Genomic DNA, 71,769 nt, shown 5'->3' with positions numbered 1-71,769 from the left:
GTAAAAGGAACCCCAGTGTTAGGGTAGGCAGTATGTATGCTAGCCACCCAAATTGGAAATAAAGCACTCCGCTACATGGGGGAGCGAAAGCCGACAATTTAAAACAGTAGCTTTAGCCGTTTGCCTGAAAACCCTATAGAACTTCGCGGGACAACCACATGCTTCAAAGAGGGGCTCCTCCTGGACCGCACACCAACCCACTCCCCCGCACCACATTCGAAGGGTGGGGGGGTTTGGCTGGTTCCAAACCGCTGCAATATCTCATTTAGCCACAGCGACCGCTGGTCCCATAAAATTCTTGTCCGCTCTAGAGCCGTCCAAACCATCAAATACACCCAGGAGAAGATGTAAGGGGTCATGTGGAATTTGCCAACCCAAGGTCTGTTTGAGCTCAGATTCCACCCGGGCCAAGAAGGGGTCAAGGCCTGGGCAAAGCCAGACCATGTGGTAGAAGTCAGCCGGAGCTTGGGCGCATCTTGTGCAGTCCGGGGATGGGCGCAGCGCCGCCCAGTGTAGGCGCTCAGGAGTAAGATAGACCGTGTGGAGATAATAGAGTTAAATGTGGCAGAGTTTACAGGAGGTCGTAAGGGTTTTGGAGGCCATAAGGGCATTGCGCCAGTCCGCATCTGCTAGGGGGCCCAGCTATCCCTCCCAGCGGGTCTAGAGAGAGTCCAAAGAGGTTGGGCCATTGTTCACCAGGGAACGGTATAACCGTAACACTCCTCCCTTACCCAGATTGCCCATCATAACTTGTGCCTCCAATGGGCTAAACTCAGGTAGTGATGTACCAATTGGGATATGTACAGTGAGGGCAGGCGGAGTTGCAAGTGCTTGTAGAATTGGGAGGTTTGGAGGGTGTGACGTTGCTGTGGGTCGGGGAAGGCCCTGATGTCATCTCCCACCCAAACATCTCTAAGCAGAGAAATTCCAACGTGGTCCCACTGCCGGAAACTTGCAAGGGTCGATGCCTCTTGCAACCATGTGCCTTAACAGAGACGTGTATATTGAGTAAGTCTCTTATCCCAGCACGTGTGTCACAGAGCAGAGACCCAGGCCACCAGGACGGCTCTAGTGATTGGTGGCATCGTTTGTGGTAATGGGGCCCGTACAACTAGGCTTGAATATGTGGAAAGTCCATATCTCTTAGTTCTGTCCAACAGGCCGGGTCAGACCATTCCCCAGTCAACCAGTCATGGATAATGAGGAGTCTGGTAGCCAGGTAATAGAGATGGAAATCGTCATGCCCATGCCTCCATCAAAGGGTGGGATCCTGCAGCAGGCCAGGTCGATAGACGGCCTTCCTCCCCCCACAGAAACGGCATAATCACCCAGTCGAACTCTCTGAACCAACCCCCGGGGAAGTGAAAGGTGGTATTCTGAATGATGTATAGGAAGCGGGGGAGGATCATCATTTTAAAAAGAGCCCCTCTTCCAAGGGGGTTAAGTGGTAGAGTCTGCCAACATTTTTGACTTTCGTGACCAGTGGGGTAATATTAAGCCCATTCCAGCTCTGGGAGCAGAGCCACCCAAATTCCAAGGTACTTGAACGATAGTCTCCTGATGAGGATGCTCGTCTGCCAATCTAAGCAATCCTTTGAGAGGTTGAGGGGAATCAGGATAGACTTAGCCGGGTTGAGCCGCAGACCAGAGACACCCTCAACGGTCCGAAGCACCTTCAGGCATTGGGAACCGGAAGATTCTGGGTCTGTCAAGAAGAGCAGGACATTGTCCGCGTAGAGGGTGATTTTGTTCACATGATGGGAATCCCAGGACCAACCCCGAATTTGGGAGTGGCTTTGTATGAGGCAAACCAGGGGTTCCATTGCCAGCGCAAATAAGATGGGTGAGAGGAGACACCCCTGGCGCTTTCCTCTCTATATTGGGAACTCTTCCGAGATGGCACCGTTGATAAAGACCCTGGCTTTGGAACTGGAATACAGAATCTGGACAAGACGGCAGAAGTGGGGACCGAAGCCCAACGTCCTCTAAGTATCGCCAGTCCACCATGTCAAAAGCCTTCTCAAAGTCTATAAGAAGGAGGGCAAGATACGGTGTTAGGCAACGGCGATGGGCTAGGGCGAGGTGGAGACGCTGTATGCAGTGCCTGGTGCCTTGGGCTGGCATGAAGCCACACTGGTCTGGATGGACCAACTTGTGCAAAAGGGGACAGAGATGCTGGGCCAGGGCTGTGGCTGAGATCTTCATTTCAGCATTGATTAAAGAAATCGGTCGGAGTCCGCACAGGAGGCAGAGGGTGGGTGGGTCTTCGGGATTACAACAACAATAGCCACGTCAGTCTCCGGGGGGAAAGGAGCCCACCTCAGCAACATGCTGGAAGAGCTCTACCAGTTGGTGCACCAGCATGTCTCTGTAGGCTGTGTAGTACTCCTGCGGGAAACCATTCGGCCGGGCCTCTTCCCTGGATACTGCAAGGAGATGGCCCCCAGTATCGCCACCGAGGTGAAGGGGAGATCCAGATCCGTTGTCTCTGCCCGGGTGAGACAGGAGAGCTGGACATTCGCATGTCCCAGCAGAGCCGTCATGGTGTCCTCGGGCGGAGGTGGGTGGGGGGGGGGGGCGAGCAGAATACAGCTGAGCATATTAACCCACAAAGGCCTGTGCAATGGCCCCAGAGGTTTGTGGTGAATTCCAGCGATGTCCAAGATTTCAGGGATGAATCTGTTGGCCCTGGGGTGCGAGACCAAGATGTGTAGCAACATTCAATTTTTGTCTCTGAAGCCGTAGATACGGACCACAGAGGAGCGCCACAGCATCTTGACAGAGTCGAGGGATATCTGTGGGATTTCGACACAAATTGCTGCCAGTTGCCTAACAGATTGGTCGTTGGCCATGCCCGAGAGGGTCAGATCCATCTATTCCTGGGCGCACCCGAATCTACCCTGAACAGACTGCAGCAAGTGCAGAACGCGGCTGCCAGGCTTTTGACGGGTCTCCCTAGGCGTCAATCTGCCCGCCCAGCGTTGAGGGCACTGTACTGGCTCCCTGTGAGGGACAGGGTGAAATTCAAGTCACTCTGCATCGCCCACAAAGTTCTGCACGGGGTAGGTCCACCTATTCTGGAGGAGATGGTCCAGCCCTACAAGGCCTCTCGCTCTCTTCGTTCCACCAACATCTCCTTCAGGTTGGCAGGGTGAAAAAGGCAAGAACTGGTGGCAGAAGGTTTTCAATAAATGTGGCATCCTTGTGGAACTCATTGCCCCTACAACTGCGCTCGGAAGCCAGCCTTCTCAGGTTCCGTAAACTTTTAAAAACCTTTTTATTCTCCGCTTAATCCCTGCATTCTTTTAGTAGTGTTATGTTCTGATAAGCGCTGGGATGCCTATTGGTAACCAGGCGCTATACAAAACTCAGAATAATAATAATAATAATAATAATCCAGCCGTGTGGCTTGTGCCTCGACCCAAGTCAGGTGAGAGGTCTGGGCCGTACGCTTCGCGTGCACCATGCCCCTGGCCACGCCACAAATGGTGGCCTTACTGGCCTCCCAGAGTGTACCCGGGGAGGGGACCGTACCCCAAGTTTTAAGAAAATAGTGATGCAGTTCCACCTCAATCATGTCTTTGACCTCTTTGTCTTGTAAAAACCAGGCGTTCAGTCACCAGACCGTCCTCATCCCGTCAGTGGCACCTCCTAACTGAAGTGATATAGCTGAATGGTCTGAGATCCCCCGAGGGAGAAGAGAGATATTGGAAATGTGTTGACAATCGGTGGCAGGTAGGAGTCGCAAGTCAATGCGAGAGTCAGTCTGGTGGGCTGCTGAGGTGTGGGTATATTGTTTCTCCCAAGGGGTTCCAAACCCTCGAGGCGTCGCTAAGGCCAAGAACCGCAGACCAGTCCAACAGTTTCTTGGTTGTGGGCTAGTTGTACCGGGGATGGCGTTCTGGTTACGTCCAGTGACGGCTGCATAACTGCATTGAAGTTGACCCCATTGACTGTCTGACCCAGGGCAAGGTGGAGACTAAGACAGTGAGGCGATGGAGAATGGAGTGTCGTTGGTGGGACGTATGTTGAAGCTAGGTGTAGAGTCTGTCCTTCAAGACTACCAGATACGAACACATAACAGCCCTGTGTGTCAGACCTCACTTGTTCAGGGGTGAAGGGGAGCCCCCTCCGAACCAGTATTGCAACCCCCAGGGACCCTGTGTGAAACCAGAGTGCAACATCCCACCAAACCCATACCGTACTAGGAAAGGACAGTGAGTTCGCAGAAGGTGTGTCTCCTGGAGTAGGAGTACGTCGGGTGCGTGGCGCTGGGTGTATTTAAGGACCGCAGTATGTTTGATGCAGTCCAGCAATCCGTTCACGCTCCATGATCGAACGCGGAGGGATCTACTGCTGGTAGACATCCGGGTTGCCGGTGGTGTATGGGCGTAACGGACCGGCAGGGCCCAGATCCCAGGGGTAGCAGTGCTCAGCCATTAGGGTGGAGAGGTGTGGCAAACGTAATGTGGTGTGCTGTCGGTTTATGGTGCTGTGATGTATAGCTTTCAAAATGTTATAAACATCAGAAGGCAAAGGCTCAAACGGAGCTGAGTCAAAAACAACTTTAAAAACAACAACGGTCCCCCTCCCCGGACACCCCCCCACCTCCGTCCACCCTATGCTTCCGGAACTGAAGCATCTGTCACCCTGAAAAGGAGACAAGTTAACAATAACAGGCAGCCAAGCTAAAACGCTTAGTAGGGCAATTAGTGGCAACAGTGGACCCCTCCATAGTGACGGATCTGAACGATCGTCAGCCTGTGTCTAAGTGGATAGTGTTCACGGGGGATCTACCCCGATACCGCGCTTTCGCAGATCAGACTGCCGCATCCCCATCGATGTCCTGAAGCGCGGGGCTTCTAGAAAGGTCTGAGTCTGACATGGCAAGCCGCAAGGACCTGGACGGGTCTGGATCTCGGCTCAGGTTGTCCATGGAGCTGGCACGGCTCTGGTCCTCAAAAGTGAGGGGGGCACCTCCGGTGGCCAACAACTGGGTCCAGAGGCCCGTCAACCGTGATCCCCCTGCCAACCCCTCTCCTACGAGACAGACTTTTTGCTGAGGGTCAGACAGGGCTGGGGTAGAAGCAGGCCGATTCCACAAGGGACGCTCCTCAGTGAGCCAGGTCCAGGCAGCCTTAGGGGTGTCGAAAAAGACTGTTTTGCCCTCAAAGATAACTCAGAGGCGAGCCGGGAAGAGGAGGCCATATCTAAGCCCTAGATTGTAGAGCTTCTGTTTAATGTCAGCATAGGAACTGCGCTGGGCTTGCACCTCCCTCGTGTAGTCCGGGAAGAGCATGATGGTGTCATTGTTGTACTTGAGGGGGCCCTGGGCTCGAGCTGCGCTGAGGATGGCATCGCTGTCCCGGAAGTTGAGGATCCTCACTATGATGGGACGGTGTGGGGCACCGGGAGGAGGTTTAGGCGCCAAAGAACGGTGGACGCGCTGGATCGCAAACCAGACCAACAGGGCATCTTTGGGCATCCAGGACTTCTCTTGGACACATGCGTATTAACGTTCAGTACTCACACATGTGCACTATCTGGTGAACGCGATGACAGGACGTTCCGGAAGCGGGAGGTGCCCTGGTACTGATTGCCTACACTATTTAGCCCGTGCCTCGCCACAGTTACTCTACTTTGGGCAGGCGTATGGATGGGGTAGGTTCATGGCAGCCATTACCCGCAAGAAACTGTAAGTTCAGGAGTGCATGTGTGAGTAGAATGGGCTTTACGACTAATATTGATTTAGGATTAAGACGACCTGTTTGCTCATGTGTGTCCATTTTGTTATTTCCATCTTCAGCCTGACAAGGTGAGAGGTCCATTGCTTCTAGCCTTTTGGTTTGGAGTAATTCTCCTCAGTATGCTGGGTAAGGACATTTCCAATAAGACTATGTGTGTCCGTTGACTCTGCATTCAGTTTACGAGGATATCGTGATTATATATGGCTTTCTCTGTATGGCAAGGTATCATGGATAGGGGGGTTGAAGTATCTCTCTCACCCTCTATGTTAGGAGAGGGTATACTAGACCGGCCATGCAGGATTTAGCCATCTACGGGCAGGAATCCTTTACTTTGGGTCCCTTTAAATAATGGGCAGTTCCATCTCAGGATATCGGTGCGTGGTCCGTGATGAGACCTTGCACGTGACAGCCAATAATTCTGGCGCTGCGCATGCCTGATTCATCGCTGGACTTTACTGGGATGCCCTGAGTGGTTTGTGCCTTTCGAGGTGTCCCTGTGTCTCATGTCTGTTTGAATTTGAGGGACGATGTGCACACGATTGTGGCTCATTTTTGCGTATCAAGTTGTACTGTTACACATTCCCTCTATTCTATTTTGTTTTTCCTTCCCTTGGTGAGTGCCCCAAGAGCAGCCTCCAAAATTAACCACACTGTAGGGTGCACAGTTGTTGGCCCGGCTTGTTCCATTCTGAGGGTATTTGTATTTTTATGACTATTTTAACGAGCACACTATTATTTCTCTTATTTCTGGTCCTGATGAAGCGCCAACGACCTTCGTGGCGATAGAGGCGCGAAACATGTTGACTTACTACTCTCAGGCACAATGTGCTTGGTGGGGTAAGTGTTTACCCAAGGGGGTTGATCTGACCGTACCTTCTCGTGACAACCCCTGACCTTTTTTAAAAGACTTTAAAAATGTTTTTACTTCACTCTGCACGCTTTTTTTTTCACCCTCTTTAGAGTACCCACACACCAAACACCCGACATTCTCCGAAAAAGATCTCTGATAAAGTGACCCTTCGGGGGACCCATAGGGAATTGCAGCACCAGCCCTACATGGAGCAAATGCCCGATGATGAAGCATGACATCCTTCGGGGTGTGTGAGGGCAACAGGAGATAAGACCTGTTCTTCCTCCTCATCTGGGGGTACCCTCTATGAAGGTGTCTGCGTGACCCTGCTCGACCCCCTCCGGAAACCCCACCAGGCACAGGTTGTTTCGCAGTGATCAATTTTCAGCATCCTCTGCCCAACGTTGCAGCTCTGATGTGCGAGTCTGCAGGCGGGACACCTGGGTCTTCAGCTTCTCAAGGTCATCATCAACTATGGAGAGACGGGACTCTGCCTCTGAGATTCGGGCGGTGGCGTTACGAAGGTCCTGGCGTACAAGGGCCATGTCCCCCTGGACTTCTCCGATCTTGCTCTCTACTGAAGCCTGTGAGGCGCCGATATCCTGTAGGATGGTCGAGAAGTCAGTACCAGGGAGGGAGGAGCCCCCAGGCGTCCCGTCCGTTGGGTTGCGGTTCGCGGTGGTGTATTGGTCTATCTTAGTCTGAGTTTGCAGAGCGGATGTCTTAGGGGCACAGTCCCTACCCGTCTGTCGCAGGCGAAGGACCACAGACACCTGGTCAGCAGGAAGAGCCCAGGCTTGTGAAGGAGATGAACCTCTGTGGGAGAGGCACAGACCCTAGTCGTCTATACTCGGACCCGGACACCGTCCTCGCCCCTGTATAGGCCCCTCGATATTGAAGCACAGGTTCAAGCAAATCTGGACCCCCATCTCTCTGCCGCCCAAGATGACGGCCGATACAAGGGGGACGATGCTCAACTCAGCCCGGAGAACCCCACAGGGGCAGAGGAAAAAGGGGAGAATAGCGGAGGGGATTTGTGCTTTGACCCCACGCCGCTCGGTAAATGTGGCCGATTCCATCCCCCGGGAAGTGGATTGTGAAGAAGAGAACGCTGCCCTGGTCGGCACCTCCAAACAGGCCCGGGTGCCTGAGGCTTGCAGGGCCCGGCAGGATCTCCCAGGAGCAGTGCAGAATTGAGTAAGTAGTGGGGGGAGCCTGCCAAGGACCCACGCCACTCGATAGGTGCGACCGATGCCACCTTTCCAGTTGGCGGCCTGCTGCAGTGAGGGCACCTCAGGCACTGAGATCTCAAGGGGAACAGCACAAGGTCAGCTGAGAGAGGCTCACAGCGTCTCAACAGGATGCCCCAGGGCCGTCACAGAGAGGAGGGAGTCCGGGACCCCACGCTGTTTTGGTATATGCGGCCGATCACAGCCTCAGATGCACCGCGCCAGCCAGGCCGCAGGGCCCGTAGCCCCGCCCCAGGCAGGCAGACTTTGGAGGCTAAGGCCAGGACCACCACACACAGAGAGGTAGAGGGGTCCATAGGGCCAGGCCATAAGCCTCAGGGACAAATCTGCAGGACTGGTGGTGTGAAGGAGAAAGGGGGGGCAGATCAAATTGAGAGCCCGCCTGTGTGTGTGAAACTCTGTTCCTTGCTTTTTTTTAAAAACGAAATTTGTACTTGCTGGTTGTGTGTGTGAAACTCTGTTCATTGACTTTTAAAAAACGGAATTTTTACTTCTGATCTTATTTTGCTATTTGCACTACTTTGGGGGGACTGATGATGGGAATCGTTTTTTATGCTGCTTTTATAATGTACCTACCATTGTCTTGAGTGTGCTTGATCCCTGTTGACGCTCTAGCCGGTGTGTCTTCTTTCCCTCACTTACTGTTGAGACACCAGGTGAGCGCCATTTTGGTTGGCGCTCTAGCATTCTAGGTCAATAACGATCCTCCCCTCTTTAAAAAGAAAGACCCATGCAAGCTCGTCTGCGCCCGTCCGCGCACCTACCGTGCACAGTGCCAGTCATACTGCCGAATTGCTCTCCCAGCCCCCACGCCCTGCTAGTGTTTGCTATTCTAAGGACCAACTTATGAGGCTTGGTGGGAAGAAGTCCGAATTAGGGCTTTAGGCTGGGAGGGAGGGGGACCAGGCCTTGCGTACTGATGACTCGCTGATTGAGGTAATGTGCGGTCTTGTGAATGCCAGGTCTCTAGTTAGTGCGAGAATCAAGAGGGAGAGAGAGGACCAGATAGCTAGTCCAGATCCCCGGTTTATATGTCAATAAATCAAAAAGAGACTAGCTAGGAATGGGGTTAGCATGACATTAATATTATAACCGTCATGGTGACTCAGTATTGTTTTGTCAATTGGTAGTGGCACCTGCTGGGTGTCTTTAGAAAGCCCTCACCCACCAACCTAGTTGGTGGCATGCTTCATCATCGGGCCCACCCAATGACACCTAGCGTGTCCCGGGACGGTTATAATATTAATGTCATGCTAACCCCATTCCTAGCTAGTCTCTTTTTGATTTATTGAGGTCTCTAGTTAAACATTTTCAGGAAATACACATCCTGCTGAAATGTCACGACCTGGACATACTTTTTATCTCAGAAACCTGGACCCGTACTGATTCTTTAGTTGAACTAGGACTTGCTTGCCCTCCTGGGTATAATGTTTTTCACAAACCCCGTATATCAGGGAGAGGAGGAGGGTTGGGACTAATCTTCAAAGATAAATAGAACTTCACCCTCTTGAATTAGATGAGGCCGAAGGGTTCGAACTCCTGGGGTTTTCCTTAAGGGAAGCTCACGGTCATCTATTAACCGGTATGCTTTGCTACAGACCCCCAGGAGGACCTAACTCTAAGTGCTCTGTCCTGATTGATGTGATGTGTAACCTGGCCTTGACACACTCTAAACTGATCATCCTGGGTGATTTTAACTTGTGGGCTGATGGCCCGCTGGACACGGCATTTAAGGAATTGTTGGAAGCTTGCGCAAGCTTCGTTATGCTCCAGCTGGTGTTGCAACCTATGCACCAGGGTGGACATATATTAGATCTACTGTTTGCTAATTCCAACATGGCTACAATTACAGATGTTCTACCACTGTGCTGGACTGAACATAGTCTGCTAAATCTTAGGCTTACTCTGCCTAATGTGTGTTGTAAAATTTATCATCAGAGACAATATCGGCTGGGCAGAGAATGGGCCACATTGAGTAAGCTTAAAAATCTCTTGCTTTGGAATGACTTAGACAGCCTGGACCCCAGTAGGTCAGTGGACTGGAATTACCAATTCCACTGTGCACAGATCCGAGACAGGCTTGATAAGCATATTCCTGCAAAGAAGCTAAAAAAGAGAGAGAAACCCTCAGCCCCCTGGTTTAATGAGGAATTGCGAGCACTCAGGATGGGTTGTAAAGGGGCCAAAAAAGCCTGGAGAAAAGGATATAATGATTCAGACAAAAATGCTTTTAAGAGTCAACTTAATCTTTACAAAAACACTATAGCAAAAACTAAAGCAGAGTATTTTGCTAATAACATTCTTCTAGCAGCTAATAGCACCAAAGCTATATTCAGCTTAGTAAAGAGTCTGTCTAAACCTGACTGTGCTAATAACAAAATTCCTGTTACTCAAGCTTTATGCGATGAGTTAGCCTCCTATCTGGAGAATAAAATCAACAAGATAGTTAGGGATTTTGATCCACCAACAGTGGTGGAAAAACCTGATCCTCAGCTGTCCAATGCTGAGCAGTGTTCTCTGCCATCACCAGACTCTAAGCCCAGCAACCGTACCATTGAAAAGCACTGACAGCATGCTCTGGATTGCTTTCGCATTCCGGACGAGGAAATATTTGACACCTTAACCAGGGTTGTCTCCTCTGATTCCCCCCTGGTCTGCCTTCCCCACAGAATTTGGAAGGAATACGGGGCTGGGCTCTTTCCCTATTTACAACAGATCTGTGGTCTATCTTTGAGTACGGGGAGGTCCCGAAAAACTGGAAGGAAGCAGTTGTGACTCCTCTTCTAAAAAAAGAACAAGCTTGACCCCGGGTGTGTGCCCAACTATCCGCCAATTTCTTTATTGCCATATCCTGTTAAAAATCTGGAATGCAAAGTCAGTAAGTCTCCACCCCAGTATCTTGAGGAGTATTCGCTCCTTGACGAGATGCAATTTGGCTTTCGGCCCAAGCACGGTACTGAAACAGCACTTGTTACCGTGCTTGATGATATGAGGATGCGGGCGGACAGTGGCCAGTCAGTGCTCTTGATGCTGTTGGGCATGTCAGCGGCTTTTGACACTGTATACCACGGTATACTGTTGGAGAGACTTAAAGACAAGGGTGTGACTGGTCGCACCCTTGTCTGGCTTTGTTCTTATCTAACAGACAGGAAACAGACAGTGTGCCTTCAACCGTTCTCCGCTAACAAGTCTTCCTTACGACAGGGGGTCCCGCATGGCTCAGGAATTAGTCCTGTGCTCTTTAACATCTATTTGCAGCATCTCATTCCGCTTATTAGATCTTTTGGAGTGGAGGTGGTGAACTATGCGGATGACACCCAGCTTGTGTTTTCCTTGGAATGGGAATGATTCCATTTCCTTGGTAAGATTTCACGAGTCTATGACTAGCACCAGAAAGTGGCTTTAGAAGAACTGGTTACAATTTAACAGCTCTAAAACGGAAGTGGTCCTGTGTTCTTCCAGAAGATCTGATCAGCCTGTTTTACCCATCTTTCAGTTGTCCCCTACTGGGGCACCTTTTACCCCTTCTATCACAGTACACAATCTGGGGGTGATGGTGGATCAGGACCTCCAACTGAATTCTCAGGTTAACAAAACGGTTGGCACTTGTTTCTCGCTAATCCGAATACTGAGAAAGATCCTCCCTTTTTTGCCTAACCCTGCTTGAACGCAGGTTGTGAGATGCGTAATTCTCAGCAGACTTGATTACTGCAACTCTCTATATCTGGGTGTGCCTAACACCCTTATCGGGAAGCTGTACAGAATACAAGCCATTGCAGCGAAACTCGCTTTAAATAGGCAGCGAGGGAGCTCAACCACATTAGCCTTGCGAGATTTGCATTGGCTGCCGATCCACCAGCGAATTCAATTCAAAGCTCTATGCACTGTCTTTAGGGCAGCTCATGGAATGGGCCCTAAGAACCTGCAAAGAAAATTCAGCTGGTATTCTCCATCTAGAAACCTTTGTTCTGCTTCTGCATTTCTGATGAATGTAGTCAGGTTCAGTCGGTCAAGAACAGGTGGCAGATCCTTCACTGCCATTGCTTCTCGGCTATGGAACACTCTCCCTTTGGATCTACGTCAGGTCCAAAGTCTCATGGATTTCAGGAAAAAGTTGAAAACGTTTTTATTCCCTAGGCTGGAGTAATTTTTCTTTCTGATAGTCTCTCTTTTTATCCCTTCCTGTTTCACACCTCGGCTGCCCCAATTAACTTCTGGTACGGACTCTTCTTTTTAAGTGCCAAGATACCCGTCGGGTAATAGAGCACTATATGAGCTCCTCATTCCATTCCATTACATATAAACGGGACCAGGGCCCCCCTGTACAGGCGAGCCAACACCCACCTCTGCTCTGCCGGATGTTGTGCGAAGGTCCCGGGCAGGTCAAAAGACAGGGTTCCGGTCGCAAATGGGCCCATCAGATTGAGGCCCCACACCGCGGGGGCACAATCGGTGGGCCGCAGTGAGCTTAGTAGCCCCAACGGGTAGCAGGGCTCTCAGGTTGTGGTGCCGGATGGATTTAGTGCCTGATTTAGGCTTTGACGGACAGAGTACAGTCTATGAGGGTGACTGAGGGCATCATCCCAACCACTCTGATAGTCTACTGTCCCTAAATTTAGAGGTGACTCCAGCCAAGCCGTCATCTCTGTACGTTGAAAAGAAACACTGTCACACAAAATGTCCGGTGGATGGATGATACAGAAAAAAGAATATCACACATTCCTCCTTAAAATGGGTAGACGGTGTAAAGCCCATCCTCTGATTAGCCCTACATCCTTATTTGGCCACTGGAGGAAGCGTTCCAACAACAGAGCCAAAGGGACATACGTTGACAGAAAGCTTTGGGTCCACCTATCTCTAAATTAAGTAATCAGACCTAGGGATTGGAGGACAATATAGTCAAATGCATCTGCAATGGATTACCCTGTCCAATAAGCTTTAAATCAGAGCCTTAGTATTCTACTCAGTGATCCAGGGAACTCTACTACTTTTTGTACAACCATAGTTCCTGTGCCATTCAGGGGGTGGAAACAGTGATCCAGGAAGACTCGGAGCCTTCATTAAGAAGTGGTTTCTGTGCCACACAGGGGGGGTCATGTAGTGGTGCGGGGGGCCTTAGTACATCATTAGAGTGACTGTCCCAGGTCAAAGTGTTGGAAAAGATGGCCTCAGGGTGTTCCAACTTTATTTATTTTTTTAAATATATTCTTTATTGATTTCACAGGATGAAAGAGAATATAATTTGTACAGTATACACTTTCTCACATCCCGGGGATGTGTGCGATGATCTCGGGTTGAATCACATAGTATACTGTTACATCATATTACATACTATAGCAGGATTATAACACTATCATTTCTGTTGTTGCAGCTTTGGAAAAAGCGAAAATGTAAATAATAATAAGAAAAGAAATGAACAAAAAAGGGGGGTTGCGGTGGGGTTGCTGAACTTGGAGGTGTGTATTGTGTGTTGTGGTGGACGTGTCTCATTTTGCTGGGAGCTCGGGGGTGTCTTCTCAGACCACCTATGGCTGCTCTACTAGTTTGGGGAGGGCGGTGCGTCGTCAGCGGGAGGTGCATGGTATGTGTGGGGTTGCGGGGGAGGGTCCCATCGTGCCGGTCGGGCGGGAGCGTCGTTAGCAGGCCCAACAGCGGCGCTGCCTGGTGCTTCGTGCTCACCCTCGCGATCTCTTCTGGGGGGGTGTCGTCTGCGGGAGCCCCTGGCGTCTGGTGTTCCCTATGGAAGGTGATTAAAGTTTCGTCCCAGAGCGTCGCAATGGGGAACTTTCTCTGTCCTGCCGTCTCCTCATTGTGGAGGGATATGCTCTCTGCTCTCGCCCAGTTGTCTAGGGAGGTGCACCAGTGCTCTGTCAGGGGCGGTTCGGTGCACTTCCAGTGTTTGGTGATCAGTCTCTTGGCCGCAATGAGGCCTAGGTCCCAAAAACGGGAGGGGACTTTATTTTGCTTGGTTCTCCGATAGAGGCCCAAGAGGCATGCCTCCCATGTGTGTGGTATAAGGGTGTTCCAACTTTATAGCACTTTGAATAATCTGAGAGTAACAAATATTACTGTCACAAAACATAATTCTTCTTACTTTCACAGCAACAATGTGTTACTAGAATCCAATGTATTTTACACTAATGATTAAATCCAACATCCTTGCAACACTTTCGAGCATAATTTCTGACTGAAAGCTTTCCTCAGGGCGTTCCTGAACTCCCTGTTTCTCAGAGTGTAGACAATGGGGTTGAAGAGTGGAGTCCCCACGGTGTAGAGCAGCGACAGAGCTTTGTTCAGATTGAAGGAGTGGCCCGATGTAGGCACCATGTACATTATAATCAGGATTCCAAAGTAGGTGATGACCACCACCAGGTGGGAGCTGCATGTAGAGAAGGACTTGCGCCTTCCAGTGGCTGAAGGGATCCTGAGGATGGCTGCAACAATGTTTATGTAAGAGACGAGGACCAGAAGGAATGGAAGTGACAAGACGATGAAGGTGAACACAAAGGCTTCCACCTTGATTTGATTGGTGTCCGAGCAGGCTGCTTCTATGAGTGGTAGAAAATCACAAAAGAAGTGATCAATTTCCCCACGGTGGGGAAACCTCAATTGACACATCAAATAAACAGTGATTGCAGAGCCCATTAAACCTGCCACCCAACTAATTGAAGCCAACTGAAAGCAAACATACCAGTCCATGAGTCTTGTGTAGTGCATGGGGTGGCATATGGCTGCGTATCGATCATAGGCCATGACCGAAATGAGGAAGCACTCTGTGCTGGTCAACCAACAAAAGACGAAGAATTGTAAGAGGCATCCAGCGAAGGGAATGGTGAGAACCTTTGTCGATAAGCCTCCAAGGATGGTGGGTACAATGCAGTTTGTGTACCAAACTTCCAAGCAGGACAGATTAGCCAGGAAGAAGTACATGGGTGAGTGGAGGTTCCTGCTGACTGAGACTGTGCCTATGATCAAAGCATTGCTGGTGATGGTCAACAAGTATATAGGGAGAAAGATAAGGAAGAGAACAGGTTTCATCCAGGGAACAACCTGGAATCCAAAGATAAGGAAGTCTGTAGAGCCGGTAGCATTATCCAAACATTCTATCTTTATGGAACCCATCATCTAAACAGAGATGGAATGGAAAGATATTAATGACAACAAAAATGTCATGATTATGATATCAAGGAACCAATGGAAGGGGGTTTAACTCCTTCCATTGGTTCTTTGACATCGTCCAAAAAACACAAGATTGAGACAAATTTGACCAAGTTTCTTCAGGAAATATTTAGCCTTAAAGGTAAGAATTGTGTTTGGTGATTTTGGATTAGCTAAGGTATTAAATAACTCAACCCAGTCTCAGAGCACACAAGGACTTGGTAAATTGAAACTCCCCAGAAATGGAGAGGCATTTGAGGAGGATTGAGAAATATGCTTTCTTCAAAGGTTCTGATATAATAATCATTAATATCCAAAAAGTTATATTCTTTTATTTACTACTTAATATGGATGCCAGGGTCAAAATTAACTTTGGGTAACAGAACAATCAATAAAGAACCTTACGACTGCAATTGCACTAAAACATATTTATAATATAGAATATTTAAATCAATCTATTCAGGAAGAAAACAATTAGATACTCTCTCATACTTGATGATGGGAACTCTCCAATAATACAATCATAAAGGGCCACACGTACATAGAGTTTTCCACTTTGGAATGTCATTTAGGGATCTGAGGGATAGGAGGCGCTACCCCGAGCAAATTAGTTGCTACCATTGGCCAACTCCTTGTTACTCCCGGCCACTCCATGCCACACTGGTACTTCCACCTGGTCCAAGCCATGCAGGGATGCCACCAGTGGGTAAGTAAGTTCAGATTAAAAATTCACTACCCCACACTATGAAAGAAGATACGCTATGAGTGGGTTAGACCCGATGATGATGTTGAAGGGCTGTCATTCATGTAAGTGTTGTGAATTGTATACCTCGACCCACATCGCAGCAAACTAGGCAAAGGTATTGCCTACTCATAACTATTCTTTATTTAATTGATTAATCAAGAAGGGATCTCTATATAACCACACCTGCATTTTAAATTGCAAACCACAGACCTGGGTAATGCTCCAAATAAGTTTAGGATATTTCCCCTATAGAGGTTTTTGTGGATTCAAATCAAAATTTATTAACATTGGTTACTCTGTACCTCTGTTCACATGTGTACACTGACATATTTTTAAGTTATTGAAATTGAAACAAAATATTTCCAATGTGTTAAAGTATGTTTTGACTGGCATAGGCGAACTAAGCCTAAACACCATCTTGTTCAACATGGACACAACATCATGGCATTCTATCTATATTTATATTTCCCCCTGGCACTATGTACAGCAAGATATGGATTTATTTCTGAATGACACTGTTATCCAAGTGTTTGCTGGATTAAGCCCAATGATTTTTTATTCAAGGCCTTTCTGGTTGCACTCTGTAGTGCATTCACATTCAATGGCGTTCTGTTGTTTATTTTACCAGTTTGTTCTAACACCTCTAGAGGACATCAGGTCAGAAGTAGCGAATCAATATTTATGGAGTAAGTTAGTACTATGCTGAGAGGTTTATGTGACATTTAAAAACCTGAAAATGTGATTTGTTGCAGCAGTGATCATACAATGCTAATATTGTTGTTTCTATCATCAAATAGACAGGAAAACTGTATATAAACCCTTGGATGTGAAGAACATCTTGGGGCACAATTAGGGATGCTGTCCAATTTCATACTGACTTTGCTGCACATTTGCAAGACTATTTTACGTGATTTTGCACTTGATTATATGTCTTGTACTGAGAGCCTTTAAGGCATTTGATTTTATGATAACTGCTGCATCTGAGATTAGATTTTTTACTGGATTTGTATAGGGCTTAATTTCTTTAAGAAACCTTCATGATTTTTTCAAGTTTATAATCTCACTGTCCCCTTTTGAGCCCATCTTTTATTATCGACTGTATTTTAAAATGTAGTTTTGAATAACTTTGAAGTTAACACAATCCCGATCCACCCAATGTTTGGACGCAACACATTTATTGATATCAGGATGGTCACAAAAGAAAAGAGGATGTTTCACTGAGATAAGGCATGACATTTCTGTTGACAATTTTTTACCTGCTATGCATTTTTGTTTGTACTCTCGTAGATTCCACAATTTGGATTATTTGCTGAGTCCTGTTGCTCCATGTGCTGTTCCTGAGCAAATGGAATACGAGTATCAATAGGTAAATTATTATAGAGACTGAGAGTGTTTTGGTGTGTTACTGAAGCATTGTGGGATCAGTAGTTGAGAGTGCAGGTTTATGTTTGAGTCATGAATTGTTACACTGCATGTGAGTTCTGTATGGTTGACTCTTGGTACAGTTGGTGGTTTGATTACTGTGTTTTTGCTGTATTTATCAAACAGGACTCGATGATGTTCCATAGAAAAGTCAAAACTTGGCTTTTCCCTAAAGTATGATTCTCTGGTTCAGCTCTGTAGCGTATCCGCCATCTTTCTTCCAGGGTCTAAGCGCCAGGATGGCCGCAGGGTTACAGTGCGCTCTATAAATGTTAAAAATAAAATAAATAAATACATTTGAAAAGTGCATTGAAAAGGTTTAGCTTTGTTATTTGTTGGTTAAGGTAATTGGATTTGTTGCAATCTAGGACCTCAAGATATTGATGAACTTGTCTGCAAAAGTAGTGCGATTTGCAAAGCACTGAATTCAGACTGATTAGGTCTGAATTAAGAGCTTTTTTCATTGTTTTCAGAGAAAGGCAGAAAAAGTTGTGGAGACTTTTACATTATGCCCTCACACACCCTGAAGGATGTCATGCTTCTCATTGGGCGTTGCTCCTCATCGGGCCGATTCTGCAATGCCCCAAGGGTCCACCAAAGGGTCACTTTATTGGAGATCTTTTGTGGAGTGGTGTGGCTCACTGGTTAGAGGCGGCAGACCCGGAAGCAGAGGACGGCCCGGGACCAGGGTTCATTTCCCGATGCCGCAGGGTCGTGGACCAGGGTCAGCGGACTCGATAATTCTCACCTCGGTGCCTACTCTAACCAGGGATCACACTCGGCATCTCTGGGCATTAGCTTGCCTTATCTTCACAACGGCCCCCCACATACGCCGGGGATGCCTGGTTTCACTTTGGAGATACCCAGCAGGGATCATCTCACAGGGAAAGCCAGGACGGGTTCCCCAGCGGTCTACAGCGCTGAGATACCCCATGGCGGGGTGATACATGCACGTTACAAGACACCATTACCATTAAATTACATTGATCAAGCCGTATGGTGTGTGTGGGTAAGTGCTCAATGAGTAGTAAAAAGTGAGTTAAAAAATGGCTAGAGGGTATCAAGCGTAGGACAGTTTTAATAGGTGAGATCCCTCTGTCAATATTAAAAAAAAATGGTTAGGTGCTGCTCGAGGGTAGTTATGGCCCTTAGTAGCTAGAAGGATATAGTGCTTATTAGTGAAAGTGAAATGTATAAGGTCAGGTCGACATGTTTCGCACTTTGATGTGGTCGCAGGAGGAGATCCTTAGCACTTCTTCAGGACCAAGAAGGCCTCGTTAATTGTAGTAGTGCCACGTAGGGGACATATAGGTTGGTCCAATCTAAAACGACAAAAGAGAAGGAGGGGGGCTGGAGAAAAACAATGAAAATTAAAGTAGTAAGTTAGTGATGTGTTCTGACTAAGTGCACCAAAAAAGGTGTCTCTGGAGAGTGGGCCGCTATCGTGTCGCTGGGTGTAGAACTCCAGGATGATGCTTGCACATCTAAAGTTGCGGAGACAGAACATATAAAACAACAGAGTAAGACGAGCATTCGTATAACGTATAAGACAATTAGCCCACTGGTGCTGGATGATGAAACGTGGGCATATTGCCGTTAGACCCCCAAGTCGTACCGTAAATGAAAAGGGGGGGTAGTGGTATACATTGTTAAGTGGCCATCTTGTTTGGTTATGTACCTAACAATTAATTCCAAGTACTCAATAAACATTGAGGTTTTGGTTTCCATTAATGGCAAATCCTTTTATTCAACAAACACTGGCATTCTGTAATGATGGAGGGAGCGGTGGAGGTGGGAAGGAAAATAGGAAGTGGTAGGATAGGGAAGGGAGTTAAGTGGAGCAACCTACCTATTATGTGGGGGCATAGAATTGCATGAGTCAAGAGAGAGTGTGCTAATCGTCACAACCTGTATGGGAGACAGGGGTAATAGTTTGTGACTCCTGGATACCTTTGACATTTGTACATAGGCAGATAGTAGTGGTAGTACTCACGGTTGTATCGCTAGGCACAGGCATTCGCACCCACCCACCCTCTTGTTTGCTCGAAGGCAGTGTGGCGAGGTTCCTTCCGTACTTCAAGTTCCGGGAGAGGAGGTGTGGCAGTGGGCTTGTGGAGAGTGACGTAATAGTCATGTGATGTGTGATCGCTAGTAGTGCAGGTAGTGTATGTTCGTTCCTGAAGCTGTCACTATGGTCGCCATCTTGGTGTGGACTTTAGGGTCTTATGGGTAAATGTAAAAAAGACTACTAAAAATGGTTATCGGCTTTAAGGACTGGGTTGGAGGGGTAGAGGGGCTTTGAGTTTTGCCCCCAGTCGATATGTTCTGGTTTATTGAACAAGTAGGTTATGGATGGTTGTCATTTTAAAGATGGAGTGAATTTTCACATTTGCCTATAAGACCACACCAAGAAGGCGACCAGAGTGACAGCTTCAGGAGGGATTTGCCATTAATTGAAACCAAAAACCAAAATGTTTATTGAGTACTTGGAATTCATTGTTGGGTACAGAACAAACAAGATGGCCACTTAACAATGCATACCCCTACCCTTGCTTTTTATTTACAATCAGACTTGGGGGTCTAAAGGCAATATGTCCACCTTTCATCATCCAGCACCTGTGGGCTAATTGCCTTATAGATTATACGAATGTTCGTTTTACTCTGTTTTTTTATATGCTCCATCTCCACAACTCTAGATGTGACAAAAATCAACTTCTGGTTCTATACCCAGAGACACGATAGCGGCTCACTATCCAGGGACCCCTTTTTTGGGGTACATAGTCAGAACACATCACAGACTTACTTATTTAATTTTTATTGTTTTTCTCCAGCCCCCTTCCTTCTCCTTTGTCGTTTTAAATTGGCCCAGCCTTTAGGTCACCTCAGTGGAACTACTACAATTATTTTTCACTCCTTCTTGGTCCTGAAGAAGCGCTAAGGATCTCCTCCTGAGAAGCGCAATGCATGTCAACCTGACCATATACATTTCACTTTCACTAATAAGCACTATATCCTTCCAACTACTAAGGGCCATAACTACCCTCGAGCAACACCTAACCATTTGGTTTTTTAATCATGACACAGGGATCTTACCTATTAAAACTGTCCTGTACTTGATACCCTCTAGCCATTTTTAACTCATTTTTCCTTACTCATTTAGCACTTACCTGCACACACCATACGGTTTGATCAACAAAACATCTCCGATAAAGTGACCCTTCGGGTCACACAAGCAGAAATGGAATTCACTTCTACAGAAAAAATTCTTACATCTGTTCAAACTGCTGTAGCAAAAGAGAGAGCCCTCGCACAGGGTAAGCACATTTTGGTTGATACACCTGTACCTGCTTTAGAGGCAGTGACAAAAGTGACCATTCCAAATGCTAAAGCTTTACATCCAAGATGGATACAATGGGTCAATTATCTTGCTGCAACAGTTGTTGAATACGTTTTTGATCCTTATTTGAAAACACAAGCATTTTTACAATACAAACAAGAATGTCCTCTGCCTACTGAAATTCTGCCTCTAGAGCGGTATGAATGTATAATTTATTCTGATGGATCACCTCAACCCGCTATGGGGGGTAAACAAGCCAATAGTGCGGCGTGCGCGATCGTTAAAGGTCGTTGGCGTGATGGCAAATTCCGACCAATGGTCACTAAAACGCAATCTCTAGGAGATTGTACAGCTCAGCGAGCTGCACTGCAAGCATTCAAGATGGCTCTTGAGAATACAGACCGCGGATCCCTCACACTCAAAGTGTGCGATTCGTATTATTGTGTTCAATCTTACAATGAATACTTGCAAAACTGGTTCAAAACAGTTACAACGATGCAAAAGGTGGCACAATCAAGCATAAAATGCTTCGGGAACAAGTAGTTCAGTTACAACAGGAACTACAACACACTCCCTCACCTAAGCCAATCACAATGCTGCAATGTAGTGCTGTGATTTTTCTTGAGCGCTACAATAAGGTGTTCAGCCCGGGGCTGGAGGGGTGGGCATGTTCTCCATGCAGGCTGTAATACAGCGTGCATTGTGAACAGGGATGTGCGCAAGACTGCTTTGGGTGGCCTGAGAGGGCCGACCAAATAGTCATTGGGCACTTGAGTGGGCATATCACTCCACCCTGCCCGGCGTCGTGACTAAAGCAGCCCCACCCACCCTCCCGCCAGCAAAGGAAACATAGCATGAGTACATCAGAAAGTTATCATAATATTATGTTTTCTCTTCTTGCACTATTTGAAAGCAGTGGAGAGACGCTCATCTGCCATAGCGGATGAGCCACCACCGGGGGTGCATCACCCACAGGTGCTAGACCTGGGCCCGACTTGACTCCCGGGACACCTCCACTACACATGCCACCTTCTCCTCACCTGGACATTGGCAATGTGGTGCAATCAGCTACCCTCTCTCCAAATCTGTGACTCAGCCAACAGGAGCTTAAACCAGGTGGGATTTCGCAAGCCTGGTACAGCAGTCACCACCAAGTCCGCTGGGGAACCTCCTGATGCAGGTGATGCAACTGGACCCCCTTAGGAGTGAAGTTGCAGCGCTCCCGCCACACAAGTTCGGTGGAGCTCAGGGGTCTCACCCTCCAAAGCGTCCGGCCAGCGCAACATCCTCTGGCCTGTGATGCAGAGAGGCGCGGCCCACTATTGGTAATCTCCTTAGTGCACCACTATGTTGGTGCACAGGAGCGTCTCTACCATTCACAGTTCCAAGGGGCACCAGGCAATCTTCTCACAAAGGTCACCAACGTGTCTCCATGCGACCTGGCATACTTCACCACCAGGTAAGGGCAATCGCGGATGCCTCAATGCCTACCTCCATGGCCCAGCAACTTCACAGTAACTCCACATCCCACTCCGGATCCCAGACACTGGCCCAGCGAGGTCTCCATGCCCCCGGTACTGTCTGCGCTTTCAATGTTTTGGATGCCATGGTGTTGCAAGGAGTGCTCAATTATAATGAATGCATAACTGGTTTTGCCCAGCGATGCACCTCTTTTCATGATTGTAGCCCTGTATTTCCTCTTCCAGTGGGACTCTGGCTGGTCATCCTGGCTGGTGGGGGGACTTAAGGGGGAGGAGGGTTGTTGATCTGTGCTGTGAATGAATGAATGAATGAATAAGGGATTTATTGAGCGCACGGTGGCCAAGCGGCTTCCTGGCGCTGATAGCTCTACTGGACAAAACAGGGCCGAGGAGTTTTAACAGGGGTATGCCTGGGCAAACAAGAAGGTCTTGAGCGCTTTACGAAAGTGTGAGAAGATAGGAATGTGCTTGGCCTTGGCTGCTCTATTCTGCATTCCATTTGTCTTGTTTCCTATTTTTCATTGGAGGTGGACTGATAGGCCAATTTTGCCTCTAGAGGCAAAAACAGTCAAGTTTTTTTGCCGCTAATGGGACTGTCGTCAGTTTTCGCCGGCTAACGTTAGAATTTTTATTGCCTTCACACTACTGTTAGCAGCAGTTTTCACCGTGGCTACCTGAAACTATCATCATGTAGCGACGTATTGTAAATGCATCGTTAACAGGGCGATAGTTTGGTGATAGGCCGGGCTAAGAAAATTGCCGCTAACTAGCAGAAGCGATAGTTAGCGGAAGTTCTTGTACATATATAGCCCTGAATTTTTTTAAAGGGATTTTTACTTTATGCAGGATTTTTACTGCATGGTGAGTTTTTTACTTTTCGATTTTATGAATCTTTTGCCAGTTTATGGATGTATTTAAAACATATGGACAGTGGATTGCAATGATGGATTTGTTGTTGCTTTTTTTGCCAAAAAGCCTTAATTTTTGGGGGATTTTTTTAGGGATGAATTTTTTTGTTTACAAAGTACACTATGCAGCTGTGATTTTACTGGAAATTATGACTATGCCATTCTGTGTCTCTTTTGATAATTTTGTTTGCGATTTGAATTGCATCTTGGATTATGGATTTGTAACTTTGGGTTCTTGGAGTGCTCAAGACTCTTGGTGAACTGTGGAACTTTACGAACCACCAAGAGTTGAAGAAAGAAGACAACTTCAGGTAGGACACACTACATTTCTTTAGTTTGGAAAAATGTTTTGAAAAATGCCAATCTGATTTTTAAAAATTGATTGCAAAACTTGTAAGTAAAATAGATTAGGTGTTAGTGTCAGTTAGAAATGTAGTATGTGTGCAATATAGTCTAGGTAGTCTGAAGCCACCATGAACGAAAATGTTGAATTTGTCCCAGTAGTCACTCTGAAATTTTTTTTGTATACTTTTCAAACTTCGTGGGTTCAGACTACCTGTCAATGATTGCGCTATTTTAATTTCTCTGAAACTTTGCTCCTTCCTCAAAATTTCCAAGAAAAGATAAAAGTTTGGGTGAGGCTTTCCGATTGATTTGTTGAAGGAGTTGTGCCATCCCTCTATGGCATTACTAGTTGTTGTTCCTCCCTCTAAGCAGGTCATGTAACAGTTCCACAATTTCACAGGAAACTTTGAATTCCTCCTGTGACTTGACCTGCTTAGATGGCCAATCCATGTGTCCTCAAAGTCATTTAGTATGGGGGGCAATTTTTCTTCATTTATTGCAAAATACTCAGATTCCGCAATTGATGTGTAGTATTCATCCACACCGTCACGAGGAAAAAAGCATAATACTGTTAGTTTCTTTAACTCAAATTGCAGTTTACTGTATGATATGTAATCCTCACCTAAGGATGTTTTAAAAAATAAATTCCGATAGGCCTGTGAAAAGTGAAAAAAACATCTTTGAATTTGGGCATCCGGATACATTTTGGTAATTGTGTTATTCATGGGTACGGTAGTCAAAATCAATTATCACTTTTCTAGAACTTTTATTCAGTGTTTTAGATTTTACCACTGTTAAAAATTCTGTGAATGTTGAGGTTTGCTTATCAGAGAGTAAACCGTACACTAAGGAAACTGCAGTAATATTAATGGTGGCATGAATAGTTTATATTTGGGTAAGTGGATGGAGTGTGGATTTAAAGGTCCCATCCATCATCCAAATATCACTAGTCTCCAATTTTACAAGGTTACAGGGTGTGCTAAAGATTAGTATCCTTTTATGAGGGTTTTTATTGTCATGCAAAAAATTGGTTTCATTAGCAACTACAACAGTTAATTCAGGAGAAATGTTAATACCAGAGTATGTTTGGGTTGTTACACGTTGGAGGTTACTTGTTCGTTTTTTTCTTTGGATAATTCTGCATAGGTTTGGAATTGTGGGCATACAACTTGCTAAATGCATAGGAATGGTTTAGGATACCTCCCTGAAAACTGTGCCATAGGAATCATCGGAGGTGGATGCAAGTTCTTTTATTTGATTTATGTTTTCTCTCACCTTGATCTCCATTGCAGATGCAGAGTGGTTCTGCTCTGTGGTCATTTCAACAGTGTCACCAAGAGTAACTGCTCTGTCTGTGCAATGGGATGGGTAACACGGCACACACCTCCAATGACTCCTGGGCTCAGTTAATGTCTCCTTACAATAGGTAGCCACTGTGATTTAGGATTCAATTTCTTCTTTGAATTTAACGTAGCTGGCATGACATAATGTGTATGTCTGTAAAACAAGGTAAGAGTGGGCGGTTAACTCCGCTACGCCAGCGGAGTATGTGGAGTTTTTGCCAGTGGAGCGGAGTTTACAGCTGACAACTGAATTTTGCCTGACCCTGTCATGGGGTTTCCTCAGGACAGGCTTGCTTTCATGCAGTGCAACATGCGTACTGCAGTTCTCTTTCTGTCCTTGGAGTCTGGGTTTGCTGCTGCCCTACGTTTCATCAGTGAATCAAAGATGGATCACCGATCGGAGGCTTCTTTTCAGCGCAGTGTGCACTGTACAGCAGAAGTCAGATGGCTGCTAAGAGAGATTCTCAGGCTGCACCACCGAGGATAACCAAATGTACTAAGGTAAGGTAACTGGGAAATGAACTAATGATAATGCGGTGGGTTGCACCAGTGCACCATGTGAGCCACATCAAACTATAATTCGTGTCTTGTGTTTTTTCGGGTTGCATTTATTATTCGTCGCAACTGAAAGGAAGATGTGACAAGCCCCTCGCTTGTGTCATTGTTGAGAATATGTAATTGACCCTCTCCGTTTCCAAATTTTCATTCTTTCAGCCATCTCATTTCAGCGCCGTATACGAGGGACACCTTCTTTATATATTCTATTTTTGGCAACTGAGTAAGTTCCACTGCAGGTGTAATATTCTGATATTTTTAAAACAGGCCACCGCTTAGTTAGTTTAAACAGGGTGGGCATGATTCACAGAACTAACTTAAGACAAAATCCTAAACTTACTACTTTTGGTATTCACAGAAGTTAGGATTTTGTCTTAAGTTTGTCTTAAGACAGACTTAAGACAAAATCCTAACTTAAGTCTGTCTTAAGTCTGTCTTAAGACAAACTTAAGACAAAATCCTAACTTCTGTGAATACCAAAAATAGTAAGTTTAGGATTTTGTCTTAAGTTAGTTCTGTGAATCGGGCCCGGTGTCATTCAACAGAGAGACTTACATGTAATGAGGACATGGGGGTAAGGCTGCGGCACACATGACTGAAGTTTAAGGCTCCCATCAATCTCAGCCTCTGTCTGTGTAATCAGACGTTCTGTTTCCCTTCAGGTACATACCTTGCCAGGAAACAAAGAAATGATTGTACAACATAACAAGGTTGTGATGGCTAGAAAAGCACCATTAATTTCCTCTGTAGGAGAGGGTTTATGGAGGTGACAAAAAGTATGCCAAGGTGCATTAGTGCAAGATAATGAGGGCTGCAGGGATTAATAAGACCATTTCATTTTGGCCTACTCATGCTAGGTGCTATTGATGCAGCTATACAACCGGCGTATCTGCTTTGAGAACATCAGACTGTGGTGCCAGCTGAGACAAGTATCACCACTAGGCATTTGAAAATTAGTACTAAATATATGTCACTCCAAGCAAGAGCATAGATAGATAGAGTAGCAGGAAGAGATTTTTTGCATATGATTGATTAAGAAATATGCTGAATCTAAATTAATTTTAAACACAATTTCGTCATATACTGGCAACACTTAGTACCAGTGTAGCTCTTCAGGTAGTCAACATTTTACGAACAATTAAGGACTGTTTCAATTGAAGGCCTACACACAAAAGTCGGCGGCTTTTGACACGGTCGATCACTCTATATTGATTGACCGTGTCACTATTGCCGGCATTCAGGGCGTTGCCCTTGATTGGGTCCGATCTTTCCTCGACGGGCGCTCTCAAGCAGTTCACCTCTCCACCTTTTCTGCTCCCATTTCCTCCCTCTCCTGCGGTGTCCCTCAGGGTTCGGCTCTATCCCCCCTTCTCTTTAATTTATATATGCACCCCCTTATGGTTTCTCTTCGTCATTCCCCTGCTACTATTTATAATTATGCAGACGATCTACAGCTGATCTTCCCTCTGGATACCTCTCCCTCTTCTCGCACCAATTTTCAAACCACCATGCTATACATCTCTGATTGGATGGCCCACAGCCAGCTCAAGTTAAATCCATCCAAGACGGAACTTGTCCTGGTGGGTGGACCGGCCAATCCGTGAAATGACAACTACTGGCCCCTCTCTCTCTGTGCCCCCCCCCCTGCCCTGTCAGCTCTGTGAAAAGCCTTGGAGTAGTCATCTCTGGTGATCTATCTATGAAATCGCAGATCTCAGCAGTAACATCATCCTGCTTTTTCCATCTGCGCAGGATCCGCAAGATCTGTCGATTCCTCACCAGAGAGGCACTCATTTTAGTCATCTTGGCTCTAGTCATCTCCAGGGTTGACTTTGCAAACATCCTATATGTGGGGATTCCTGCTTACCAGCTCCAGAGGCTCCAACTGATACAAAATCAGGCCGCCCACTTGGTGTTTCACCAGCCCAAACACCAGCCCGTCTCCCCACTGCTGAGGAGCCTCCACTGGCTTCCAGTGGCCAAATGGTGCACCTTCAAACTCGGATGCACTATTTTTAAAACACTTTACAATTTGGCACCCGCTTTTATTTCCTCCAATTTAAAGCGGTATTTACCAACTCGTAACTTACGCTCCTCCGCCGACAATCTTTTGTGCATCCCCCATATCCACCGCAAGAAACATGGTGGTTTACGCTTCTCTTTTTTAGGCCCTTCCTTTTGGAATTCCCTTCCCCCCTCCTTTCGTCACTGCCCTTCCTATGAGACTTTCCGCAAGACATTAAAGACGTTTCTTTTCAAAGCTGCCTTCTAGTAACCATTGACCCTTGTCCGCTGTGTTTGTTATGAGCGCCAAGAAACCGTTTCGGTGAACGTGCGCGGTATAAGAATTTTTAACATAACATAACACAACTCCAATCTTGGTTCAAGTTACTCCGCCAAGGTGTGGAACTCTGCGGAATTTCAAAACTCCACGAACTAAGCCCAGGCTTAAAACAAGGTATAAAAAGAACATTTTGTGTTGTAGGTTTTTAATGAACATTTAACCTGCAAGGAAAATTGTGTTATTTGTACTTGTCTACCTATTCACATTTCTAAAAACATTTTGAATTCCATTGCTGGCTAAAAGTTCATTGGCCTCCTATTGAGATTTCTAAGACCATGTTGTTTAGTGTATTGTTTGACTTTGATTTTACTACTATGATTTTGTACTATAGTTTGTAATTGATTCCTGTGAGTAGAAAAATATGCATTTTTAATAGTTAATGTACTTTAGTAAGGTTCCTTTGTCTGCACGCTTCTCCTTTTGCTGGTATAGGACTTTCTCCAGGTGTTTTAGATGGTTTCGTTTTCTTCCTTCAGGGCGATGTTGGGTAGGTCTGAAAGTAAAAGTTGACATTTGGAGAGGTTTTCAAAATGATATTATGTTTTTGCCATTTTTCTATTCGTTTTTTAAACCAGCGTGCTTTTTGCTCTGTAAAGAGAAATGTTCAGGTTAGTTTTGGTTGTAATATTAGGTTTTTTTTAACTATTTTACCTTCCGCTGGTTGAGCAGCTGCTTATGATTATGGTTTGAAGTCCAGCTGATCGTTTTGCTTCTATCATTTTTTAGGGTTATTTTATTCAACCTGTGAAAAAGAGTATAATTACTGTATATTCAAACTTTTAATGATTACATTTCTTAAAGTAACAACTGACCAGCGCCATCCCTGAGCCAACCACACCATTTAGTTTGAATAGAAACTTTGCACCCCACCACTGACATGCACCTTCCTTGAGACAACCACCCAGTCGAGTTAGAATGGTAATTTCGACCTCCACCATTGACCAGCACCTTCCCTGAGTCTAGCACCTGTGAAGTTAGAATTGTAATGTTGGCCACAACAATTGACAATCACCTTCCCTGAGGCAAGCACCAACTGGAGTTAGAATAGTAATTTTACACCCCACCCCTGATCAGCACCTTCCCTGAGACAACAACCCGGCTGTGTTACAATATTATTTTCACCCCCTACCACTGACCAGCACCTTACCTGAGTCTAGCCCCTGTGAAGTTAGAATAGTAATGTTGCCCCCAACCATTGACCAGCACCTTCCCTGAGGCAAGCACCCACTGGAGTTAGATTAGTAATTTTGCACCCTACCATTGAACCCCAACTTCCCTGAGTCAAGTATCCGTGGAGTTAGAATAGTACATTTTCTCCCTAACAAAAAAGGAAAGGCTTTTGATCAGTATAGACACGGGTGCACAGCCCGTTTATACGCACATCAGTGTAAAGATAATTGACTATTCAGGTGCAGGACGGCGAGTGGAGAAACCTTAAACCACTCAATTGAGTAGAAAAGCACTACTTCTATATGGACAAAATAGATTACCGTTGCACTCAAGACAGTGTGTATAGTGTTAAGTAACACAAAACCAACATGCATATAACAAAATGGCAGAATTATCCAAACAAAGAACTCTCAATAAGTAGATCTTGGAGTCTTTAATGTGATGAACAGCCAGCCGACACGTGTTTCATCGCACTCGCGATTCCTCAGGGCTAAAAGGCTGTAATCCAGTCAGAAGGTCGCTCAGCTGGTGATATTTCCAACCCAGCTGGGCCCTTGACCATGGATACTCCAATCGCGTATCCGAAACAGTTTTTTTTTTTGTTCGAAGTGTATCCAAAAATTATCCGCTTGACAATTTCCAAATATAAGGTATTTCTATTACGTCTGCCCACGGCGAGTAGGATAATGCTCCAATGGTATATGGTATGTTTGCATACCGTGGTGTCTGTCCAAGTATTATGTGCTCCCAGCTCTGTCAAGCGGAGAACCGGCTTGTGAAACGTCTGGATCCGACGGTCGTGTTCCTGTACGGTCCATTCAGTACAGGAACACTTCGAACAAAAAAAAACTGTTTCGGATACGCGATTGGAGTATCCATGGTCAAGGGCCCAGCTGGGTTGGAAATATCACCAGTTGAGCGACCTTCTGACTGGATTACAGCCTTTTAGCCCTGAGGAATCGCGAGTGCGATGAAACACGTGTCGGCTGGCTGTTCATCACATTAAAGACTCCAAGATCTACTTATTGAGAGTTCTTTGTTTGGATAATTCTGCCATTTTGTTATATGCATGTTGGTTTTGTGTTACTTAACACTATACACACTGTCTTGAGTGCAACGGTAATCTATTTTGTACATTTTCTCCCTACACCTGATCAGCACCTTCCCTAAGACAAGCACCCAGCAGAGTTAGAAAGTATTTTTGCCCCTGCCACTAACCAGCAGCTTCCTTCAGTCTAGCATTCGTTGGAGTTAGAGTTGTACTTTTGCCCCCCACCAATGACCAACATCTTTCCTGAGACAAGCACCCAGTGGAGTATGAATAGTAATTTTGGCCCCATTCTAACACCTTCCATGAGACAAGCACCCAATGGAGTAAGCATAGTCATTTTGCCCCCTACCACTGACTAGCACCGTCCCTGAGTCTAGCACCCCATAGAGTTAGAATAGAAATGTTGCACCCCACCCCTGACCAGCACCTTCTCTAAGCCAAGCACCCAGTGAACCTAGAATAGTTATTTTGCCCCCTACTACTGACCAGCTCCCTCCCTGAGGAAAGTACCCGGCGGGGTCAGATTAGTAATTTTGCCCCCACCACTAACCAGCACCTTCCCTGACCCAAGCACCCAGCGGAGTTACAATAGTCATTTTGCCCCCTACCACTGACCAGCACCTTCCCTGATTCTAGCACCCATGGACTTCAGATAGTAATTTTGCACCGCACCCCAGATCAGCACCATCCCTAAGCCAAGCACCCAGCAGAGTTAGAGTAGTAATTTTGCCCACCACTACTGGCCAGCACCTTGCATGAGCCAAACACTGGCTGAGTTAGACTAGAAAATTTTGCCCCCACCACCTACCATCATCTTCCCTGAGGTAAGCATCTGGTGGAGTTAGATGCGTAAGTTTTTCCCCTACCACTGACCAGCATCTTCCCTGAACCAAACACCTGTTGGGGCAGAGTTAGAATAAGTAATGTTGCCCCGTACCACTGACCAGCACCTTCCTTGAGTCTAGCACCTTGTGGAGTTAGAATAGCAATTTTGCACATCACAGTTGACCGGCATCTTCCCTGAGTCTAGCACTCAGTGGAGTAAGAGTAGTTTTGCTCCCTATCATTGACCAGCACCTTCCCTCAGACAAACACCCGGAGGGGATAGAATAGTAATTTGCTCCCTACCACTGACCAACACCTTCCCTGAGTCTAGCATGCTGTGGAGTTAGAAGTGTAATTTTGGCCCCCACCTCTGACCAGCATCTTCCCTAAGCCAAGCACCCAGAGGAGTAAGAATAGTAATTTTGCGCCCACCACTAACCAGCACCTTTCCTGAGCCAAGCACCTGGTGAAGTTAGAATAGTTATTTTGTCCCCTACTACTGACCAGCTCCTTCTTTGAGGAAAGTACCCGGCGGGGTTAGAATAGTAATTTTGCCCCTACCACTGACCAGCACCTTTCCTGACCCAAGCACCCAGTGGAGTTACAATAGTAACTTTGCCCCCTACCACTGACCAGCACCTATCCTGATTCTAGCACCTATGGACTTCAGATAGTAATTTTGCACCGCACCCCAGATCAGCACCATCCCTAAGCCAAGCACCCAGCAGACTTAGAATAGTAATTTTGCCCACCACTACTGACCAGCACATTCCATGAGCCAAACACTGGCCGAGTTTGAATAGAAAATGTGGCCCCCACCACTTACCATCATCTTCCCTGAGGGAAGCATCCGGTGGAGTTAGATGTAGAAGTTTCCTCCCTACCACTGACCAGCATCTTCCCTGAACCAAACACCTGGTAGAGTTAGAATAGTAATTTTGCCCCCGACCATGGACCAGCGTTCTCCATGAGACAAGAACCCAGCAGAGTTAGTATAGTAATTTTGCCCCCTACCACTGACCAGCACCTTCCATGAGTCTAACACTCAGTGGAGTAAGAATAGTAATTTTGTTCCCTATCATTCACCAGCACCTTCCCTAAGCCAAGCATCCTATGGGTTAGAGTAGTAATTTTGCCCCCTACCACTGACCAGCACCTTCCCTGAGTCTAACATCCTGTGGCGCTAGAATAGCAATTTTGCACCCCCCCCCTGACCTACACCTTTCCTAAGCCTAGCACCCGGCAGAGTTAGAATAGTAATTTTGCTCCCCAAAATTGCCCAGCACCTTTCCTCAAACAAGCACCCGCTGGAGATAGAATAGTAATTTGCCCCCTACCACTGACCAACACCTTCCCTGAGTCTAACACGCTGTGGAGTTAGAAGTGTAATTTTGGCGCCCAGCATCTTCCCTAGGCCAAGCACCCAGTAGAGTAAGAATAGTAATTTTGCCCCCACCACTGGCTAGCACCTTCCCGAGCCAAACACTTGGCAGAGTTAAATTTGGAATTTTGGCCCCCACCACTGACCAGCATCTCCCTGAGACATGCTCCTGGCGAGATTTGAATAATTATTTTGCCACCCACCACTGACCAGCACCTTTCCTGAGGCAAGCACTTGGCGGGGTTACAACAAAAATGGCCCCCCATAGTACCCACGGAGTTAGAATAGTAATTTTTAGCCCACCCCTGACTAGTACCTTCCCTAAGCTAAGCACCCGGCATAGTTTGAGTCGTAATTATATCCCCCACCACTAACCAGCACCTTCCCTGAGCTAAACACCTAGTGAGGCTATAATAGTAATTTTGGCGCCCACCACTGACCAGCACCTACCCTGCAACAACCACCGGGGGGAATTAGAATAGAACATTTTGTCCCCACTACTGACCAGCATCTTCCCTGAGACATGCACCCGGTGAAGTTTGAATAATTATTTTGCCACCCATCACTGACCAGCACCCTTCTGTAAAAGGTAAGCCCAAATTACCCTCGATGCCCAGGCTGCTGGCGCAAGACGCCTCTTAGGTTCCATTCTGAATAATTACCAAATAAAGAGACGGGCGCTGGAAGTAGGAATCAAGAACAGAGTTTATTACTCATGAGGAGAGCCTGTCATTTCGGACACGAAACACAGTGTCTGTCGGGAGGTGCTCTAACAAGTGAGCTGAGGCGTCTTCTTTTATACCTTACAAATCACTTGGCATTACAATCAGGACATTGCGACACAAAGAAAAGACATCCCTATAATCCTCGTGTCAATCCTACCCCACATATGTTATCAATAGAGACCCTTGAACTGCAGATAAGGGAGGGGGCAATGACGCAGCTGAGTGTTCCGCTGATTATTAGGAGATGTGCGCCTGATCGTATCCCAAGGGGTGGGGAAGCCAGGATCAATAGTGGGTTCTTTGAAGAGGAGTGACTCCATACCATAAGGGGCAATAAACAGTATTTTCCGGCTTAGGCGATGGTCTCGGACATGTGTGGACAGTCCATCGCGGAGGGAGGGTTTACTAACAGGGGGGTTATTCATTAAAGGAAAGGTGGTGTTGGTCAGGCGCGGCCGTGACTCCCAAGGACAGGGTCTTGCAGAAGAAGAAGGTTTATGACTTGCTCGTGTGAGGGAGAAGGGGAGGGGGGGAGCCAGGGTGTGCACAGGGACAGAGTCGCACAGAGAGAGAGATCTTATGACCCGTACATGAGAGAGAGGGCAGTCAGGTGCAGCTGGGGAGGGCTATGTCAGCTGAGGCGAAGGATGCCTCTTCAAGAGGAGATGGGGGGTTTGCGCGGGTCAAGCAGAAGGGTCGCCTTTCATAGCAGGGTCGCGCAGAGGGCAAGGGTTTCATGGTCTATGCATGAGAGAGGGGGTTTAAGATGAGCGCAGGAGGGAAGCCGGGGATTCCAATGGGTAAAAGGCCATGGTGCCTAGAATGGCTGTCATGTACATATGGGTACGGGCTTTTACTGGCAGAGTGATGCGGTCAATAATTTACGGTATTTATGGTGCTTACAGGGAGAGGAGTGGAAAAAGGGAAATGAACGCTGTTTATGTACATCAATTTTCCTAATTTTCCACAGTCGCCCCTTTTACATTACAGAGTTCATTTTTGTACTTGATAGGGGTACAAATAAACAGGCGTGGTTGAAGAATTAGCATTTGTCGATACTAACATTTGGCATATCATCATAGACAGTTGATGTGATGGGCAGAAGGCAGCACATAGGAAATTGCATTTGTCGAGTTCCTATTAGTTCAAAAGCACTACATAGCATAAATGTTTCTGACTTAAAAAAAAATGTGACCAATGAACAGTTTGACCAAGTAGTTGAGGGCGGAATTCAGTTCAATGCACAAGATCTCTTCGTCACAGTGTCTTTTTAGCAGTGAGCCATCACTGGTAGGCTCTAGTCCGTGTCCTTTCGTTGGCGCTGTTGAGCACCGGCGGTGGATCTATAGGTCCAGCTCGGGTCCATCCTTACGCGCTGCAGGGTGCGGTCAGTCCTCTGCTGTTAGACCACAGTCCTGTTCCCTAACCAATCCTTTTAGTGGCGCCTTATGCTCGGCACCCATATTCCTGCGGTGTACCCCATTTCCACCTGGATGCTGTTCTTCCTTTCGACAAGAAGTCACGTGGAAAAGAGGGTGTGTGGTTTCGATAGTCGATGGGAGTGAGAGGGCGGAGTGGGAGCAGATTTTCCTGGGACACACCAAAGGGACCAAGGGAGCAAATGATAACAAGCAAGCAAGCCCATCAACCGGGCTTGAAGAGGGGGACGGAAGCTCCAGGCACGTGTGGGTAGGCAGACAAAAGGCTTCAGGACAGCCCTTCATCCTTTCGTTTTACCACATTGGAGAGTGCTATCTCGTCCCGTATTCCTGTCGTGCTGGGGCTCCACCTTTGGTCGATGTCGCATGTGTCCCATGATCTGCGGCCAGGCTGTGTGTCACGTCCGACCCTTCTCCTCCGGTGATCGTATATCTTTGAAATAGGTACAAAACAAGCTTTAGAGAACTGGTCAGGGGAAGACATTTTATGCACGTGAATTCCTCCCTCAATCCTTCGCACTTGGGAGGTACGCCCATTGGTCACAGTCAGAGGTTCATTTACCAAGCAGTGCATATGTCAGCATTCCTACTGGATTCATGCCAAGTTTTATTCATCGTCTATATATGCCACATATAAAGAAAAGTCAGACTCTTATCAACTGTGCATTTCATCAAACTCAACATTTCGGAACCTCCAGGGAGACTCGTCTTTCTAACCTTAGCCTTAACAGTCTAACATTTCCCTTCAAGGCTGGCTAACCTTTTCAAATAGGGCAGGGGCGCTATCATCAAGAGTCAGGTAAAACATTTTTTTCTCGAGGGACGACAGTTACTCATGGTTATCATCTTCATATCCGGGACAGCAGCTGGGGTTTATCAAATGGGGCGGGGATGCTTCGGACATTCGCGTTTGGGTGCAAAGGGGATGGGGCAATCTGGACGTTGGGGGTCAATCTAGGCGTTGGCGTTTGTCTCTGGTGCGCCGACAAATAAGGTGCCATTGACATGCAGTTCCCCTATAAAAGGCCAGATTGGGGGACTTTAGTCGTCTTACCTGTCCTTTCCTTCTCAGCCAATTCGAGTTCATTCATTTTGCAGAAAGGAGAGGTAGTAATATGGCGAGATACAATCATTTTGGTTTCGGACAATTTCGCTGAACACCTTCGTATTCAATAAGTATCCAATCAGACTGGTGTCAGCAAGGCACCATTTTTCCATAAAAGGGAAGAGAAAATAGGGAGACTCTCGTAGAGAGCGAGAGTCGTCCGCAATCTAAACGAGCTATTCAGTACACATATGATATGTAGGGAGAGAGAGAGAGAGAGAGAGAGAGAGAGAGAGAGAGAGAGACGGATAGAGGGAGAGAGAGAGATCGAGGGGAGAGAGAGAGAAAGACGTGTACGGTAATAGGTCATTTAGTGCGCTCACAACACAGAACAACAGGGGTCAGGTAACACGCGAACACAGACAGAGGGAAGACATAAATTCGTACATTACATATACACAAACTCAGACAAGGGAAGACAGTACATGTGTTACATACAAAAGCGTTCACGACAAACCATAAAACAGTTGTTGGCCAAACAAAAAAATCTCCTTGCGCATTCTGCGCATTTTTAATATCCTATTTATCCATGGGCTGAGTTCTTTTTACCTTTCCTTCTTCTCTTCTCGTTTACTACTTCTGCGAGCGCTCCCAATCGTCAATACTTACACCTCGGTCAGCCGGTCAGAAATTAACCTGATCGGGCTATTGCCTATAGGTGGATCTTAAACCACTTTATTTTCTTCCCTTGGTTGGATGTTCTCCAGGCTGAGGCAACAGAGAGCATTGGTCAGCAGAACAGTCAGGCAGCTTGGTTATATCTATAAGAGGGTGAGAAGGAGGTGGTACATTTCGAACATCAACAATATTTCTAACTTCCCAGACGGGTGGTGCCTGGGTACTCTTACCTCAGGACTTTTCCTAGTCCCTTCCCTATCTATTTAAACGTCATAATCGCGTTATCTAGCGTGCTAATGTCGAGTCATTTCCGTCATACACTACCCGTCAAGTTTCTATGTCAGTCCATCCTCCCAGTCGTTAGGCTCTAACGGAGGAACAGTCATATCTACGTCTACGTCTGTCAAAGCTTGTTAGCATAAGTACTATGCTCAGATCCCCTTTTTCTCCTTTGTCGGTCGCTCGATCGTTGCTTTTCCCTACTTCAGTCGACGTTCCGACGGGACCTGCAGAAGGGAGGAGAAGAAGGGGGGTGGGAGCAACATTCAAAACACATCAGCGCGCATAAATCCGAAAATGCTTTTTACCTACCACATACTCGACCTATCTCCCTGTGGTGCATTCTCTACCATCTCGGCATTTAAGCCCAGAGGGACCAGCAGTGTCAGATAGATAATCATCGATGGTCTGCGGATCTACATGCATCACACGAACGTGGCCTTATAGGTCGTGTGCAAGGGTAGCGGTCAGGTGGTATTTCTGTGGTATCGCTCAAGGGCGTCTAAAAACACCTTTCCGGCTGCCCGTGATACATAGTGTAGCTGCTAAATACCGGGCCCTTTTAATCTTCAACCTTAATCATACTGTATGTATTTTGCCTATGTCGATGACAGTAGCCATACATTTCAACAACATTCATAAATATAAACACTACGATAGAATTTGCGTGTTAAAAGATTTTAATGAAAAAAAAAGGTTGGCGCACAAATACGGGCCTACAAACCAGTGGGCCGGCTACAGAGAATAAAAGTCGGTGGTCATTCATTTCGTAAAGTGCAGTAGTGAAATAAAATCATATCGAACTTTCCTACACTGCAAGTATGATGCATGCCAATAATTCAATTTTTTTATAATTTTATCTCACTGTCCAACTATCACTCGAGATCTAATATTTACCAATTCATTTTCCAAATGCTCAATCAGTTCCTATTTCATACCAATTTATTGCTTCCAACACATAATTAGTACCCACTCTAAATCAGCTCATTGTCCCAGCACATAATCAATATCCATCTTATATCGCTTTCTTTTCCAAACACATACTCAATATCCTTCTTATCTACTTTCATTGTCCAAAAAACTGCATACATATCTCGGGGCATCAAAGCTGCGCAATCAGGGTGCAACAAGGTTTATTAAAAAAGTCTCATTTTGTGTCGGCGCCATTTTTGGGCGAGGTCAGGCAAGTCCCTGCATAGTCAGATTGCCTCCACTGACTCGCAGTAGGACCAGAACCTTCCGTTGGTAGTTTCAAAAGTTTTTCGCAATGGGTTAACAGTTTAGCAATATGGACCATCAGTCAAAGAGTGGGGAGGGCGGTAACAATTTTTCCTACCGGGTCATTCTGGTGTTCCTCCGGAACTGAACAAGTCTGTGCCTTGGCTATATTTTAGCCATTTCCAAACTGGGGCTGGCGCTGGCAGGAGTGCGCCGATGTCGCGGTTCCCAGTGGGGGGGACGGGGGCGCCCATGCGGAGGGATCGGGGTGCCCCCCCGGCTCTCATAGAATCTTCAAAGTTGAGGAGAGAAGGCATGGGGCGTGTGCCCGTCCTGGGCAAAAGACCGCTTTTCGATGTTGACCCTCTTTAAGCAAGAGCATTGGGGTGTCGCTGGAAGCCTCCACCTGAAGGGAGGTGGGGGAGGCTCGTTCGCGCCGCCTTCCCCGTCCAGCGACCCCGCGCTGTTCTTCAGCTCCAGCACTTCGGTGTTGGCCGTGCCAGCCATTGGAGATGGGGGGGGGTCGGTGGCTGAGGCAAGACATCCCCCCCTTGACGTGTGGCGGGACTACCTGCAACTATCCAGGCGTTGTCATGTGGCTGGACTACTTGTCACTCTCAGGCGTTGTCATGTGGCGGGACTATCTGCAACTGTCAGGCGTTGGGTGTAGTTGCAGCCATTATAGCTCAAAGAAATGCCGCCATCCTCGCTCTGGCTTCGGCCTTCGACGAAAGCCGGATCAGGTGAGAGAGAGAGTGGGGGGGTGGTCGGTGGCCGAGGCAAGACAGCCCCCCCCCGTGGCCTGCAGGGCAGCAGAAGAGGGGAAAAGGAGAGGTCATTACGATTTTTGGGCCGTCCGCCCCACATCCTCCCCTTCCGACTGCGGCCAGGCGAGCCCCGCATGCATCGAGGCCTCGCCTTCCGGATGGGCGTAACCGCGGACCTGTTGCACTTCGGGAGCTTCCGGAATGGGGGTAGGTACCTATTGAATTGTTTCTATTTCATGTGACCGTTATTTGGGCGTGGTGGGCAATGGGGCAGACATGTTGGGAGCAGGAATAGGCAGTGGAGCCTAGCTACCTCGTGGCTATTTTTTGCTGTCAAACTTTTTCGCCATTTTATATTTCTTGTTACGAACTGTTTCTAATGTTTCTTATTTTTAGTGAAGTCGAAAGCTCATCAGGGGGTTACTGACTTAGCCCGATTTCTTTTTCTTTTTCCTTCTTTTCCTTAGCGTGTTTCGAGCTAAAGTTTTCTGTTAGTAGGGTACGGTGATCACTTCATTTTTATATGTCCTTTCACTAGGGGTACTCCTGGACGGACCAGGCGAGTTACCTCCAATAAATGGTCCGGGTGGAACTAGATTATCAATCAAAAGGGGAACATATATTCCTTCATTAGGGTATCATCCCGGACAGACCAAAGGATGTACTTCCACTTACTAGGGTAGCCTCCTGGACGGACCAGATGATCTACTTCCACTAAATGGCCCGTGAGTGGGGAGCATATGTCCTCCATAAGGGTAGTCTCCTGGACGGACCATGCGAGCTACCCCCCAAATAAACAATCAGTGGGGAGTGGGTAGGACTGACGAATTCACAAAGGGGCATAACCTACCCTTTACTACCTGCAAAGACTAGCTAGAATATTTCTACTCCACGTTGTTTGCAGGTAGAAAATACCTCAAACGAAACAATTCCTGAAACAACAATGTCCAGGCAACCAATCAATCAGTGGGGAGAAAAACAGGCATGACGGATTACAACGGGGACAAATGTCTGCATTACCTGCCCTTCGCTATCTGCAAAGGGAAACAGAATATTCCTATTCGTCTCTGTTTGTGGACAGGGAAGATCTCAAAGAGCAACAATCGATTATTAATCGATTTCAAACAATCAGTGGGGAGAAAAATAGGCATGACGGATTACAACGGGGACAAAAGTCTGCATTACCTACCCTTCTCTATCTGCAAAGAGGGACGAACGTTCCTATTCGCCGCCGTTTGCAAACAGAGAATATCTCGTTCTCAAGAAGAGAACCAATATTTCAAGTAGCATCCAAAGCTAAATGAACCAATAACAACAATATCAGTATTCAAATACCGATTCCAATACAATCAATCAATCAATCAGATGGATAAAACCATCCTACCAATCAGGCGCAAAACGCCCTACTTAATCTTACCCGGACCGGACCATACGGACAGTTCTTCGTCTTCCTCCTCCAGCGCCCGATTGTTCTCTTTCTCCATGCAGCATTCCTGTGGGATTCCAGTCAGGACAATAGGTCGCTCAAGAGAGGTCCGTTCAGAATCGGTGAAGTTCTTTCGATCGGCAGCCGGGCGAGGGCCCTCTCAAGGCAGGTATACTCCGATCATTTAGATATTCACCTCATCGTCTGGATCTCTCTTACTGGACCCTATGTCACTGATGGACCCCGCGTTGGGACGCCAATTGTAAAAGGTAAGCCCAAATTACCCTCGATGCCCAGGCTGCTGGCGCAAGACGCCTCTTAGGTTCCATTCTGAATAATTACCAAATAAAGAGACGGGCGCTGGTAGTAGGAATCAAGAACAGAGTTTATTACTCATGAGGAGAGCCTGTCATTTCGGACACGAAACACAGTGTCTGTCGGGAGATGCTCTAACAAGTGAGCTGAGGCGTCTTCTTTTATACCTTACAAATCACTTGGCATTACAATCAGGACATTGCGACACAAAGAAAAGACATCCCTATAATCCTCGTGTCAATCCTACCCCACATATGTTATCAATAGAGAACCTTGAACTGCAGATAAGGGAGGGGGCAATGACGCAGCTGAGTGTTCCGCTGATTATTAGGAGATGTGCGCCTGATCGTATCCCAAGGGGTGGGGAAGCCAGGATCAATAGTGGGTTCTTTGAAGAGGAGTGACTCCATACCATAAGGGGCAATAAACAGTATTTTCCGGCTTAGGCGATGGCCTCGGACATGTGTGGACAGTCCATCGCGGAGGGAGGGTTTACTAACAGGGGGGTTATTCATTAAAAGGAAAGGAGGTGTTGGTCAGGCGCGGCCGTGACTCCCAAGGACAGGGTCTTGCAGAAGAAGAAGGTTTATGACTTGCTCGTGTGAGGGAGAAGGGGAGGGGGGGGGAGCCAGGGTGTGCACAGGGACAGAGTCGCCCAGAGAGAGAGATCTTATGACCCGTACATGAGAGAGAGGGCAGTCAGGTGCAGCTGGGGAGGGCTATGTCAGCTGAGGCGAAGGATGCCTCTTCAAGAGGAGATGGGGGGTTTGCGCGGGTCAAGCAGAAGGGTCGCCTTTCATAGCAGGGTCGCGCAGAGGGAAAGGGTTTCATGGTCTATGCATGACAGAGGGGGTTTAAGATGAGCGCAGGAGGGAAGCCGGGGATTCCAATGGGTAAAAGGCCATGGTGCCTAGAATGGCTGTCATGTACATATGGGTACGGGCTTTTACTGGCAGAGTGATGCGGTCAATAATTTACGGTATTTATGGTGCTTACAGGGAGAGGAGTGGAAAAAGGGAAATGAACGCTGTTTATGTACATCAATTTTCCTAATTTTCCACACTTCCTGAGGTAACCACTTGATGGGGTTACAATAGTAATGTTCCTCCATAGCACCCAGGGAGTTAGAATAGTAATTTTGCACTTCATCCCTGAATATCACCTTCCCTAAACCAAACCCCCGGCATAGTTTGAATAGTAATTCTGACACCCGGGGAAGTTAGAATAGTAATATTGACCCACACCACTGACCAGCACCTTCCCTGAGCCAAACACCTGGCGGAGTTGGAATAGAAATTTTGGCCCCCATCTCTAACCACTATCTTCCCTGAGGCAAGCATCCGGTAGAGTTACATTTGGAATTGTGCCCCTACCACTGACCAGCACCTTCCCTGTTTTAAGCACCCGTCAGAGTTAGAATACTAATTTTGCACCTACCACTAACCAGCACCTTCCCTGATCCAAGCACTCGGCGAACTTACAATAGTAATTGTGCCCCCACCAATGACCAGAAACCTTCTCTGAGTCATGCACCTGGCCACATAGAATAGTTATTATGCCCCCGCCAACTGACCAGAACCGTCCCTGAGGCAAGCACCTGGCGGAGTAGGATTAAGAATTTTGCACCCCAACCCTCACTTGCACCTTCCCTGAGCTAAGCACCTGGTGAACTTAGAATATTTATTTTGTCCCCTACAACTGACCATCACCTTCCCTGAGGCAAGCACTTGGTGAACTTAGAATTGTTACGTTGCCCCCTACCACTAACCACCTCCTTCCCTGAGGAAAGTACCCAGCGGGGTTAGATTAGTAATTTTGCTCCCTACCATTGACTAGCATCTTTGCTGAGACAAGCACCTGGGGGAGTTTGAATAGTAATTTTGTCCTGTACCACTGACCAGCACCTTCCTTGACCCAAGCACCCAGTGGAGTTAGAATAGCAATTTTTCCCGCCACTACTGACCAGCACCTTCCTTGTCCCAAGTACCCGACAGAGTTAGAATAGTAATGTTGCCCCCTACCACTGAACAGCACGTTCCCTGAATCTAGGACCCCTGGAGTTGGAGTAGTAATTTTTCACCCCACCCCAAATCAGCACCATCCCTAAGCAACGCACCTGGCGGAGGTAGAATAGTAATTTTGGCCCCCATTACTGACCAGCATCCTCCCTGAGGTAAGCACTTGTCGGAGTTACAATACTAAGTTTGCCCCCTACCACTAAACATCAGCTTCCTAGAGTCTAGCACCCAGTGGAGTTAGAATAGTAATTTTGCACCCCGTCCTTGACCAGCACCTTACCTGAGGCAAGTACTTGGCAGAGTTAGAATAGTAATTTTGGCCCCCACCACTGACCAGCCCCTTTCCTGATACAACCACCAGGTGGAGTAAAAACAGAAATGTTGCCCTCTACCAATGACCAGCACCTTCACTGAGGCAAGCACCCGATGCAGTTCGATTAGTAATTTTGCCACCTACCACTGACCAGTACCTTCCCTGAGTCTAGCACCTTGTGGAGTTAAAATTGGAATTTTTCATCCTTCCCCTAGCCAGCACCTTCGCTAAGCCAAGCACCCAACATAGTTTAAATAGTAATTTTGGCCTGAGGAAAGCAAACCGCGGAGTTAGAATAATAATTTTGCCCCCTACCAGCGAGTAGCCCCTTTCTTGAGTCTAGCACCCCGTGGAGTTAGAATAGTAGTTTTGCACTACCAGCACCTTCCCTGAGCCAAACATCTGGGGGAGTTAGAATAGTACCCCCCACCACTGACCAGCACCTTCCTTGAGACAACCACCTGGCGGGATTAGAAAAGCAATTATGTCCCCTACCACTGACCAGCACCTTCCGAGTCTAGCACCCATGGAGTTTTAATCGAAATTTTGCACCCCAACCCTGACCAGCAACCTCCCTTTACCAAGCACCTAGCATAGTTATAACAGTAATTTTGGCCCCCACCACTGACCAACACCTACCGGGAGCCAAAACCTGGCGGAGTTAGAATAGTAATTTTGGGTCCCACCGCTGACCAGCACCTTCCCTGTGTATAGGCCGCCGTGGATTTAGAAGAGTACTTTTGCACCACACCCCTGAGCAGCACCTTCCCTAAGCCAAACACACAGCGGAGTTAAAATATTATTTTTTTCTCCCACCACTGACCTGCCTCTTCCCTGGGTCAAGCACCTGGCAGAGTTAGAATAGATAGTAATTTTTACCCCCACCACTGGCCAGTATCTTTCTTGAGACATGCACCCGGCGAAGTTTGAATAATAATTTTACAACCCACCCTGACCAGCACCTTTCCTGAGGCAAGTACTCGGTGGAGTTATTGTAGGATTAGAATAGTAATTATGACCCCAACCATTGACGAGCACCTTCCATGACCCAACGACCCGGCAGAGTTCGAATATTACATTTTGTCCCCTACCACTGACCAGCACCTTCCCTTAGTCTAGCACCCTGTGGAGTTAGAATAATAAATTTGAACCCCACCCCTGTCCAGAACCTTCCCTGATCTAAGCACCGGGCGAAGTTACAATAGTAATTTTGCCCCCTGCCACTGACCAGCACCTTCCCTGATCCAAATTTGATAGCTATATGTCTATGTTCAAATTCTGTGAATGTATTTAAAAAATGAAAAAATATTTTTGGTTTGGTGATTTTTTGCTCAAATTATAAATGGCAATTTTTTTAAACATTCACTTGCTTCCGATAGAAGATAAGAATTCTATTACTGGATGGCTAAGATCTGTGAATTTATAAAAAATGTAAAATTAATTGTTTTCTTTGTTACGGTTTTTCGTTTAAAATGTACACTAATTTCAGTCAATAGATGGCAGTGTTTGAAGTCCAAGCTGTTACTTTTCTCCTGTTACTCCAGATTAGGGATGGGCGGAATTTGCGGAATTGCGTTTCTCAAATCTCTGCGAAACTGTAAAAGATCTCCCCGAACACGCAGAGATTCTGCGAACACGCGGAATTGCTTGTTCGCGATGCTTTTTTCCTGTTCGCAATCGCTGTTGCATGCTCGGGGAGAAATATCTCACAAACACGCATTTTGAGAACGCGAACAAGCCAAAAATTTTGCGAAGTCACGAAATGCAGCATTTTGGGCAAGTTCGCGTTCTCCGCGGAACGCAAAATTACCCAAATTCCGCAAATTCTGCGAGCAGAATGGAATTTACCGCCCAGGCCTACTCCAGATGCATGTGGTCACCAGGGAAGTCAGTGTACCACTGAGCACAAAATAGTGGTCGGCTCAACATATACATTTGTTAGGGGTTAAAGAAAAATTAAAAGAAAATATGTTTTGAAATCGATTTTTCCATGGGATTCAGAACCTGACAGAATGTATATTTATTATGTTGTGTGTAAAATGTTGGTTTTTACGTCCCGTTTTAGAATGGCAGCCATTTTGAGTAGATGGTGGCTGGCTGCTATAGTGAAAATAGTGGAAGGACACAAGTTTCTTATGCTTTGTATGTACATGCGGGTTTTGCCACTGAGTGTACAGTGCTTTTTTGTAATACATATTTTTTTTTAAGTTTGTGATATAGTCATTTTAAAACAATTATTTTTTCAAGTTTTTTTTCTGTTACATATGTTTTTGTTTAACATAGAATAATTCATATGCATTGTAATGGTATGTGGTGGTAATGGTCTGCGTTGTAATGGCGCTTTTTATGTAAAGTGTGTTGTAATGACTTGCGTTGTAATGGTAGATGCATAGTAAAGTTAGCATTTTAAAAATATGCCTTGTAATGGGTATGTGTTGTAACGTCATATATATGCATATACATTAACCCACGGATGTAAAACATAAACATTTTATATTACAGTAGTTTAAATCATACATGACATCCAAGTCACCTCCATTCTAAACACAGGTCTTATGACCATCAAACATACCTGTGTCCTGCCTGTCTCAGTCCAAAATATCTTTTTTTTAAAACTAGTTTCAGAATCTAGCAAGAACGCATGCTAAGATGGACGCCCCCCCCCCGGTGAGCTCCTCATCGCGTCTACATGCTTTTTGACGATTCGAAAAGCTAAGGTGCAGTTTTTTTACATTAAATTGATGGTAGCAGTTCCCTGAAGCCTCTGCTTGTTAGTAAGGTGCTTGTTTGCTTCTTTTACATGGCGGAGGGTGTCCATGTTCTCTCCTGCTTCCCCATCGGTCTTCTGGAACAGGTGCAGCCATGTTTTACAGTCAGGGGGAGGAGCAACATTCAGTAAAGGGCGAGGCTGTGGCTTAGTCGCTCCCACAGTCAGATTTAGCTGCTGCTTACTCTGACAGGTTTTCCTTGCTATACTTATATTCTGCAATTTATAGTGCATTCTACTACAGAATTTTAATTTAAGGAAATATGGAACGCAAAAACACACATGTTCAACATAATAAAAGGAAGCAAAATATTTTTCCACCTCCAGGTAAATCAAAATTGGTGGAATCTAATGAACCTTCTTTGGGTTTACCATTGGATAAAATTCAAGCTATTTGTTCCACTACAGATACTATTGCCTCTGAAAATGAAAATATACAAAAGGACATGGCTAGTCTTTCAATAAAAATATCTGACTCTACAATTAAAATTCAGGATAATAAAGCTAAATGTATAGTTTTTTGTGGCAAAAAAAACTATTATGTCTAACCTTCTTCTCGAATTGGAAAACCGAAGTAGACAGTATAATTTATGTATCTTTAATTTACCAGAAGGTGTTGAAGGTAACGATTGTAGGATATACTTGGAGAATTTGATACCTGGCCTCTTACGTCTAACATTTCCTGAGAGATTTGAAATTGATAATGCTCACAAGATTCCCTCTCATCGTAATCCACACCAAAATAAACCGCTTCAAATGATTTTTTTAAAGTTTTAAGTCATCATCACTTAGTGATGATAAGAAAGCAGCACATGAAATTCCTTCTTTAATGGTTAATGGCCACAAAATCTCCATACATCAGTACTTCACAAACAAATCTAAAAATTCGCAAAGATTTTTCTGGTCTCCGACCACGATTGTGAAGTCTTGGCTTCAAATATGGTCTTTTTGACCCTTCGACTATGCAAATTTGGAAAGACAGTTTCTCAAAGTCCTTTTAGCAGCCTGAAGACCTTTGTCATTGTTGAGATCATCAACCACAGATTTCCATGGATACACGTAAAACTGCTACCTGTATATTAATTTCATTGTTCTTTCCGGCTAACCTATCTGTTAATGTTTTTGCAGGGCACCAATGGACCGGTCATGCATACTAAGCATGTGTGTGTTTCACCACTGTTATTAATGTTTAAATGTTGTCTTTTTCTATGTTTGTATGTATCTTTACTTTCCCTTTTTTCCTTATTGTTCATTATTAGAGCTACTTTTCATCCATTCATGTTTCAAAAATTCTTTACATCTCTTCTTTCTTCTCCATATTTTCTTTTCTTCAACGTGGCTAATTTCAATAATATCATTATTGTATCCTTAAATGTTAAAGGTTTAAGACATCTTGTGAAACGTATGCATTTTTTTGATTATTTATGAGGATATAAAGCATACATTTGTTTTTTGCAAGAGACGAATATAATGATACAATTTTATATTATATGAATAAAAAATGGGTTGGTACTGTTATATCTTCTCCTGCTGTTAATAGGAAAAGCTAAATTTTCAAATACTGAGCAAATCTTCGGATTCCAAAGGTCGTTATATTATAGTGAAACTCAAAACTCAAGACACAGTTATGTTTTAAATTAATGTTTATGGGCAGACCACTGATGACCCCAAATTTTGGTCTCTCCTTACCACAGAAGTGCTCAAAATAGGCAATGTTCCAATTATTGTTGGAGGAGATTTTAACCTTATATGTGATCCTTTATTAGACCGAATATCCCAAACTAAATACCGACCACCCAAAGCTTTTTTTACACGAAAGTCTTTTTATAAATCAACTAAGTTGGTTGATATTTGGCGGCTGCATTATCCTACTGAGAAAATGTTTACCTTTTTTTCTAAACCTCATAACTCTCACTCAAGATTAGATTATTTATTAGTTTCTCATCAATTAATTCACTCAGTTACTACCCCACATATCTATGATATTGATATTTCTGACCATGCTCCTATTTCTATGGCTTTAGAACTTAAGCCAGACTCTCAAGCTCAATCCAGATGGCGTATGAATACTCATACTGTTCTTATTAAATATAATAAACCACAAATGTTATCAGCACTTCAGGATTATTTTGATTTTAACCCAGAAGGATCAACATCCTTGGAAACTAGATGGGACGCTTTTACGGCATATAGAAGAGGGACATCCATCTTTCTCATGGCTCATGAAAATAAATCTTTCAATTACAAAATCAAAGACAGACAAACAAATAGCAAAATCTGAAAGACTTTTCATAACATCTAATGATCCCCAAATTAAAACAAATGTTTAAAAGTTATGTTATGATTGTAACACAATAGTAAGCAAAAGAGCTAGTATACAACTTTCTAATACTAAAGATAAGTTTTGCTTTAATGCTAAAAGATCTGGAAGTCTCTTGGCAAATTATTTTCATATTAAAAAAGATAAAAATCCAAATCAATTCAATTCATGGTCCCAATGGAAAGATTGCATTATCCCAAATGGATAATGTTAATTAATTTTTGAATCACTACTCAACCTTATATAATAAACCTAATTTAGAAAACCCCTCCCTGATTGACCGGTTTTTACATAAATGTGGATTACCTAAAGTTTCGCAGGCAAACAAGGACAAATTAGATACACCAATAACTATGGAAGAAATTGAATTGGCTATTAAATCCCTTAAACAGGGTAAATCTCCAGATCCTGATGGAATACCTGTAGAATATTATAAAGCATTTTCCTCGCAACTTACTCCTCATTTATTTCAACTTTTTACAGTTTTTGGTGCTTCAGTATCAACCTCTGGTTCCTTTACAGAAGCTTTGATTATAGTTCTTCCAAAACCTAACAAAGACCCGGCCATTGTATTGAATCATCGCCCCATTCCCTTAATAAATCAAGATTGTAAACTCTATGCTAAAATTCTGGCAACCAGACTGACTTCAGTATTAGATTTCCTTATTCATCCGGATCAATCTGGTTTCATGAAAAATTGATGTTCAGGTAATAACACTAGAGTCTTACTACATGCTATTGAACAAGGGTCCTCTTTATCTTTACCATCTGGAGTGATTGCATTGGATGCTGAAAAAGCTTTTGATAAAGTTCATTGGTAATTTTTATTTCATACTTTATCAGCATTTAATTTTCGATATCTATTTATTCGCATGATATCTGCTCTCTATTCTAGCCCTTCTGATTGCCTATTCATGAATGGTCAAATTTCTAATCAGTTTTTTCTTTTCAAGGTACTAGAAAAGGCTATTCCTTGTCACTGTTGTTATTTCTCTTTGTTATTGAACCCTTACTTACTACTATTAGAAAATGTATTGCTATCACTGGTATTAATATTAAGGATGTTACTATTAAAACATTAGCATATGCAGATGAAATAATTGTGTTTATTAGAAATCCCAAATCCTCATTCCCGCCATTAATAGATATTTGTTTCATTACATTCACAGGTTTTTTTTGATAATCAAGTTTTATTGAAATTTTAAACACAGAAACAAACATTCGCATCAGGTCACTTATACCTTTGAGACATCCCTGTTTACCTCTCATGACATCACAAAGCGGAGTAACATACATTACAAGAGACAGTGGTTCCCAGCGAGCACAGCAGATTGTCAAAATCATCACGACGGTATCACGCCAAACCATTTCCCCCAGATCTTGGTAAAGAACTCTGGGTAGCCCCGTGCCTCGAAGAAGGATTCCTCTTGAGTCCCGCACCAACCTACCCCCCTCCTCCATCTCGCCAGAGCCGGTGGCACTCTCTGGGACCATAGGGCTGCAATGTCTCGCTTCGCCACCGCTAGTGCCATTCCCAAAAGGCGCTTATCGGCCCGAGAGCCATCCAAGCCATCAAAGACTCCAAGGAGCAAATGTCTCGGGTCATGTGGGACCACCCAACCCAGCACATTCGTCAGCTCCCGTTCGACCCCCCTCCAAAAGGACTTCAGGGCCGGCGAAAGCCACACCATGTGGATAAAGTCAGCTGGGGTACCAGCACAACGGGACATGCCGGGGAGGGCCGTGCACCTGCGCGATAGAGATGGATTGGCGACCAGTACGCTGTGTGAAGGAAATAAAGTTGGACAAGGCGTAGTTTTGAGGATGTGGTGAGAGTTCTGGGCGCCATAAGGGCATCTCGCCAGTCAACTTCATCCAAAGGGCCCACCCATTCCTCCCATTTCGATCTGAGATGGTCAATGGATGCAGGGGAATTATTAATCAGGGTACGGTATATCCGGGAGACCCCACCCCTCCCCAAATTCCCCATCATGACCTGGGCCTCCAGGGGGCTAAACTCTGGATGGGAAGTGGGTGTGGGAAGCTGAGTGTGAAGAGCATGGCGGAGTTGTAAATATTTGTAAAATTGGGAGGGTAGAAGTGAGTGACGCTGCCGCAGGTCAGCAAAAGAGGGTATGTGATCGCCCACCCACACATCGCCAAGTAAGGTTATTCCCACCAGATCCCATTGGCGAAAGCCCTTCAGGGCCGCGGTCTCACTCAACCAGGTGCCGCACCAGAGGGGCATGTGTCTGGTCAATTTCTGTTCCCATCGCACCAGGCGAAGTGCGGCGCGCCAGGCCATAAGGACCAATCTGGTGATGGAGGGTATGTCACGGGGGACCGTAAAGGAAGCCCTGCAGATGCGTGAATTCAAGGACAGTGAGCTCCAGCCGATAGGCAGGATCCGACCACTCACCCGCAAACCAGTCATGAATCACAATTAATTTGGTGGGCAGGTAGTAGGCATACAGGTTCGTGACGCCCATACCGCCATCAAAGGAGGGAATGCGGGAGTGAGAGAGTGACAAGCAAGAGCGCCCCCTCCCCCATAAGAATCGTAAGTAAGTGGGCCCGACACATCCCTGGGAGGCCGGAGGACCGCGTTAAAGTCTCCCCCTATAACTGTGAAGCCCAGGGGGAGGGAGGGGGGGGCCACTTTCGTGAAGTGTTGTAGGGAAGAGGATAGGAGGGCCGGGGGGACGTACATGGAAAGAAGGTTCAAGGGGCAGCCCTCAATCAGACCCGACACTGCCACGTATGTACCCTGCGCATCGGTGACAATTTGGGTTACAGTGAACGGGAGTCCGCGCCGCAGAAGAACAGCAACACTCCGAGAGCCCCTGGCGAAACCGGAATGCCAGACACGGTCGAACCCATAGCGCACCAGGAATTGGCACTGAAAACCCAGGAGATGGGTCTCCTGGAGGAGCAGGGCGTCAGGAAGGAGGCGTCGGGCCGCCCACAGCACCGACGTGCACTTGATGCGGTCAAGGAGACCATTCACATTCCAGGAAAGGATGTGGAGTGGTGTGTCAGGGGTGTAAGGCATACAGGGGCCATAGTCCAACGCGGGGCGAATGAGTTGTAGGGGTCTCCCCTTAGTCATGGGGTGAGCCGGAATCGGTTGGGACCCCGGGGCGCACGCAGTGGGGCGCGTGAGTAATGCAGGGGACAGCGGGGCGCGGGAGTACGCACTGAGGCTGAGGTGGGGCAGTATTGTCCCGAGTCGGTCTGCAGGAACCAAGCCATAGGGGATGGGCGTCTCACGTGAGCAGGGGGCAAGTCAAGGTCCATCTCGGGGAACCGGAGTGTGTCATATGGAAACAGGGTTGCATGTACTGCTGAGGAAGAGGAAAAGGGTGGGTGACCAGCGATGAAAAACCAACAGAAGCGGCCCGTAGGTGGCCGAAAAACAACAAACTCATGAGGGACAACGGCCCCTCCCCTCCCCATTCCCCCAACTCCCCCCACCCTATACTTCGAAACGGGAAGCATCTGTTGCCCTGAACTAAGTACAATCTCTTAAGACAAATGCTAAACTAAAACGGTTAGCTGGGGGCAGGGATTATGGTCAGAATACCAATAAGGAGGACCCCCTCCATGCTGTAGGATGTACTAGTGCCAAACAAGGAATGTCACAACGTAGACTGAGGAGAAAGACGGATAACATGTCTATAATTGGCCTGTGCCACGAGGGTGCCGCAGGCAAGAGCAGATGTTCCAGGGAGACCCTCCTCCATAATGCAGGATAGAAACCAGCAGAGCCAAACAAAAAACCAACGTCAGCCAAACACAGGAGTAGATGAAGAAGAGTCCGCGAATAGGCCCATGCCTCCATGGTGGTGCAAAAAGGAGTCCATGTCTCCAGACGTTGGGCCTCGGAAGGCAGCAGAGCGTGGAGCCGCAGGCGCGACCAAGCCAGACTTGGCTCCCGTGGTGTGGGCGCAGGTCCCAGGGCCTGGACAAAATGGGTCAGGGCGAAGTCACGTTCATGCAGGAGTCAGAGTCACCCTCGGAACCACAAAGCAATGGGCTTCTGGAGAGGTCAGTGTCCGAGGTGGCACGCCGTAGGGTGGCAGCGGGCCCAGGGGCTGACTGTAGGTTGATCAGGGACGGAGTCTGTGAGGGTGGTGTAGGGTCTCGCTGTTGTGCCTCAGGGGAGGTCCGCCCAGCCCCGGGGCCCGGGGAGCAGGAGCTCCACACTCCACGTGTCCCCCTTCTGTGGGACCCGGTCCTGCGCCGCCAAGGCTTGGGTGCTGGATTGCTCGGGCGGTCTGGGGCAACTCGGGCGGAGAACGGGTCGTCCGCAGCTGGAGAGCTCTCTCCTCCGTGGCCCAAGTCCACGCCGCCTGCGGGGAGTCGAAGAAGAGAGTTCGTCCCTGGACGATGACCTTGAGGCGTGCTGGGAAGAGGAGTCCATAGCGGATGTGCATCGTCCTCAGCTTCTGTTTCACCTCCTCATAGGAGCGGCGTTGGGACTGGACCTCCCTCGAGTAGTCGGGAAAGACCATTATCCTGGAGTCTCAATGGTGTAGTTGTCCCAACTCCCGAGCGGCCCTCAGGATGGCATCCCGGTCCCGAAAGTTAAGAACACGAAGGATGAAGGGTCGAGGAGGGGCTCCCAGCGGAGGCTCGGGGCCAAGGAGCGATGGGCACGTTCTATCGCGAACCATGGGGAGAGCCTGTCCTTTGGCATCCAGCCCCGGATCCAGTCCTCCAGGAAGGTGGCCGCATCTGCCCGCTCGACTTTCTCCGGGAATCCCAGGAGGCGCAGGTTGTTCCGGAGCGCTCCGTTTTCCGCATCCTCGGCCTGGCGGTGAAGCTCAGCAGTCTGCGATTGAAGACGAGCCATTTGGCCCTTGATGGTGGAGACGTCGTCCTCCACCATGGAGATACGGGATTCAGCCTCCGTGAAGCCCTCCGTGGCCTTGCGGAGGTTCTGACGGATGAGAGACACGTCAATTTTAACCTCCCCTATCTTGGCCTCGACCGAGGACTGCGAGGTCGAGATTGCACGGTGGATAGTTTGCAGGTCCCCATCAGCCAGTCCAGAGCTCAGCGGCTTGTCCGCGCCAGCCCCCCGCTCCACCGTGGCAAACTTGTCCAGAGACGTATGAGCAGCCGGCACAGAGACCGCAGGCGCCCGAGGCTTCCCCATGGCTCAGCAACCCTCCAAGACCAGGGCCAGTGAGCCAGTGCAAGGACAAGCGCCACGGTCCTCAGTAGCACGGGCAGGACGTTGTAGATCAGCGCCACACACTGTCCACCACACCGGGACTCAGGGGAGCAGGGCAGAGGGCAGCCACAACCCCAGATGGGCGAGGACGGCACAGCGGGTAGCACAGGCAGGTCCGGCAGCCCCAGGTGATCGGCCAGGCAGGCGAGAGGAAGGCGGGTCATGGTCCCAGAAGTTTCGGCTGTTACAGGAAGGGCGCCGCTCCTATCACAGTGCAGATGCCTCTGACTAGGTGGCAACTCGTCCGACTGGACCACAACCTCACCGACGCCAATGTCCAGACTGCTGGCCGTGCGCGGGGGGGCCTCAGGGGTCACACCACATCACAAGACTCCGTACCCCTAGGAAGCTTCTGGCGCAGTCGGAGCCCCCTGCGGGCGAGAGCCAGTCAGTGAGCCACCCCCTAGAGATGGCGTGGGGGGGGGAAATCGGCGAGTGGGCAGACAGTCAGGGCAGGGCAGCGCCCCCCACCAGGATGAGGCCTGGGCCGCAGGCAATCAGGACGTGGTCACCGGGACAGCCGCCACTCTCCCTCACCTTCCCCGGGCCACGCAGAGGTCAGGGCCAGCAGCCTCCAGACACCTGCGGCACGCCCAGGCCAACAGCCCCGGGCAGCGGCGTCTCCCACCTCGTCAGGCCGGCACTTTGCAGCAGGACATCAGGCGGCGTAGCGGCTCCACTCTCGTAGCAGGCCAGGCGGAGCGTGATCGAGGAAGCATCGGCGTCACAGGTCTCGATGGGCGCGGGGGAGGGCAGGCAGCAAGCGAAGGCTGCAGGCTAGAACATCGCAGGGGGCTGCCATCTTGGAAAAGGAGCGGGCGCCAGGCTCCTGCACCAGGGACCAGGGGGGGGAAGCGTCAGGCAGCCCCGACCCCGGCCCTCGGCTCCGGAACTTGCAAACGGCTCCCCGACCACCACGGGGAGCCCAAGAGGTCACCACAGGGCTCTCAAGGAGGAGCCGCCATTACCCGCGAGGCACGCGGGGGGCCGCCATTTTACCCCGGCGCCGGTTACTCCAGGGCAGCAGAAGCCGCGGGAAGAGCCTCCAGGACCCAGGAACCAAACAGTGGGGAGCGGCTGGAGTGGCGGACACAGACAGGGTGTTGGAGGCGAAGGAAGGGCACCAGAACAGGTAGGATGGAGGCGGATGACAGATGGGGGGTCCAGAGCACTCTTAAAGTGCGTCCGCCATCTTGACGCCTCGGCCACGCCCCCCCCCCCACATTCACAGGTTTTAAGCTATACATTAAATACTTACAAAACTGAATGTTTTCCTTTAAATTCTCTTTGTACATCCGATTTATTACCTTTACAAGAAATAATTTGGCACAGGGATACAATTGGGATTCAGTTTATGAATTCTATTAAAAAAACAATTACATTGAATTGTGAATCTATTATAAACTGTATTAAAGAAAAACATCTCCAAATAGTCTGCTTTACATCTGCCATGGTGGGGAAAAATTGACTCAATAAAAATGCTAATAGCCCCCAAAATCTTTTATTCCCTAGCTATGATTCCTACTTAATTTCATATGCAGTTTTAGAAGACTATTGAAGGGCTTGGTTTGCCTGATTTTATCATAAAGCGTTTACATTAAAACAAAGTTCTCACAGATTAAATTCCACCAAAGCATAAAAGATAGTTTGGAATTGTCTTTCCAACATGTTAATATAACTTTAAGTGCAACAGCAATACAATAGTTTTTGATGGGATTTGGTCAAAATCGGGAGACAGGGAGCCCGATTCACAGAATGAACTTAAGACTCAATCCTAAACGTACTACTATTTTGGTATTCACAGAATGCAGTTACTACTTTTGATATTCACAGAAGTTAGGATTTTGCCTTAAGTTTGTCTTAAGACAAACATATGACAGACTTAAGAAAGACTTAAGACAAAATCCTAACGTCTGTGAATACCAAAAGTAGTAAGTGCATTCTGTGAATACCAAAATAGTAGTAAGTTTAGGATTGAGTCTTAAGTTCCTTCTGTGAATCGGGCCGATAGTACCTAAAAGATATTATGAATAGCAAAAGGAACATCACAGGAAAAATCAAGCAACATTTCGACCAAATAGCTTTCCAAAAGTTATGAACCTTAGGACAGTAATAAAGCAAGTGCATCAGTGATCCTTCAGAGGAAAGACATGACCAACATAACGGTGAAATAGAATCGTCAATCAGTGGGATTTCTGTCCCTGAATAAGTGGAAGAACCCCGATTAAAATACTTCTACCGCATGATAAAGACTCAGTGCACAGACATGTTCAATGAGCAAAAAAATACATAAATACAGGATCCTGAGAAATGTTAAGAAAGTTCACAGAAAATGCACTGAAATGAGCAGTTAGGTCAGAATTGTATTCATTGCACCAAGGACTGAGCACATATGCACTGACTGACCAGGCAAGTTTGCACACACGTCAGTGTTTCTTTATTCAGGGCAGATGTCATTCTGGCAGTGGTTAGCCACTGCACACGTGATTTTTCACTAGTTGGTTGCAACAGCAGATGTACAAAATTGCCCCTGTCACTGGAACAAAACTGAATTACTAGGTCACCGGTGTAAAACCGCTGATTCACAATACAAAATACCGGTTCAACAATCAGGAATTTGGTGACCACAGCTGGCCAACATCAAATTGCTAGGTCACTGACATAAATTTGCATCATCATTATTATAAAATGTTTCATCATCATACAGAAATGCTGAGCAACCAGGTTAAAATTGCTCAGTTACTGGTATACAAAAGCCCAGTCACAAGCAGAACACGGTCCTGTCCCCAGTGCAAAATTGCCCAGTCACTGGTAAAAAAAATAAGGCAAAAACATCGCTGAAGTGGTCTCAATTTACTATTGACTAAAAATCCTACGTTAAGGGGACGGGGCTAACAGAACCAGGAACACATAGAAAGTGAAACCACAATGTTTCCGATCAAACCGCTCTGTCTGCGCGTGGCAGCAAAATAAATAAAGTTTATATCTGTGCCCTGGTGTTAGACCGGATATCCGTGGGTTGCGGTTACTCCAAGGATTCTGCCTTCACACTTCTTGTTAAGCTGAATTTGTTTTGTTAGCTTTAGGACTCTGTGCACTTTTTCATCAGTAACCATAGTCCCCCACACACAGGCTGGCACCGGGTATGAGTATGGGCACTCTCAGACGCCAAATCAGAGCACTCATTGACCTGTGGACGACTTATAAAAAGGACTGCTCCGCTGCCCTGCCGCTGGAAGGACTGCCCTGCTGCTGGAAGGAATGACCTGCTGCTGTAAGGACTGACCTGTTGCTGGAAGGAATGACCTGTTGCTGTAAGGACTGACCTGTTGCTGGAAGGACTGCCCTGCTGCTGGAAGGACTGCCCTGCTGCTGGAAGGACTGCCCTGCTGCTGGAAGGACTGCCCTGCTGCTGGAAGGAATGACCTGCTGCTGTAAGGACTGACCTGTTGCTGGAAGGAATGACTTGCCGCTGGAAGGACTGCCCTGCTGCTGGAAGGACTGACCTGTTGCTGGAAGGAATGACCTGCCGCTGGAAGGACTGGCCTGCTGCTGGAAGGACTGCCCTGCTGCTGGAAGGACTGCCCTGCTGCTGGAAGGACTGACCTGTTGCTGGAAGGAATGACCTGCCGCTGGAAGGACTGGCCTGCTGCTGGAAGGAATGACCTGCTGCTGTAAGGACTGACCTGTTGCTGGAAGGAATGACCTGCTGCTGGAAGGACTGCCCTGCTGCTGGAAGGACTGACCTGCTGCTGGAAGGAATGACCTGCTGCTGTAAGGACTGACCTGTTGCTGGAAGGAATGACCTGCCGCTGGAAGGACTGTCCTGCTGCTGGAAGGACTGCCTTGCTGCAGGAAGGACTGGCCTGCTGCAGGAAGGACTGGCCTGCTGCTGGAAGGACTGCCCTGCTGCAGGAAGGACTGGCCTGCTGCTGGAAGGAATGACCTGCCGCTGGAAGGACTGCCCTGCTGCTGGAAGGACTGCCCTGCCGCTGGAAGGACTGCCCTGCTGCTGGAAGGAATGACCTGCTGCTGTAAGGACTGACCTGTTGCTGGAAGGAATGACCTGCTGCTGGAAGGAATGACCTGCTGCTGGAAGGAATGACCTGCCGCTGGAAGGACTGCCCTGCTGCTGGAAGGAATGACCTGCTGCTGGAAGGAATGACCTGCTGCTGTAAGGACTGACCTGTTGCTGGAAGGAATGACCTGCCGCTGGAAGGACTGCCCTGCTGCTGGAAGGACTGCCCTGCCGCTGGAAGGACTGCCCTGCTGCTGGAAGGAATGACCTGCTGCTGTAAGGACTGACCTGTTGCTGGAAGGAATGACCTGCTGCTGTAAGGACTGACCTGTTGCTGGAAGGAATGACCTGCTGCTGGAAGGACTGCCCTGCTGCTGGAAGGACTGCCCTGCTGCTGTAAGGACTGCCCTGCTGCTGTAAGGACTGCCCTGCTGCTGGAAGGAATGACCTGCTGCTGGAAGGAATGACCTGCCGCTGGAAGGACTGCCCTGCTGCTGGAAGGAATGGCCTGCTGCTGGAAGGACTGCCCTGCTGCTGGAAGGAATGACCTGCTGCTGTAAGGACTGACCTGTTGCTGGAAGGAATGACTTGCCGCTGGAAGGACTGCCCTGCTGCTGGAAGGACTGACCTGTTGCTGGAAGGAATGACCTGCCGCTGGAAGGACTGGCCTGCTGCTGGAAGGACTGCCCTGCTGCTGGAAGGACTGCCCTGCTGCTGGAAGGACTGACCTGTTGCTGGAAGGAATGACCTGCCGCTGGAAGGACTGGCCTGCTGCTGGAAGGAATGACCTGCTGCTGTAAGGACTGACCTGTTGCTGGAAGGAATGACCTGCTGCTGGAAGGACTGCCCTGCTGCTGGAAGGACTGACCTGCTGCTGGAAGGAATGACCTGCTGCTGTAAGGACTGACCTGTTGCTGGAAGGAATGACCTGCCGCTGGAAGGACTGTCCTGCTGCTGGAAGGACTGCCTTGCTGCAGGAAGGACTGGCCTGCTGCAGGAAGGACTGGCCTGCTGCTGGAAGGACTGCCCTGCTGCAGGAAGGACTGGCCTGCTGCTGGAAGGAATGACCTGCCGCTGGAAGGACTGCCCTGCTGCTGGAAGGACTGCCCTGCCGCTGGAAGGACTGCCCTGCTGCTGGAAGGAATGACCTGCTGCTGTAAGGACTGACCTGTTGCTGGAAGGAATGACCTGCTGCTGGAAGGAATGACCTGCTGCTGGAAGGAATGACCTGCCGCTGGAAGGACTGCCCTGCTGCTGGAAGGAATGACCTGCTGCTGGAAGGAATGACCTGCTGCTGTAAGGACTGACCTGTTGCTGGAAGGAATGACCTGCCGCTGGAAGGACTGCCCTGCTGCTGGAAGGACTGCCCTGCCGCTGGAAGGACTGCCCTGCTGCTGGAAGGAATGACCTGCTGCTGTAAGGACTGACCTGTTGCTGGAAGGAATGACCTGCTGCTGTAAGGACTGACCTGTTGCTGGAAGGAATGACCTGCTGCTGGAAGGACTGCCCTGCTGCTGGAAGGACTGCCCTGCTGCTGTAAGGACTGCCCTGCTGCTGTAAGGACTGCCCTGCTGCTGGAAGGAATGACCTGCTGCTGGAAGGAATGACCTGCCGCTGGAAGGACTGCCCTGCTGCTGGAAGGAATGGCCTGCTGCTGGAAGGAATGACCTGCCGCTGGAAGGACTGCCCTGCTGCTGGAAGGAATGGCCTGCTGCTGGAAGGAATGACCTGCTGCTGGAAGGAATGACCTGCTGCTGTAAGGACTGACCTGCCGCTGGAAGGACTGCCCTGCTGCTGGAAGGAATGGCCTGCTGCTGGAAGGAATGACCTGCCGCTGGAAGGACTGCCCTGCTGCTGGAAGGAATGGCCTGCTGCTGGAAGGAATGACCTGCTGCTGGAAGGAATGACCTGCTGCTGTAAGGACTGACCTGTTGCTGGAAGGAATGACCTGCTGCTGGAAGGACTGCCCTGCTGCTGGAAGGACTGCCCTGCTGCTGTAAGGACTGCCCTGCTGCTGGAAGGACTGCCCTGCTGCTGGAAGGAATGACCTGCTGCTGTAAGGACTGACCTGTTGCTGGAAGGAATGGCCTGCTGCTGGAAGGAATGACCTGCCGCTGGAAGGACTGCCCTGCTGCTGGAAGGAATGGCCTGCTGCTGGAAGGAATGACCTGCTGCTGTAAGGACTGCCCTGCTGCTGGAAGGAATGACCTGCTGCTGGAAGGAATGACCTGCCGCTGGAAGGACTGCCCTGCTGCTGGAAGGAATGGCCTGCTGCTGGAAGGAATGACCTGCCGCTGGAAGGACTGCCCTGCTGCTGGAAGGAATGGCCTGCTGCTGGAAGGAATGACCTGCTGCTGGAAGGAATGACCTGCTGCTGTAAGGACTGACCTGTTGCTGGAAGGAATGACCAGCTGCTGGAAGGAATGACCTGCCGCTGGAAGGACTGACCTGTTGCTGGAAGGAATGACTTGCCGCTGGAAGGACTGCCCTGCTGCTGGAAGGACTGACCTGTTGCTGGAAGGAATGACCTGCCGCTGGAAGGACTGCCCTGCTGCTGGAAGGAATGACCTGCTGCTGTAAGGACTGACCTGTTGCTGGAAGGAATGACCTGCCGCTGGAAGGACTGTCCTGCTGCTGGAAGGACTGCCTTGCTGCAGGAAGGACTGGCCTGCTGCAGGAAGGACTGGCCTGCTGCTGGAAGGACTGCCCTGCTGCAGGAAGGACTGGCCTGCTGCTGGAAGGAATGACCTGCCGCTGGAAGGACTGCCCTGCTGCTGGAAGGACTGCCCTGCCGCTGGAAGGACTGCCCTGCTGCTGGAAGGAATGACCTGCTGCTGTAAGGACTGACCTGTTGCTGGAAGGAATGACCTGCTGCTGGAAGGAATGACCTGCTGCTGGAAGGAATGACCTGCCGCTGGAAGGACTGCCCTGCTGCTGGAAGGAATGACCTGCTGCTGGAAGGAATGACCTGCTGCTGTAAGGACTGACCTGTTGCTGGAAGGAATGACCTGCCGCTGGAAGGACTGCCCTGCTGCTGGAAGGACTGCCCTGCCGCTGGAAGGACTGCCCTGCTGCTGGAAGGAATGACCTGCTGCTGTAAGGACTGACCTGTTGCTGGAAGGAATGACCTGCTGCTGTAAGGACTGACCTGTTGCTGGAAGGAATGACCTGCTGCTGGAAGGACTGCCCTGCTGCTGGAAGGACTGCCCTGCTGCTGTAAGGACTGCCCTGCTGCTGGAAGGACTGCCCTGCTGCTGGAAGGAATGACCTGCTGCTGTAAGGACTGACCTGTTGCTGGAAGGAATGGCCTGCTGCTGGAAGGAATGACCTGCCGCTGGAAGGACTGCCCTGCTGCTGGAAGGAATGGCCTGCTGCTGGAAGGAATGACCTGCTGCTGTAAGGACTGCCCTGCTGCTGGAAGGAATGACCTGCTGCTGGAAGGAATGACCTGCCGCTGGAAGGACTGCCCTGCTGCTGGAAGGAATGGCCTGCTGCTGGAAGGAATGACCTGCCGCTGGAAGGACTGCCCTGCTGCTGGAAGGAATGGCCTGCTGCTGGAAGGAATGACCTGCTGCTGGAAGGAATGACCTGCTGCTGTAAGGACTGACCTGTTGCTGGAAGGAATGACCAGCTGCTGGAAGGAATGACCTGCCGCTGGAAGGACTGACCTGTTGCTGGAAGGAATGACTTGCCGCTGGAAGGACTGCCCTGCTGCTGGAAGGACTGACCTGTTGCTGGAAGGAATGACCTGCCGCTGGAAGGACTGCCCTGCTGCTGGAAGGAATGACCTGCTGCTGTAAGGACTGACCTGTTGCTGGAAGGAATGACCTGCCGCTGGAAGGACTGCCCTGCTGCTGGAAGGACTGCCCTGCTGCAGGAAGGACTGGCCTGCTGCTGGAAGGAATGACCTGCCGCTAGAAGGACTGCCCTGCTGCTGGAAGGACTGCCCTGCCGCTGGAAGGACTGCCCTGTTGCTGGAAGGAATGACCTGCTGCTGTAAGGACTGACCTGTTGCTGGAAGGAATGACCTGCTGCTGGAAGGAATGACCTGCTGCTGTAAGGACTGACCTGTTGCTGGAAGGAATGACCTGCCGCTGGAAGGACTGCCCTGCTGCTGGAAGGACTGCCCTGCCGCTGGAAGGACTGCCCTGCTGCTGGAAGGAATGACCTGCTGCTGTAAGGACTGACCTGTTGCTGGAAGGAATGACCTGCTGCTGTAAGGACTGACCTGTTGCTGGAAGGAATGACCTGCTGCTGTAAGGACTGCCCTGCTGCTGGAAGGACTGCCCTGCTGCTGTAAGGACTGCCCTGCTGCTGGAAGGACTGCCCTGCTGCTGGAAGGAATGACCTGCTGCTGTAAGGACTGACCTGTTGCTGGAAGGAATGGCCTGCTGCTGGAAGGAATGACCTGCCGCTGGAAGGACTGCCCTGCTGCTGGAAGGAATGACCTGCTGCTGGAAGGAATGACCTGCTGCTGTAAGGACTGCCCTGCTGCTGGAAGGAATGACCTGCCGCTGGAAGGACTGCCCTGCTGCTGGAAGGACTGGCCTGTTGCTGGAAGGAATTACCTGCTGCTGGAAGGAATGACCTGCCGCTGGAAGGACTGCCCTGCTGCTGGAAGGAATGGCCTGCTGCTGGAAGGAATGACCTGCCGCTGGAAGGACTGCCCTGCTGCTGGAAGGAATGGCCTGCTGCTGGAAGGAATGACCTGCTGCTGGAAGGAATGACCTGCTGCTGTAAGGACTGACCTGTTGCTGGAAGGAATGACCTGCCGCTGGAAGGACTGCCCTGCTGCTGGAAGGAATGACCAGCTGCTGGAAGGAATGACCTGCCGCTGGAAGGACTGACCTGTTGCTGGAAGGAATGACTTGCCGCTGGAAGGACTGCCCTGCTGCTGGAAGGACTGACCTGTAGCTGGAAGGAATGACCTGCCGCTGGAAGGACTGCCCTGCTGCTGGAAGGAATGACCTGCTGCTGTAAGGACTGCCCTGCTGCTGGAAGGACTGACCTGCCGCTGGAAGGAATGACCTGCTGCTGTAAGGACTGACCTGTTGCTGGAAGGAATGACCTGCCGCTGGAAGGACTGCCCTGCTGCTGGAAGGAATGACCAGCTGCTGGAAGGAATGACCTGCCGCTGGAAGGACTGACCTGTTGCTGGAAGGAATGACTTGCCGCTGGAAGGACTGCCCTGCTGCTGGAAGGACTGACCTGCTGCTGTAAGGACTGACCTGTTGCTGGAAGGAATGACCTGCCGCTGGAAGGACTGCCCTGCTGCTGGAAGGACTGACCTGTTGCTGGAAGGAATGACCTGCCGCTGGAAGGACTGCCCTGCTGCTGGAAGGACTGCCCTGCTGCTGGAAGGAATGACCAGCTGCTGGAAGGAATGACCTGCCGCTGGAAGGACTGACCTGTTGCTGGAAGGAATGACTTGCCGCTGGAAGGACTGCCCTGCTGCTGGAAGGACTGACCTGTTGCTGGAAGGAATGACCTGCCGCTGGAAGGACTGCCCTGCTGCTGGAAGGAATGGCCTGCTGCTGGAAGGAATGACCTGCCGCTGGAAGGACTGACCTGCTGCTGGAAGGACTGACCTGTTGCTGGAAGGAATGACCTGCCGCTGGAAGGACTGCCCTGCTGCTGGAAGGAATGACCTGCTGCTGGAAGGAATGACCTGCCGCTGGAAGGACTGACCTGTTGCTGGAAGGAATGACCTGCCGCTGGAAGGACTGCCCTGCTGCTGGAAGGAATGACCTGCTGCTGTAAGGACTGCCCTGCTGCTGGAAGGACTGGCCTGCTGCTGGAAGGAATGACCTGCTGCTGGAAGGAATGACCTGCTGCTGGAAGGACTGCCTTGCTGCTGGAAGGACTGGCCTGCTGCCCTGCTGCTGGAAAGACTGCCCTGCTGCTGGAAGGACTGGCCTGCTGCTGGAAGGAATGACCTGCTGCTGGAAGAAATGACCTGCTGCTGGAAGGACTGCCTTGCTGCTGGAAGGACTGGCCTTCTGCCCTGCTGCTGGAAGGACTGCCCTGCTGCTGGAAGGACTGGCCTGCTGCCCTGCTGCTGGAAAGACTGCTCTGCTGCTGGAAGGACTGGCCTGCTGCTGGAAGGACTGGCCTGCTGCTGGAAGGACTGCCCTGCTGCTGGAAGGACTGCCCTGCTGCTGGAAGGACTGCCCTGCTGCTGGAAGGACTGGCCTGCTGCTGTAAGGACTGACCTGTTGCTGGAAGGAATGGCCTGCCGCTGGAAGGACTGCCCTGCTGCTGGAAGGACTGCCCTGCTGCTGGAAGGACTGGCCTGCTGCCCTGCTGCTGGAAAGACTGCCCTGCTGCTGGAAGGACTGGCCTGCTGCTGGAAGGACTGGCCTGTTGCTGGAAAGAATGACCTGCAGCTGGAAGGAATGACCTGCTGCTGGAAGGACTGCCTTGCTGCTGGAAGGACTGCCCTGCTGCAGGAAGGACTGGCCTGCTGCTGGAAGGACTGGCCTTCTGCCCTGCTGCTGGAAAGACTGCCCTGCTGCAGAAAGGACTGCCATGCTGCTGGAAAAACTGCCCTGCTGCTGGAAGGACTGGCCTGCTGCTGTAAGGACTGACCTGTTGCTGGAAGGAATGACCTGCCGCTGGAAGGACTGCCCTGCTGCTGGAAGGACTGCCCTGCTGCTGGAAGGACTGGCCTGCTGCTGTAAGGACTGCCCTGCTGCTGGAAGGACTGGCCTGCTGCTGGAAGGACTGGCCTGCTGCTGGAAGGAATGACCTGCTGCTGGAAGGAATGACCTGCTTCTGGAAGGACTGCCTTGCTGCTGGAAGGACTGCCCTGCTGCTGGAAGGACTGCCCTGCTGTTGGAAGGACTGGCCTGCTGCCCTGCTGCTGGAAAGACTGCCCTGCTGCTGGAAGGACTGGCCTGCTGCTGGAAGGACTGGCCTGCTGCTGGAAGGAATGACCTGCTGCTGAAAGGAATGACCTGCTGCTGGAAGGACTGCCTTGCTGCTGGAAGGACTGCCCTGCTGCAGGAAGGACTGGCCTGCTGCTGGAAGGACTGGCCTTCTGCCCTGCTGCTGGAAAGACTGCCCTGCTGCAGAAAGGACTGCCATGCTGCTGGAAGGACTGCCCTGCTGCTGGAAGGACTGGCCTGCTGCTGTAAGGACTGACCTGTTGCTGGAAGGACTGCCTTGCTGCTGGAAGGACTGCCCTGCTGCTGGAAGGACTGTCCTGCTGCTGGAAGGACTGGCCTTCTGCCCTGCTTCTGGAAAGACTGCCCTGCTGCAGGAAGGACTGCCCTGCTGCTGGAAGGACTGCCCTGCTGCAGGAAGGACTGGCCTGCTGCTGGAAGGACTGGCCTTCTGCCCTGCTGCTGGAAAGACTGCCCTGCTGCAGGAAGTACTGCCATGCTGCTGGAAGGACTGCCCTGCTGCTGGAAGGACTGCCCTGCTGCTGGAAGGACTGCCCTGCTGCTGGAAGGACTGCCTTGCTGCTGGAAGGACTGCCCTGCTGCTGGAAGGACTGGCCTGCTGCTGTAAGGACTGACCTGCTGCTGGAAGGAATGACCTCTTGCTGGAAGGAATGACCTGCCGCTGGAAGGACTGCCCTGCTGCTGGAAGGACTGCCCTGCTGCTGGAAGGACTGGCCTGCTGCCCTGCTGCTGGAAAGACTGCCCTGCTGCAGGAAGGACTGGCCTGCTGCTGGAAGGACTGGCCTGCTGCTGGAAGGAATGACCTGCTGCTGGAAGGAATGACCTGCTGCTGGAAGGACTGCCTTGCTGCTGGAAGGACTGCCCTGCTGCAGGAAGGACTGGCCTGCTGCTGGAAGGACTGGCCTTCTGCCCTGCTGCTGGAAAGACTGCCCTGCTGCAGAAAGGATTGCCATGCTGCTGGAAGGACTGCCCTGCTGCTGGAAGGACTGGCCTGCTGCCCTGCTGCTGGAAAGACTGCCCTGCTGCTGGAAGGACTGGCCTGCTGCTGGAAGGAATGACCTGCTGCTGGAAGGAATGACCTGCTGCTGGAAGGACTGCCTTGCTGCTGGAAGGACTGCCCTGCTGCAGGAAGGACTGGCCTGCTGCTGGAAGGACTGGCCTTCTGCCCTGCTGCTGGAAAGACTGCCCTGCTGCAGAAAGGACTGCCATGCTGCTGGAAGGACTGCCCTGCTGCTGGAAGGAATGACCTGCTGCTGGAAGGAATGACCTGCTGCTGGAAGGACTGCCTTGCTGCAGGAAGGACTGGTCTGCTGCTGGAAGGACTGGCCTTCTGCCCTGCTGCTGGAAAGACTGCCCTGCTGCAGGAAGGACTGGCCTGTTGCTGGAAGGAATTACCTGCTGCTGGAAGGCATGACCTGCTGCTGGAAGGACTGCCTTGCTGCTGGAAGGACTGCCCTGCTGCTGGAAGGACTGCCTTGCTGCTGGAAGGACTGCCCTGCTGCTGGAAGGACTGGCCTGCTGCTGTAAGGACTGCCCTGCTGCTGGAAGGAATGACCAGCTGCTGGAAGGAATGACCTGCCGCTGGAAGGACTGACCTGTTGCTGGAAGGAATGACTTGCCGCTGGAAGGACTGCCCTGCTGCTGGAAGGAATGACCTGCTGCTGTAAGGACTGACCTGTTGCTGGAAGGAATGACCTGCTGCTGGAAGGAATGACCTGCTGCTGTAAGGACTGACCTGTTGCTGGAAGGAATGACCTGCTGCTGGAAGGAATGACCTGTTGCTGGAAGGAATGACCTGCCGCTGGAAGGACTGGCCTGCTGCTGGAAGGAATGACCTGCTGCTGTAAGGACTGACCTGTTGCTGGAAGGAATGACCTGCCGCTGGAGGGACTGCCCTGCTGCAGGAAGGACTGGCCTGCTGCATGAAGGACTGGCCTGCTGCTGGAAGGACTGCCCTGCTGCAGGAAGGACTGGCCTGCTGCTGGAAGGAATGACCTGCCGCTGGAAGGACTGCCCTGCTGCTGGAAGGACTGCCCTGCCGCTGGAAGGACTGCCCTGCTGCTGGAAGGAATGACCTGCTGCTGTAAGGACTGACCTGTTGCTGGAAGGAATGACCTGCTGCTGGAAGGAATGACCTGCTGCTGTAAGGACTGACCTGTTGCTGGAAGGAATGACCTGCTGCTGTAAGGACTGCCCTGCTGCTGGAAGGACTGCCCTGCTGCTGGAAGGACTGCCCTGCTGCAGGAAGGACTGGCCTGCTGCTGGAAGGAATGACCTGCCGCTGGAAGGACTGCCCTGCTGCTGGAAGGACTGCCCTGCCGCTGGAAGGACTGCCCTGCTGCTGGAAGGAATGACCTGCTGCTGTAAGTACTGACCTGTTGCTGGAAGGAATGACCTGCTGCTGGAAGGAATGACCTGCTGCTGTAAGGACTGACCTGTTGCTGGAAGGAATGACCTGCCGCTGGAAGGACTGCCCTGCTGCTGGAAGGACTGCCCTGCCGCTGGAAGGACTGCCCTGCTGCTGGAAGGAATGACCTGCTGCTGTAAGGACTGACCTGTTGCTGGAAGGAATGACCTGCTGCTGTAAGGACTGACCTGTTGCTGGAAGGAATGACCTGCTGCTGGAAGGACTGCCCTGCTGCTGGAAGGACTGCCCTGCTGCTGTAAGGACTGCCCTGCTGCTGGAAGGACTGCCCTGCTGCTGGAAGGAATGACCTGCTGCTGTAAGGACTGACCTGTTGCTGGAAGGAATGGCCTGCTGCTGGAAGGAATGACCTGCCGCTGGAAGGACTGCCCTGCTGCTGGAAGGAATGGCCTGCTGCTGGAAGGAATGACCTGCTGCTGTAAGGACTGCCCTGCTGCTGGAAGGAATGACCTGCTGCTGGAAGGAATGACCTGCCGCTGGAAGGACTGCCCTGCTGCTGGAAGGAATGGCCTGCTGCTGGAAGGAATGACCTGCCGCTGGAAGGACTGCCCTGCTGCTGGAAGGAATGGCCTGCTGCTGGAAGGAATGACCTGCTGCTGGAAGGAATGACCTGCTGCTGTAAGGACTGACCTGTTGCTGGAAGGAATGACCAGCTGCTGGAAGGAATGACCTGCCGCTGGAAGGACTGACCTGTTGCTGGAAGGAATGACTTGCCGCTGGAAGGACTGCCCTGCTGCTGGAAGGACTGACCTGTTGCTGGAAGGAATGACCTGCCGCTGGAAGGACTGCCCTGCTGCTGGAAGGAATGACCTGCTGCTGTAAGGACTGACCTGTTGCTGGAAGGAATGACCTGCCGCTGGAAGGACTGCCCTGCTGCTGGAAGGACTGCCCTGCTGCAGGAAGGACTGGCCTGCTGCTGGAAGGAATGACCTGCCGCTAGAAGGACTGCCCTGCTGCTGGAAGGACTGCCCTGCCGCTGGAAGGACTGCCCTGTTGCTGGAAGGAATGACCTGCTGCTGTAAGGACTGACCTGTTGCTGGAAGGAATGACCTGCTGCTGGAAGGAATGACCTGCTGCTGTAAGGACTGACCTGTTGCTGGAAGGAATGACCTGCCGCTGGAAGGACTGCCCTGCTGCTGGAAGGACTGCCCTGCCGCTGGAAGGACTGCCCTGCTGCTGGAAGGAATGACCTGCTGCTGTAAGGACTGACCTGTTGCTGGAAGGAATGACCTGCTGCTGTAAGGACTGACCTGTTGCTGGAAGGAATGACCTGCTGCTGTAAGGACTGCCCTGCTGCTGGAAGGACTGCCCTGCTGCTGTAAGGACTGCCCTGCTGCTGGAAGGACTGCCCTGCTGCTGGAAGGAATGACCTGCTGCTGTAAGGACTGACCTGTTGCTGGAAGGAATGGCCTGCTGCTGGAAGGAATGACCTGCCGCTGGAAGGACTGCCCTGCTGCTGGAAGGAATGACCTGCTGCTGGAAGGAATGACCTGCTGCTGTAAGGACTGCCCTGCTGCTGGAAGGAATGACCTGCCGCTGGAAGGACTGCCCTGCTGCTGGAAGGACTGGCCTGTTGCTGGAAGGAATTACCTGCTGCTGGAAGGAATGACCTGCCGCTGGAAGGACTGCCCTGCTGCTGGAAGGAATGGCCTGCTGCTGGAAGGAATGACCTGCCGCTGGAAGGACTGCCCTGCTGCTGGAAGGAATGGCCTGCTGCTGGAAGGAATGACCTGCTGCTGGAAGGAATGACCTGCTGCTGTAAGGACTGACCTGTTGCTGGAAGGAATGACCTGCCGCTGGAAGGACTGCCCTGCTGCTGGAAGGAATGACCAGCTGCTGGAAGGAATGACCTGCCGCTGGAAGGACTGACCTGTTGCTGGAAGGAATGACTTGCCGCTGGAAGGACTGCCCTGCTGCTGGAAGGACTGACCTGTAGCTGGAAGGAATGACCTGCCGCTGGAAGGACTGCCCTGCTGCTGGAAGGAATGACCTGCTGCTGTAAGGACTGCCCTGCTGCTGGAAGGACTGACCTGCCGCTGGAAGGAATGACCTGCTGCTGTAAGGACTGACCTGTTGCTGGAAGGAATGACCTGCCGCTGGAAGGACTGCCCTGCTGCTGGAAGGAATGACCAGCTGCTGGAAGGAATGACCTGCCGCTGGAAGGACTGACCTGTTGCTGGAAGGAATGACTTGCCGCTGGAAGGACTGCCCTGCTGCTGGAAGGACTGACCTGCTGCTGTAAGGACTGACCTGTTGCTGGAAGGAATGACCTGCCGCTGGAAGGACTGCCCTGCTGCTGGAAGGACTGACCTGTTGCTGGAAGGAATGACCTGCCGCTGGAAGGACTGCCCTGCTGCTGGAAGGACTGCCCTGCTGCTGGAAGGAATGACCAGCTGCTGGAAGGAATGACCTGCCGCTGGAAGGACTGACCTGTTGCTGGAAGGAATGACTTGCCGCTGGAAGGACTGCCCTGCTGCTGGAAGGACTGACCTGTTGCTGGAAGGAATGACCTGCCGCTGGAAGGACTGCCCTGCTGCTGGAAGGAATGGCCTGCTGCTGGAAGGAATGACCTGCCGCTGGAAGGACTGACCTGCTGCTGGAAGGACTGACCTGTTGCTGGAAGGAATGACCTGCCGCTGGAAGGACTGCCCTGCTGCTGGAAGGAATGACCTGCTGCTGGAAGGAATGACCTGCCGCTGGAAGGACTGACCTGTTGCTGGAAGGAATGACCTGCCGCTGGAAGGACTGCCCTGCTGCTGGAAGGAATGACCTGCTGCTGTAAGGACTGCCCTGCTGCTGGAAGGACTGGCCTGCTGCTGGAAGGAATGACCTGCTGCTGGAAGGAATGACCTGCTGCTGGAAGGACTGCCTTGCTGCTGGAAGGACTGGCCTGCTGCCCTGCTGCTGGAAAGACTGCCCTGCTGCTGGAAGGACTGGCCTGCTGCTGGAAGGAATGACCTGCTGCTGGAAGAAATGACCTGCTGCTGGAAGGACTGCCTTGCTGCTGGAAGGACTGGCCTTCTGCCCTGCTGCTGGAAGGACTGCCCTGCTGCTGGAAGGACTGGCCTGCTGCCCTGCTGCTGGAAAGACTGCCCTGCTGCTGGAAGGACTGGCCTGCTGCTGGAAGGACTGGCCTGCTGCTGGAAGGACTGCCCTGCTGCTGGAAGGACTGCCCTGCTGCTGGAAGGACTGCCCTGCTGCTGGAAGGACTGGCCTGCTGCTGTAAGGACTGACCTGTTGCTGGAAGGAATGGCCTGCCGCTGGAAGGACTGCCCTGCTGCTGGAAGGACTGCCCTGCTGCTGGAAGGACTGGCCTGCTGCCCTGCTGCTGGAAAGACTGCCCTGCTGCTGGAAGGACTGGCCTGCTGCTGGAAGGACTGGCCTGTTGCTGGAAAGAATGACCTGCAGCTGGAAGGAATGACCTGCTGCTGGAAGGACTGCCTTGCTGCTGGAAGGACTGCCCTGCTGCAGGAAGGACTGGCCTGCTGCTGGAAGGACTGGCCTTCTGCCCTGCTGCTGGAAAGACTGCCCTGCTGCAGAAAGGACTGCCATGCTGCTGGAAAAACTGCCCTGCTGCTGGAAGGACTGGCCTGCTGCTGTAAGGACTGACCTGTTGCTGGAAGGAATGACCTGCCGCTGGAAGGACTGCCCTGCTGCTGGAAGGACTGCCCTGCTGCTGGAAGGACTGGCCTGCTGCTGTAAGGACTGCCCTGCTGCTGGAAGGACTGGCCTGCTGCTGGAAGGACTGGCCTGCTGCTGGAAGGAATGACCTGCTGCTGGAAGGAATGACCTGCTTCTGGAAGGACTGCCTTGCTGCTGGAAGGACTGCCCTGCTGCTGGAAGGACTGCCCTGCTGTTGGAAGGACTGGCCTGCTGCCCTGCTGCTGGAAAGACTGCCCTGCTGCTGGAAGGACTGGCCTGCTGCTGGAAGGACTGGCCTGCTGCTGGAAGGAATGACCTGCTGCTGAAAGGAATGACCTGCTGCTGGAAGGACTGCCTTGCTGCTGGAAGGACTGCCCTGCTGCAGGAAGGACTGGCCTGCTGCTGGAAGGACTGGCCTTCTGCCCTGCTGCTGGAAAGACTGCCCTGCTGCAGAAAGGACTGCCATGCTGCTGGAAGGACTGCCCTGCTGCTGGAAGGACTGGCCTGCTGCTGTAAGGACTGACCTGTTGCTGGAAGGACTGCCTTGCTGCTGGAAGGACTGCCCTGCTGCTGGAAGGACTGTCCTGCTGCTGGAAGGACTGGCCTTCTGCCCTGCTTCTGGAAAGACTGCCCTGCTGCAGGAAGGACTGCCCTGCTGCTGGAAGGACTGCCCTGCTGCAGGAAGGACTGGCCTGCTGCTGGAAGGACTGGCCTTCTGCCCTGCTGCTGGAAAGACTGCCCTGCTGCAGGAAGTACTGCCATGCTGCTGGAAGGACTGCCCTGCTGCTGGAAGGACTGCCCTGCTGCTGGAAGGACTGCCCTGCTGCTGGAAGGACTGCCTTGCTGCTGGAAGGACTGCCCTGCTGCTGGAAGGACTGGCCTGCTGCTGTAAGGACTGACCTGCTGCTGGAAGGAATGACCTCTTGCTGGAAGGAATGACCTGCCGCTGGAAGGACTGCCCTGCTGCTGGAAGGACTGCCCTGCTGCTGGAAGGACTGGCCTGCTGCCCTGCTGCTGGAAAGACTGCCCTGCTGCAGGAAGGACTGGCCTGCTGCTGGAAGGACTGGCCTGCTGCTGGAAGGAATGACCTGCTGCTGGAAGGAATGACCTGCTGCTGGAAGGACTGCCTTGCTGCTGGAAGGACTGCCCTGCTGCAGGAAGGACTGGCCTGCTGCTGGAAGGACTGGCCTTCTGCCCTGCTGCTGGAAAGACTGCCCTGCTGCAGAAAGGATTGCCATGCTGCTGGAAGGACTGCCCTGCTGCTGGAAGGACTGGCCTGCTGCCCTGCTGCTGGAAAGACTGCCCTGCTGCTGGAAGGACTGGCCTGCTGCTGGAAGGAATGACCTGCTGCTGGAAGGAATGACCTGCTGCTGGAAGGACTGCCTTGCTGCTGGAAGGACTGCCCTGCTGCAGGAAGGACTGGCCTGCTGCTGGAAGGACTGGCCTTCTGCCCTGCTGCTGGAAAGACTGCCCTGCTGCAGAAAGGACTGCCATGCTGCTGGAAGGACTGCCCTGCTGCTGGAAGGAATGACCTGCTGCTGGAAGGAATGACCTGCTGCTGGAAGGACTGCCTTGCTGCAGGAAGGACTGGTCTGCTGCTGGAAGGACTGGCCTTCTGCCCTGCTGCTGGAAAGACTGCCCTGCTGCAGGAAGGACTGGCCTGTTGCTGGAAGGAATTACCTGCTGCTGGAAGGCATGACCTGCTGCTGGAAGGACTGCCTTGCTGCTGGAAGGACTGCCCTGCTGCTGGAAGGACTGCCTTGCTGCTGGAAGGACTGCCCTGCTGCTGGAAGGACTGGCCTGCTGCTGTAAGGACTGCCCTGCTGCTGGAAGGAATGACCAGCTGCTGGAAGGAATGACCTGCCGCTGGAAGGACTGACCTGTTGCTGGAAGGAATGACTTGCCGCTGGAAGGACTGCCCTGCTGCTGGAAGGAATGACCTGCTGCTGTAAGGACTGACCTGTTGCTGGAAGGAATGACCTGCTGCTGGAAGGAATGACCTGCTGCTGTAAGGACTGACCTGTTGCTGGAAGGAATGACCTGCTGCTGGAAGGAATGACCTGTTGCTGGAAGGAATGACCTGCCGCTGGAAGGACTGGCCTGCTGCTGGAAGGAATGACCTGCTGCTGTAAGGACTGACCTGTTGCTGGAAGGAATGACCTGCCGCTGGAGGGACTGCCCTGCTGCAGGAAGGACTGGCCTGCTGCATGAAGGACTGGCCTGCTGCTGGAAGGACTGCCCTGCTGCAGGAAGGACTGGCCTGCTGCTGGAAGGAATGACCTGCCGCTGGAAGGACTGCCCTGCTGCTGGAAGGACTG

General features: G+C 49.7%; 1 protein-coding gene across 1 annotated transcript; it reads right to left on the bottom strand.

Annotated features, from left to right (window-relative positions):
- Positions 1-13,991: 13,991 nt before the first annotated feature.
- LOC147736576 (olfactory receptor 11A1-like) lies at positions 13,992-52,383 on the bottom strand. Its single transcript, XM_086952643.1, has 3 exons — positions 51,896-52,383; positions 28,137-28,227; positions 13,992-14,972 (listed from the first exon to the last, which is right to left on the bottom strand). The coding sequence occupies exons 1-3, from the start codon at positions 52,381-52,383 to the stop codon at positions 13,992-13,994; spliced, it is 1,560 nt and encodes a 519-aa protein (XP_086808769.1).
- Between the last annotated feature and the right edge of the window lie 19,386 nt (positions 52,384-71,769).

Source organism: Lissotriton vulgaris, chromosome 1_2 (genome assembly GCF_964263255.1).
Source record: "Lissotriton vulgaris chromosome 1_2, aLisVul1.2, whole genome shotgun sequence".
NCBI lineage: Eukaryota > Metazoa > Chordata > Amphibia > Caudata > Salamandridae > Lissotriton > Lissotriton vulgaris.
This window is presented reverse-complemented; position numbering and strand designations above follow the sequence as displayed.

Bases quoted from the DNA above. Each gene is read 5' to 3' on its own strand.
- LOC147736576 (XM_086952643.1), bottom strand. From the start codon at position 52,383: ATGGGGAAGCCTCGGGCGCCTGCGGTCTCTGTGCCGGCTGCTCATACG. The intron at 28,228-51,895 runs GTTCGCGATAGA...TCTTTTTCACAG, and splicing joins AAGGACAGGCTCTCCCCATG to GTTGAATAAAATAACCCTAA. The intron at 14,973-28,136 runs GTAAAATAGTTA...ATCTCTGTTTAG, and splicing joins AGCTGCTCAACCAGCGGAAG to ATGATGGGTTCCATAAAGAT.